General features: G+C 46.7%; 3 protein-coding genes across 3 annotated transcripts; all 3 read left to right on the plus strand.

Annotated features, from left to right (window-relative positions):
* Positions 1-415: 415 nt before the first annotated feature.
* Positions 416-1,400, plus strand: LOC135919704 (uncharacterized). Its single transcript, XM_065453554.2, has one exon. It carries the CDS (start codon positions 438-440, stop codon positions 1,398-1,400), a length of 963 nt encoding a protein of 320 aa, XP_065309626.2. The 5' UTR covers positions 416-437.
* A 6,245-nt stretch (positions 1,401-7,645) lies between these two features.
* On the plus strand, positions 7,646-15,998 carry LOC139050838 (lipase member N-like). The gene is made up of 4 exons (XM_070527627.1): positions 7,646-7,657; positions 11,239-11,310; positions 12,356-12,424; positions 15,640-15,998. Exons 1-4 carry the CDS (start codon positions 7,646-7,648, stop codon positions 15,892-15,894), a joined length of 408 nt encoding a protein of 135 aa, XP_070383728.1. The 3' UTR covers positions 15,895-15,998.
* A 2,990-nt stretch (positions 15,999-18,988) lies between these two features.
* Positions 18,989-44,917, plus strand: LOC135919689 (gastric triacylglycerol lipase-like). The gene is made up of 6 exons (XM_065453537.2): positions 18,989-19,102; positions 24,012-24,210; positions 26,860-26,974; positions 28,075-28,225; positions 42,357-42,425; positions 44,666-44,917. The coding sequence occupies exons 1-6, from the start codon at positions 18,989-18,991 to the stop codon at positions 44,915-44,917; spliced, it is 900 nt and encodes a 299-aa protein (XP_065309609.2).
* The last annotated feature ends 9,074 nt before the right edge of the window (positions 44,918-53,991 follow it).

Consider the following 53,991-nt stretch of genomic DNA (forward strand, 5'->3'; position numbering starts at 1 on the left):
GCTGAGGGGCCTTCATCTGGCGTCCAACGTGGTTTTCTTCTTTCTCGTTGTTTTTCTGTTTGTTCTGGAGTACGCTTCCGCACCGCAGGGACCACGAGCACGGGAACAAGGGAACCGCCCCCATCTCGAGGCAGCTGGAACTCGCCCCCTAGGCCTACCTGTTTCGCTCCGACATCGGGTCCCACAGCTCCTGCATCTGTACCCAACCCCTCTGACCGGCGTAAGCTCACTGAACGTTTATTCGACCTCCCGCTTTCCTTGCGCCCCGCTATTCCGCGCCATCCTGCTTCTGCAGAACCGCTTGACCATTCCGTCGGGCCGCTTTGCCCGCCCAATTTGAACATCAAAGATGCACCGCCGGCCTTTTAATGCACCTACGTTCGGGTAAAGTCAAGAAGAGCGCGGTTGAAAATCATCCTCGCAAACCCATTACTACAATGCCTGATAAGAAGGACCAGGGTGCGCCCGCACAAGATATGTGCAACATTATTGCCCAACTGACCGCGCTGCTCGAGCATCAGACAAACATAACTCCAGCAGCCAGTTTCCATTTGCAGCTCACTGTGCCTACATATGAAGGGCACACAGATACGAAATCGGTGGCGGACTTCCTTCAGGAAATGGAAGATTACCGAAATGCGCAAGCCATTACGGATGACGTTCTTCTTCAGCGCGTTTTGCCCGTCGCCCTGACTGGGTCCGCCGCCCGCTGGCGTCGTCGCCAGTCATTCCAAAGTTGGGCGCACTTTGAGCAGCTACTGCGAGCAGAATTCCTCCCCCCCGACTACGTTGTCCGCATGAAAGACGAGCTTCGCGCCCGTAGTCAGGCGGAGGAGGAAAGCCTCCTAGAATACATACGGTCCTTTCAGGAGCTTTACGAGCGCGCAGATCCTTCAGCACCCGAAACGGAAAGAGTCACCCGGGCAATCCGGCAAGCTCACCCATGCTTCCAGGCTTATCTAAGGGGCCGCACCTTCTCTTCGCTTGACGATCTCGCTAAAGCGGCGTCCGATATTCAGGCGTCGATGTTGGCAGAGCTAACTTACCAGCCTCCACCCCCGCCTCAAGCCTCCCTCGAGCCGTCTTGCGCGTGGCACGGTTCTCAGATTGCAAGCCCGGGGAATATGGTACCGCCTCCAAGGGCGCTGGACCCATTCATTCACCGCACCTTTGCCACCCAGGTACCTTTCGGGTCTCCGGTCGCGGAACTTGCCACAACGTTGCGAGGCACTCGGGGCCGCAGCAGGCCTGTAGTGGCTGCCGCCCAATCAGGCGCAGCAGATACACGCAGGAGCATTCCAGTCTGCTTCCAGTGTGGAGGACGAGGCCACTACAGGAGCCAGTGCCCGAGCCCCCCTGGCTCCCGCCAGCAGGGAAACGACGAGGGCCGGCGGTGGTGAGCAGCTCCCAGTCGCCGGCCAACGACCTACCGCGCCCCGACGTCCCCTCAGCACATGCAGACTACGCGGCCGTCAAGCACCAAGCGGGGGCAGGTGTTTCCAAGACTACGAAAAGCCGGGTGTTTTGGTCGTCTCACCATCCTGCTGCCACGGCGTTGAGCCGCGGACAACCTCGGCAGCGGGGAGGGGGAAAGAAACGGCTCCTCACACTCGAATCACCACCGGCATCAACGGTAGTAGGTGTACCGGAAAGGTGTCGCCCCCCCAGATCGAAGGCCCAGGATCTTGGCCAAATGGTGAGGGCTTTGCCGTCCACGTTCAGTCTTCTTGACGCCCAGATTGAGAAAACACCATGGGTGGTGGTCAGAATGGCCGGAATAGAAGTACCTGCTATTTTAGACACCGGCTCTGCTGTTTCCGTTTTCGGCGATCGTGTCAAAAGCGCCTGCGAGACGAAACGTCTACAGTTACGAAGTGTAAACACGACCCTTCGCATGGCATCCGCTCACGTTGCGTCCGCTACGTCAGCAGCCCGGTTAACGGTTACCATGAATGATAAAAAATTCCGGCAACGCTTCCTACACCTTCCAGGACTTTCTTGTCCGGTGATTTTGGGCCGTAACTTCATAGCCAAAGCAGGAATCGTTCTCGATCTCTCTAAAGGCACCTACCAGTACGGCATGCATGCACATCCACTCGAGTTCATGACTAAGCCAAGAGACCCACAGTCAAATCAGTTTACCGCCAATATCTCTGCGGTCTCCGAGACTGGTAGTGGTATCCTCACTGTTCTGAAGTCTTTCACAGGATCGCCGGCGGAGAAGACCAAAATCGAGACAGCGCTTAAACCATTTGCCGACATGTTCACGGAAGCTCCTGGCAGCGTTAAAGTGCTGACTCATAGGATAGACACCGGATGTGCCCGCCCAATTCGTTTCAACCCGCGGCCCCTGAGCATCCACAAGCGAGCACTTCTTGATAGTGCGCTAGACGAAATGATCGCTACCGGTGCAGTAAGACCGTCTAAGAGCCCTTGGGCGTTCCCGGTTGTACTAGCACCTAAGAAAGATGGCACGGCGCGGTTGTGTGTCGACTACCGTCGGTTGAACGCTGTCACAGTTCGAGACTCGTACCCCTTCCCATCAATCGATTCAGTGATGTATTCACTTGGGTCCGCTAAGTTCTTTACTACTTTAGACTGCAGCAGGGGCTTCCTGCAAATTCCGATCGCCCCCTGTGATATTGCAAAGACTGCATTCACTTGCCATCGGGGCCTGTTCGAATTCGTCCGATTGCCTTTTGGTTTGTGCAATTCACCGGCAACCTTTCAGCGTGTAATAGATATTGTGCTTCAAGACGCCAAATTCAATTATGCGATGGCCTACATGGATGACGTGGTAGTGTTCTCGAATACCCTGGAGGAGCATCTCCTGCACCTAACCACCGTTTTACAACGCATGCAGGCCGCAGGCATCACCATTAACCCCCGGAAGGTTCAACTGGTTTCGACCAGGATAAACCTCCTAGGCTTCATTGTCGAGCAAGGCACATTCCGGCCTGACGAGGAGAAACTCCGGGCCATACTGCAGCTTCCACCACCAACAGACGTCAAGAGCCTGCAGCGGTATTTGGGCATGGTGGGCTTCTACCGCCACTTTATCCCCAACTGCGCTGACCTGGCAAGACCTCTCCACCAGCTCCTACGGAAAGGTGCCAGTTGGCAGTGGACTGACGTGGAGCAGGGATCATTTCGGGCTCTGTCGTCGGCTATCGCCGATACCGCACGTCTGCTGCTTCCCGACCTCAACCTGCCATTCACCGTGCAGACTGATGCAAGTGAGTATGGCATCGGCGCAGTCTTGCTTCAGAAGCACCAAGGAAAGCTTCACCCTCTGGCTTTTGCAAGTCGCACTCTCACAGGAGCAGAGCGGAACTATACCGTAACAGAGAAAGAGTGCCTAGCAATTGTATTTGCACTAAAGAAATTTGACATGTATCTGGATGGGGCTGACTTTACTATTCAGACTGACCACCAGGCCCTGACGTGGCTGTCAAAGCTACAAAACCCAGCCGGCCGTTTAGCCCGTTGGGCCCTCTCTCTTCAGAAGTATAATTACAGAGTAGAATACAGGAAAGGCACCTTCAACAAGGTAGCTGACGCCCTGTCCCGAGCACCACTCTCCGGGGATGGCGAGCCGGCACCCGAAGTCCTGGCTGTGGCAGTGCCTGTGGACGCCTGGGGGACACTGATCTCCCGCCAGGAGCTACTCGACGCCCAGCTAAGCGACGACCAGTGCAACTTAATACGCAAGGCACTGGACGGCGCCAACCCTGTCGGTAGCGGCAACTACGACTGCTACATGCAAGCAGACGATGGCCTGCTCTTGCGGTATATACCTGCTGCCGATACGGATTGCGGTGAGTCCCCATTCCGCGTCGTTGTGCCTAGGAAGCTGCGCAAGCCTTTTCTAGAGTACTTTCATGACACCCGGCTCGCCGGTCATAGCGACGGCAAGAAAACATTCGAAAAGTTGTGTCGCGTCGCGACATGGCCGCACATGAGAAAGGATGTCTTCAGATACGTTCGCACATGTCCTACCTGCCAGACCGTGAAACCGAGGGGAGGGAAGCCACCGGGCTTCATGCAACCAATTGAGAGTCGATACCCATGGGAAATTGTGGCATGTGATGTTATGGGCCCATACCCCAGGTCAGCTAAAGGGAATCGATACTTGTTAGTGGTCACTGACCATTTCTCCAAATGGGTAGAGCTGTACCCGCTACGCAAGCTGGATTCTAAGATAATTTGGGATAGGTTGTTGGAAGCATTCACCCGTTTCGGTTTCCCAGCGCAGCTTATCACGGACAATGCCACGTATTTCACAGGCAGGATATTCGTGGACACTTGCAAAGCGCTTGGCGTGCAGCACAAAAGGACGACACCATACCACCCTCAAGCCAACATCACGGAGCGCGTCAACAGAAACCTTAAGACATTGCTGGTGGCTTTCACCGAGCGGCACAAGGACTGGGACGTTCGTATCCAGGAGATGGCTTTCGCCACAAGGACCACAGTAAACCGGTCGACAGGGTTTACGCCAGCGGCTATTCTTCTCGGTCGCGAGCTCCGTTTTCCTATTGAGCATGCATTCACCAACGGCTCTGAATTGCCAACTGGCAATTACCCCACGTTCACACAAAATCTTTCCAGCCGCCTGGCCCACACTCTGAAGGAGGCCAGGGAAAACTTGGACCTTGCCCGCCTGGAACATGGCAACCAATACAACAAAGGCAGGCGGCCCCTGGAGTTCGCGGTCGGCGACGAAGTGCTCCGCCGAACGCACCCACTCAGCGATGCTGCAAAAGGGTTTGCTGCTTCCCTCGCGCCTAGATGGGATGGCCCTTACGTGATCACGAAACGTATTTCTAGCTTGGTGTACCTACTGCGGGAAAAACATGGCAGCAGAGTAGTAGGGCCCGTCAGCTTGCACGACCTCAAAGCGTACTACGAGCGCCCATCAGACAGCTAACCGTGCTTCCGTCATTATACGAGTCCAGCAGTTAACGCGGCTGTGTCCTACATCCGGTATCTGTTAATCGCGAAGTTTTTCCATATGCTGTCCTTGTAGATATCCTCGCCTTGCGCAGAATGCCACGCTACCACTCCAACGGGTGTCACCCGCCTGGCTGCCACGGCGGCCCATCGCAACATCACCTACGTCGTCAGTCTCTCACCCAGGCGACCGATGTGCGCTAGCGTCGGTTGGGCGAAAAGTGCATTGTCTCTGAAAGCGCGCATGCCAATTGGAGCCGTCACGTGCAGCGCCGAACGACGCCAGACAGCATTCCAGCCCATCGCGTGCCAACTGCCCCGAACATTTTGCTTCGCAACAGCCGTATATACTCGACTAGGACGATGCACGGTGCTGTTGGACATAGCGTTGGACATAGTGTTGTTGCAAAGTGTTGTTGCAAAGTGTTGTTGCAAAGTGTTGTTGCAAAGTGTTGTTGCAAAGTGTTGTTGCAAAGTGTTGTTGCAAAGTGTTGTTGCAAAGTGTTGTTGCAAAGTGTTGTTGCAAAGTGTTGTTGCAAAGTGTTGTTGCAAAGTGTTGTTGCAAAGTGTTGTTGCAAAGTGTTGTTGCAAAGTGTAGTTGCAAAGTGTAGTTGCAAAGTGTAGTTGCAAAGTGTAGTTGCAAAGTGTAGTTGCAAAGTGTAGTTGCAAAGTGTAGTTGCAAAGTGTAGTTGCATAGTGCTGTTGGACACCCAGGTGGGTGTCCGGTCTTGTACGGGGGGGAGTGTCGGGCCCTTGGCCCTCTCTGCAGCGCGCACGGGGGAAGCCTTTGAATCGCGCGCCACAACGGCACTCGTCGCATGGAGCATGCGCGTCGATCGCGGTAGCGTAAGAACTCGCGCGGGGACTGCCGGGAAGGCGGCTGCCCGATAAGAAGGCAGCGGAGACGGCTCTCGGGGCTTTTTGCGGGGCGCGGGCTTGGGGAGGCGCTGGTGGGGCGTTGCCCGTTGAGGTTTCTTTTACCGAGCGTGCTGCAGAGCAGGGGGAAAAGCGTCTTTACATTGTGTCTGCATGAAAGAGTGTTGTTGTTCTTGTTGTTCGCTTTTGGGACTGTCTGCGCGCCTGGTCCGGTGCTTGCTTGCTTTCTGCGCTTTATGCATTCGGTTATCGCCCGAAAGATTGTGTTGGTTGATGGTTGGTAGCGGCCGTTCTTTCATCGCTCCCTTTCGCTTGTATATTTTGTTGCCTCGCTGTTTTGCTGCTTGCCTCTTTGCTTTTGCTGCTTTTTGCTGCTTTGCATCTTTGTTGCCTGCTTCCTTGCCTTGTTGTTTTCTGCTATTGGCCGCGAGACTGCGGTAATATTGAGTGTTACATTCTATCGTAAATTAAAGCGGTTTTTGTTCCTTGCACCTTTGGTCCTTTGTCGTGCTGGTCGCGGCTCGCGGACCCCCTGAGCGAAGGCTGAGGGGCCTTCAACCCGTAAGCAGCGCGTTTTTTCTTCGTTTTTATAGCGCGCTTGTTACCGCGCGCCACGCGCCAGCTCGCAAGCAATGCGCGCGCTACGCCGCGCATTGGCATTGCTTGCGAGCTGGCTCGTGGTGCGCCATGGGCTATGCGTTGGCACGCACGCAGTCCTGCCCATACTTATATTAAACCAGCATGTGCGGGGACATAAAAAAAATTCCACTTCCAACACAACATATGTTTAGTCTCGCTTTATTGACTTCGTTTCCGAAAAGAGATTTTTTTTACAACGTGGTGTGATACACGCTCAAAAAATGAGCAATAGTGAGAGGTGCATGACATATACAAGAGTACTAAAGACAAAAGTTCACAGATGGTGAAATAACAAAAGAAAGTGCTAGAAAACGCGAAGGCTATTTCAAGTACACACATATAAAAACAATATTTTTATATAACGTCCTCAAGACCTAAATGTAGAGGAGCTCCTGATATGTGCACTAAGATATTGCACAAAATTGGACGACGTGCATGACATAGTCATGACAACTATAAAAAGGGAAAACTCTCTGGTGATGGCAAAAACAATGACACGCAAAATACCTGAAAGATAGAATGAAATGCTAACATTGTTTGATTGAGAGCCATACCAAAAGGAAGCTTACTTATAAATCTGCACGAAAGTATATGAAATGCTTGACATGTTCATTACTGCTGAACAAATTGAAAAAAGACATGGCAGAAAAAAATAACATTGTACTAAAAACTGAAACACACATTATCACATTATTTTGCACTTGGCCACAACTTGAGTAACGGTTGCAAGGAGAACAGAAGGTAGTCGGCTTTTGCAGCAGCACATAGAAAACATTCGCAGAAAGGCTTAAGGTAGTCGGCTTTTGCAGCAGCACATAGAAAACATTCGCAGAAAGGCTTATTCCTCAATCAAAGACCAGGTAAAACAAGCCAACACGACTTTTCTTTCTACCCGAATGCAATGCTTAGCAATAAAATTACGTCACTTAAGGCACTAAGTCGTACCTACTGGGCTCTCCCTTGTATAATAAACAGGAACTGCAAAAATCTGCATGTAGGACACTTGCAATGCTCATGCTTTCCAGAGAAAAAAAAGCGTATCATGCCTACACTTGAAGGCTGTTCGCGCGGTTTTCCCATCGGGGGTTACTGAGATAGTACACAAACACTAACAGTAATTTTTCAGCTGTTAGTTGGTTTGCAAAACGTGATACACAGAAAAAGCACTGAGGGCAGTATGGAAAACTGGGCAAGTTACTGATGTTGCAGAATGACACTTGGCACAGAAAAACACAAGTCACAGACCAGGTGACAATGAGGAGGAACATCTATTTGTCAGCTTTCTCTACCGGGAAGAAGCAAGTGTAGCACAACCAAGGCGCAACGACGTCCGGAGCCTCATGGAGTACACAAATGGACTGGGCTGTGTTCGTGTACATGCGCCTTCTGATGTCCTTGGGTCTGAGCGCTCACCTGTTGTCTTTAGGCACCCGAAACAACCTTGCAGGACTTGTTTTTGAGGTATTTGTGCACCACTGCATGATGCCCGAGCGGTACGAGTCGTGAAACGGGTGAAACATCGCGGAGCACAAGCACACAGCTGCCGAGGACCACTGAACTGACGAAACTAGCCACGTCGGTCAACGCACAGCAGCGCACGCATGTCGATGACAGTAGATAACAAAAATAAAGCGTTACGTAGCGGACTAAGCAGCAGCCGGGCCGGCGGGGAAGGCACGGCGGCGCGGGCGCGTAGACAGTCGAAGGTGAGGGAGTTGAGAGGGTATTAGGAGAGAGGGCGTAGGAGAGGAGTTGAGCGGGGGAAGGGCTTGGCCACCTGAATCGGCGCGCGTGCGCGCGACGATCTACGAGGCCATGCAAGGGAAACGGATTTTTGCGTCGCCCATTACAGAGATGGCGCCAATTTCCTGTGCCACCGGAACCGGGGAGTGTCCCCCCCCCCTGCCGATATGGCTCCTGAGCCATTCGCGCGTCGAACTCGGTGGAACTCTGGCACCACAGTGCATTGCGCGCAAAGAAAAAGGCGCCAACACAACTCCGCAGATGGCTTTTGCGGACGGCGCGCGACTTGGCGAACCTTCTGCGCATGCTCCGAAGATAGCAGCCTACGGCGCGCGCGTTGGAGTATAGAGGGGATGGCATCTCGGCTGGCGTAGCGCAACCGACGTAGCGTGACTGACCGCGAACGACGCTCGCGCGCGCGCCGATAACGTCGGACTATAAACGGGCCTTTACTCAAATACCACCGATTGCCGCACGGAAGGAGCAAACAATTGAATTTTTATACGTGCAAGGATAAGAAGCTGCTGCAAGACCCTCATAAATATTTTATACTGATTTTTACAGTGACATACATCAACTTAATTTAATAAAGCACGCGTAACGCTAGTTTCGGCGCCTATATTGCTGCCCTCATACCGGCAACACTGGGGAGACGTTGCTCGAAGTCATCGCGTGCATGGGGTACGACTTGGAGGCGACGAGCGAACACGACAGCCATCTCCATCGCTTCGCTTGTCGCTGTCGCGCGCAACATCGCTTGCATGGGGTTTATACTTAAGAGTGGACCGCGATAGCATTCAATGATCCCCGACTGCTTCTCACGCTTCCCGGCACCTGCAGCTTATGTAGCCGTAATGTTTACCGGCCAATGCTGGCAGCGAACGCTATGCACGAAGGCGAGGTTCCTGGAAGAAACGGGGCCTCTTGCATGAGTTGATCCCTAAGGTTGTGCTCAGCCGCGCCAACAAATTAGATTATTTTCAGGGGTCTTCAATTGTCTCGCAATTTCAATATTTCAGTCGGAGAAGATTTAACACAAAAAACATGCGCTGTCAGTGTTCTGATGACATTTGTTTGTGGGCTGTCATTCTGAAAATTCCAAGGAACAACTTTGTCAAGAATGCAAGACAACGTATGATCAACTTAAGCGATAGAATGGTGCGGCAATATAACCCGCATATAGCGCCTGTCACGTATCGGGGCATGGCATATACGCACACATAAAAATATTCGGAAATTTTCGCTCACGGGGACGCCGACACTGATTTTTCTGAGACACGGGGCGTTTAATGCTATTGCATTAAAATGACCAGTTTTAATTGACATGCCGACTTGCTGGATTGCGCGCACGGAGGTTATGCATGCCTTCGTGCGTTCGTTTCATACAATTTACCCGGAAATTAGTAGAATTTGATAGGTGGCAGCGGGCGCCGGGTGCTCTTTTTATGCTGTCTTGTGGCAGTTGACTGAGCAGCAGTGCCAATCTCAGCCATCGTGAAACAGCTGCGAGACGAAGAGTACGTTAACAAAAGCTTAATCGTGACTGCCTGGGGGCACTGGCCAATGTTGACGCGGCTATCTGCTAGCAGAGCCGATGGTCTAATACTTCTTCCGTGCTTTGAGCAATGCAGTGAACTGTTTCACCGTTTTTCAAAGCTGTTCGTGCGTTCGCGATTATTTGAAGCACCGACTTTCTGTCAGTACAAATGACCCAATATCCTGCTTCTGCCCTCTCGCAGAGTAACTTCACTGCTTCAAAAGTAACAAGTAGCTTTGACGCAGTTGTAGGCGATCGATGTGGAAATGATAGCAATCGCTTCCCACCAACTTCAGAGATGAAAACAAGCTAAATACTGAATATTCCTCAGCGAAGGGTCCATCTGTACAGACCTGTACTCTTCCGCCTTGTCTTGCATACAAATGCCGAAACACCAGTTGCTCAGCCCCGAGAGGTTCGCCATGCCAGCTTCCTTGTGCATACCGTTTGTATAGCAAATAACGAGCAGTGACGGTTGTGTCGAAAGTGGATTTCATGGTGATAATCGTTTGTAGACCGGTACTGTTGCTCGCAACGCTGATACGCTATATTGAAAGCGAGTGCCAGTCTGTAGTCGTAACTTGCCGAATAAAGTGCCTGAGTGCTCCTTCGGTCATGAAATTGAGAAAGTTGCTACATTCTTCTTGAATGTTCAAAATACATTGCGGAAAGGAAGAATGTTATAAAAAAATACGAGGTTTCCACAAGCGCCCCCTTTACAATGCAAGAAGTTGCTGTGATCGTGGCCACCAGGTCATCTATATAGTAAAAGGCAAATATATATGTTTGAAATAACTTTTAGTGGGCACACAAAAGGACTTTTATGACAAAAGTAACACTGTTCATATGTATATGAAGTAATGCGCTTGGGCTTTCTACTGTTGACGGAACTGGTATGGAGGCGTGTGCTTAGACACACCGTTCATTATTGCCTGAAGGAATCTTGAGCCAATATTTAGGGACTACAAAGGGTATACAGCAGATCCTCGTTAACTCGAACTCTGATATCTCGGAATATAGGCAGAATGAAATGTTTTTTCCGGCCTCGGTGTGAACCCATGTGCTTTTTGCACAAGACTCCGGGCATCTCGAAATCTCGAGTTCAAAAATATTAGAAAAGGGGCAAGAGGGCAGTATCGGCAACGTCACAATGGCACTCACTTTTTCACTGGGAGACAGCTTGCTAGCCGAATCAGAAGACTATATTATATGGATATCAGTGAAATCTCAGTGGCTTAGTCGCTTTCTTCATCTGTATAGCTTTGTATCATATATTATTGTGTCATTACCATGTATTCGTTTAGCTTTTTTTGCAGCATAACATGAGAAATACGGAGTAGCCGATGTACTTTTACCTCAGTTTCTCCACAGGAACTCAGGTATAATGCGACACAAAAGGCTTCCGTAGAGGCATCTTGAAACCGTGGGAGGCGTTCTCTGAGACGTGTATACTTTTAGCGAACGGATGTCGTATACTTTCACCCACGCAGACGAGGGTGCCTGTCTACGTGGCAAACTTACCAGTGGGCTCCTCCAGCCAAAACCTGCTTCACTTCGCCCAGGTAAGTCAACCGCTACAGGCGGTGTCCAAATTCATCCCCGAGCCACCGCGTCTTCAATGTTACGGAAACAGATGTCAGACGCGGTGCCTTCGCATGTTGCATACACCGGAAGCGATTCCGGAACCAGAAACACGTCATGGTTCGCGTGTTTCGGGTACCGCCTATCGCTCACATCTAATAACGCACATGTGTCAGCTAAACTCTAATTATAATCTTATTCCTATATAGTGTGTGGCTTTCGCTGTCACGTGGTCGGTACTCTCGTGACGTCACACACAGCTCGGTATCAAACCCGCGAACCCGTGCTCAGTAGCAGAGCGCCATAGTTACTGAGCTACCGCTTCGGGTCGTGACGTCAGCTTAGCTGCACCTTTATTGAGCGAAAATTAGGGCCACTTGCCAATTTCCAATAAAAATTTTGACGTTTCGGGTTCCGTGCTGAAACTTGGTTCGCTTTAACGCCGGCTTCTCGTCGTGTTATCGCAGTCCACAAAAGGCATGGCCATTTAGAAAAAGAAATAGTTCCACTGAAATAAGCACAAAATAATCATGGAAATCTTACGTCAGTTGATTCGGTCCCCATTTCCTGCCTTTGAACATTGTGCGAAGATAGAAAGTGCATGTTATATACATTGTTTGATTCAATCATTTATTCATGCAACCAAGAAAGGTCTAAATCAAATATGAAATTAAGAGCACCTGTGAAGATCCTGAATGTGAAAGCGTTGCATATGAGGAAGCCTTTTTTCTATATTCACCAGAAAGTTGCATGCAAAGCACCACCGCAGGAGAATCAAGCAGGCACAACCTAACAGAAAAAGTTGAATATTAACGCAATAGCAAAGGAGCGGCGAAAAAAGAAATCTTTTTACCCGCCGTGATGGTTTAGTATCTATGTCATTGTGCTGCTAAGCCCAATGGCCTGGGATCGAATCCTGGCAGCGTAGGCCTCATTTAGATAAAGGCGAAATGCACAAACGCTGCCAGTAAGGTCTTTCCTTACTGGCAGCTTTATTTATTTATTTTCTTTCTTTGTTTGTTTCAGGTTTACCGGGCCAAGAATCTTGTTAGATTCGATTACGGAGAGGAGGAGAACATGGTCAAATATGGACAGGTACATGCTCAAGTCAACGAATATACTGCGCAGTTATTCCCCAAGTACTGCACTATCATGCGGGCTAATGCGAATCGCACTTAAATAATTGTAGTTGTAGTGCTAATAAGTACTACTACTACTACTAAGCGGAAGATCGGCAGCCACTTTAATGGCAATGTGCCGGGGGGCATGAGCGACTCTGAATGGAGTGTGCACTAAGCTGGTTTTCGTAGGGGCAAAAACTGAGAAGAAATAAGTTCACTATAAGGGCAATAATTGTTGCTTGTCGACGCCTTCGGACCAGCAGATAAATAGAACGTGTTCATTGCAGTTGTACGTTCGCGCGTGCCCTCCGCAATCTCAGAGGCCATGTTCCGCGTGCTTGAGTTGACGGCAGCGTGGCAAGACGGCGCCACCAGCACTGCTGCGCAGCCTGTGCTGTAACTTTGCGCTGTACTGGGGTGTCACGACGTGTGCGTGGCCTCCGAGGAGCACGTTATCGATGTATCCTACGCTGCATTGCGTGGCAATGTTGCCAGGGTGAACGTTCATAAATGCAATCCTGTGCTATAAATCAGAAACGTTGTAAAGGTTGGAGATTAAACTGAGGTCGTTGGGCTGACTGGCTCTGGGGGCCCATGGTAAGAATATGGTATGAATATATATTATATGAATGTACCGTTTGAAGCGGGCCAGTCGCACAAGTCACCAAGCTCGTTCCAGCAGGAGTGTGGCACCACTTTTGTTTATTTATTTATTAACGCGATAGCGTTAAGGAGCTCGTGTCGCAGAAAAGCCGGTGTCGTCGGCGTCGGGTGTCGGCGTCGGTGTTTGCGGCGTTGACCGTGAGCGATAAATCACGGCAGGCGCTTCATAAATAAAAAGCAACTTCCAAGATTGGCCCGGTGGGAATCGAACCAGGGTCCCCGGAGTGTGAGACGGAGACGCTACCACTCAGCCACGAGTTCGATGCTTCCAAGCGGTGCAAACGCGCGTCTAGTGAATGCGGTGTTGCCTTCGAAACGAGCCGTGGAAAGTTATACTGCGGTGTATATCGGTAATTATGAACATGTAACGTACAGAAGTCACAATTACACGAGTTGCGAAGTGCGTTTCCGCTGCATTTCTTCTGCGCTTTCCGCATTTCCGCACACGCAGAGCCATCTTGCGGCAAACACAGAAGACCCCCTCCTCTCAATGTACGGCGCTGCCCCGACAGGAGGCGCGCCGCGCGCGCATTGGGACCGCTGCCAGGCGCGTCGCGGGACTCCCTCTCCCCTGACGACGCTTCGCCGTGCTCCCGGTTTAGATTACTATCTATCCCTCTGCCCGTGCCGATCACGACGTTTGGCTGGCGTAGATCGTTTCCCCTCCGAGACACCGAGTTCTTTGGTTCGTTCCGTTCGCTCAGGCGCACGTTTCGTTGCCGCTCCGAACGCTGCGTTGCTCGACGCTCACCGCGTGATAGGTGGGCGCTAAGTCCGATGCGGGGCGCATCGTAAGTGATCGCTGTGCCGTAGCGCATTGTCTTATACCCCTTGGCGGGTCGACGGGAACGCTGTCGCGTCCCACTCTTGAAGGCGAAGCTTAAGCGTCCTCCAAATTTTTTATTTAGAAGAATACTTCCTGCCTGAGTGCCAGGCATTAGGCAGGGGTAGGCGTACAAAGCAAACGTGGCATTACAGCGTTTCATACATGGGATAGTAACAAACATATTATTGTATTCAAATCACCATGAGGACAAACTACCGCATACTACCAAGTTTTGTAAGAAAAGATAGAACAGATGAAAAAGGAAAAACAAATATTGCAAGAGAATGAAGACAATGCAATTTGATGCGATGGTCTAAACTCCACTCAAAAACAAAACAAAAAGCAAGTAACAATATGGAGAGAAAATTTCATGAAAGTGCATGAGAGAACAGCAGAACATTTGTGCATTGTACGGTATAAGTAGATAAGGCATTCCACTACCGGCTGTTGTTGGGAAGAACGAATCTTTAAAAATGTTTGTCTTGCAGGGATATTTCTTATCGTTTTAGGGTGAAAAGAAGGTGTTTTGCTTGCGTTAGCAGTGTCTATGATATGTGCTGTAATGCAATATGCAGAAACATCAAGTTGCGTGTCACAGAAACACTCTTAAAGATAACGTAATTAAGTAGCTAGTAAATGCACGCGTTGAGCAGATTACTGTGTATTTTGCTACTTTCTAACTCTTTCTGTACCAACCAGCGGCTAATAAACCTAGTAAGTGGTACCTTTACTAGCCGGAAAGGATGCTTAGTAGTTTTTAGAAAGTAACTACTTAGCCACTACTATCTCGTCTGGCCATGGCGTATTATGCTGTGATTGTGGCAATCTTATGCAAAACTGTGATAAACAGTGGCGTTGTTCATTATGTTGGACTAACAGCGACGTGCGACGTCGTAGCACAAATATTTGCAGACAGTAGGCTTTAGAAATTTTTATGCAAAGGTTTGATTATTTAAGCATATACATAGGTGCTCATCTGTGCAACATGGGATCCCTAAAACTAGATATAAATACTCTTGAAGTTGTTCTATCAGTAAGCGCCGCGTAGCACCTTCGGCGTTCTGTGTGTGTGTTTTTGCTTATTGTCGCTGGTTGGAGATACGTAGCACGCTCTTACACAGAGTAGTGCGCCTTATAAGGTCCCTGGTAAACATTACATATGTATACCTTCAATTGATGCCAGAATATACAACGAAAGTAAGCGATTCTGTTTATTAAATATCTATAAATTTGTTATTTCAGTTCCTTATGCTTTTACGATACCACCGATTTTGTTTGCCAATGCAAGCGGCACTTATAAATCGAATACGAACCATTGCAATATTCGTAATTATATTTCAATTGAGTTAATAACTGCACTATCGATGTCGTATTTGGTTAGTACTAAGTTAGTGCTTTTTGCTAGCTTTAGCAGGTAGTAAAAGTACTAACCATTATTTTAATACTTGCACTTACTAAAAAGGTAGTGCTTTTGGGGACAAGTAACGTGTTAGTATTTAGTTAGTGAATCTGACTATCTTTTTTTAATAGTGTAGTTGCCGAGGTTTGACAACGTTCTCGGAGGTTATGCATGGAGCAGGGCCTCCGAAATTGCAGACAGAGGCTGCGAAAAACTCATTCGGGATCGATTTATGGTATGCGTGTAAGGGTCCTTCAGATCAGCATGCTAATGACAAAATGCCTAAACATACGTCTCATAGGCTGACCCACCACCATATCCTTTGGAGAAGATTCGAGTGCCTTTCGCAATCTATCAGGGCCTGGGTGACATTTTCGCCGATCCCCAAGACGTGGACGACCTAGCGGAGCGGCTACAAGACGTCCTCGTGCTGAAGCAGGTGATGCCGGATCCGAAATTCGGCCACCTCGACTTCATCTTCGGCTACAATGCCACCGACATTCTCCACCGCCATATGATAAACCTCGTCTCAAACTACACATCCACGAGCGCTTGACTGTGCTTCTAGACCTGGCACCGTTCTTTAAAGGTGCGCTTATATCTGCCTATGGCATCTCTTGTGGCATATATGTGCGTAGTCAGTGTTTGTGTACCTCTGCTTCGATCGACTGGTTTCAAGTAAACATTTTGTTTAAAGTGTGCACGCGTGCTGTGTCCTCTCTTTTCTTCCCCATCTTTTCAAGCGCCTTAAGCCTGATAGTGCCGCAGTTACACATTACTGGCTGCTGTAAATGTTTCTCCGACAGAGGTTGAATTTAAGCCTAGCATAATTTTGAATCTCATATTGGCATTATGTAGGTTACAATGCCATTATTACAGGTAAACACTTTCGCTTACCTACAGCTCCTTTATGAAAGTTGCTTTATTTATACGTGGCAAAAGCTAAGATTTTGTCGTCACAGTAACTCTAATGCCGAGAACTTTGGCGCGCCAACGGCCTCCTCACGGGGGCTGCTGTACCCATAAAGGTAACGCCTTGGCCTTTGGAGTTAGATCACACGCCGCACAATCGCAGAGGTAGTCTATAGCACCTACATGGGCCATTGGACTGCCTTAAAACGTTCCATGGCATTCCATAGAACGTTTCATTAGAACGCTCCATGACATTTCATAGAACGCCATGAAACGCCAGAAGTGCACCTTAAAAAATTCGAGTCCAGGTTACGGCCTGTATTTTGATTTTTCACCGACCGATAACTTCGGTTTGCGGAGTTAATTTTTTAAATTATTTATTTAATTATTGAAAATGCCTTACAGGCCCCTTGACAGGGAATTGAGTAAGGAGGGTAATAAAAGTGCAAGGTAACTCGACAGAGTACATATGGCTCAAATTTGCAGTTTGACACAAAGAAATGGAGGAATCGATGATAAAGTGGTATGACGGCAATATAAGGTTTGGCAGGAAAGAGGATAACACGAAAAAAAAATATTGGCTGGTATTGTACATATGGCAAAACTGCACATAAGAACTACAGAGTGTACCAAGTACTATTGCTCTGCGTTGAGTAACACATTAAGAGAAGGTCTAGAATAGATATGGTTACCAGAAAACAGCGTTGCAGAGCCCCTTTAAGATCCGCATTTCTTATTTATTCAGAGGGCGCCACCAGCGAGGCATCGATTTGGACACCACTTATCGTGACTTATTGTATAAATACGTGGAACAGCCACGCGCTAACTGACATCACATAGTAGGTCAAATTCCGTGCTACATAAGCCGGAGTGTCCCTGGTATTGCGCAAGAATGGGCTGGGCCAAATACAACAAATCAACGGAGTTAAATTTCATGGCCATTGCATTAGGAAGTCGACATAATTGAGAAATGCGTACGAGCCGGCATTATGCAGGGTGTTTTCTTTAGAATAATCAGAGTTTGTATACAAAGGCTGAGCGTAGTGAACGTGGAGTTCGTGGGGGGGGGGGGGAGAGGGGAGGGGTTCCTCGACGAGGTGGACGTTCTTTGGCGTCAAGAACGCAAGTTTGAGAAGACTCACTTACCAAAATTCCTTAATTTACAATTTGACTATAACTTTGGGGGCAGTTGTTCATATGAGAAATTTGGAGGCAGCCACATTTTCTTCACCCATATTTTTTTTCAGTCTTGCAAAATCGCACCTTATTTGACGCATTCATAACGGAATCTCAACCCTCAATCCAGGCAGTATTGACAAGTGTACTTGTTTATCTTTGTTGCGTGACCGGCGGCAGCGATATTCGAGCCAGTGACCTCCCGCAGTCGAGACAGGCACTTTTACCACTGGGCCACGACTGCGAGGTAGGTCGTGGCCCAGTATAGTTTCATCATTCCCAGATTTGCCGCCGTATTATCCACAGACACTGATACGTAACAATATCGAAAGCGAACATGTCGGCAGCACAGAAGAGGCAGCCTCGCTACCAGATTATATGGTAACAACCCATGACAAAAAGAGTGACGGAGTTTGAAACGCAACACCTCGGCCAGACATGGCAGACATACTCACACGGCACGCTTTGCCTGGCAAGCATCCCTCGTGACTGAGCCCTATCGCTATTTGCCGCTGCGTGCCATAATTCAACCATCATCACGCACTTCATCACCGAACATTTCCGCCTGACGTAATTGAAGGGCTGTCCTTATTGCGCTTCGAGTCTCCCAGTGCGATCGGTTTTGATATTGCCTGGTTCGAGCGTTGAAATTCAATTACGAATATCTTGAATTAAGTGCACTTTTCAAAATTAAATATGAAAAAGCTAATGAGAGTGCATCAGACGTGATTGCCTCCACATTTTCCATCTAGATAGAGTCCAAGGTTCGAATGAAAACACGTATTTAACGAGTTTTAGAAATGATTCGTTTCGAACTTTTAATACTCTCGAAAAAAGTATGCACACCTCTCCTAGAAACGCTCCTGCAAAAATACCTCGTTCGCTACACTCTTATCATTTTTTATGAAAAAAATCTCTGTATTAAAGATCCCCCTGCATGAGCTGGTTTTTCGTCCTGTCGTATTGTTTAATTAAACAGAAGATCACTGTACTCGCTGGCCTTAATTACTCGGTCTAAATTAAACGTTTCAACCTGTTTCAACGTACGAAGGGATCTGGGAATCGTTTCTGATAATGCGTCGCCATAAAAGGCAAGGGCAAAACGATTTTTTTTCTATACAGGCATCCTCGAGTGTGATATATCGCCGATTTCATTTCTCCGTCACGCGGCTCAGAGCTCACAGTTCAATGCCGCATTCCCGCCTGCAGCACGTAACTGCAGATCCACCGCCAGATATTACTACACAAACTATTTTTAGCCACATTATTGCAGCACTGACCGGCGAGAATTGTGCCCGCAGTTTGGAGACCCGTTTTACAGCGAACGTTCATTTTTACAGATGTCTTCTGCTGTCCGTATGCTGCTATGTGAAGGGTAACATTGTGCAATTGCAGCTGCTTTCGCCCTTGAGTGTAATTAAACAAGGGAGGAGCTCACTCCCATGCACCTGTAAAAAACTTGCGAGTACAGCCACAAATCCCTGTTCCCTGTCCACCAGTTTAAAAGCACACATGCCCACCTTCGATGAACGAAGGGAATTTTTGTTTTACACCCTTTGGAAATGGCTGTGCTCGCGCCCGCACCGCATTGGGTAAGGTTGTTTTTGATGCTTGCCTCGCTGACGATATCGAGGTCGGCGGGCAGCGATGTTGCCGAAGAGGCCATTCTGGACCCGGTATGTCGACGCTTGGGTTTTCCTTTTCTTTAGTAAGAATTCAGGTATCACATGCCTAAACGTGACAACTTCGAGTAGGCGTTTTATGCCGAAGCTGATAGGGGGGAAGTTTCTGAACGGTTTTCGTGTGGCAGCATCATCGGCATCAAATGTCAGCGAGAGAACAGCCAGCAGTGCAGAGTGCTTTTTAGCCTCGCAGTGGCTCTGTTACCAGGACATTGGTGAGAACACAAAAGTACGTGTCGTATAACATCGAATGCATCCGCCCCAGTATCAATTATGAATCGTCACTGAGAAAGCCACCAACGCAATCTGAGTTAGAGCTCCGAAGTGGCTGTATGAGTCGGCCATTGGAACATGCCATCGGACCCCTGGCTTCAGTAGAGTCGGCATAGCATGCGGATATATGCATCAAATGTTGCGTTACTATGCTCGAATGCAGTAAAGCAGTTGACGTTGATAAAAGACAACGTCGTCCTCAGCGAGTTGGGAATGAGAAAGGAGCGCATAAGCCATTTAATTCCAAGTATGCTTTGTTCAGCAATTTCGTCGATCGTGTCATGATAATCGCCTATCCTGTACAATATGATTTGCCTATTTAAGTCATGATATTACAATGGGTATCAACCAACGTGTGCATAACGATGCAGTTTTCCTGGGTTTCAGACAGGTGTTCCATGCTGTGTCGCACAATCAACTGCTTAGGAAGTTGTCCTATCTTGGAAGTTCGAGCTCGCTTTATCTGATCTGACCTCCTTTATTGCTCCTCCCCCCGCCATTACAGATCCACTTCCAGGGGGTTGAAACTTTCTATCAATATTTCAGTTACAATGGGACATTTGGTATCAGTACTCTTATTTACAATAGAACTGGCAGAACATTCGAAGTTAATCAACAAGCGTAAGACAGCTGACATAAGGAAGCATAATATGGATAGAATTGAACATGCTCTCAGGAACGGAGGAAGCCTCAAAGCATTGAAGAAGAAATTAGGAATTTGCAAGAATCAGATGTATGCGTTAAGAGACAAAGCCCGCAATATGATTATTAATATGGATGAGACAGTTCAAGTGGCTGAGGAGTTCTATAGAGATTTATACAGCACCAGTGGCACCCACGACGATAATGGAAGACAAAATAGTCTAGAGGAATTCGAAATCCCACAGGTAACGCCGGAAGAAGTAAAGAAAGCCTTGGGAGATATGAAAAGGAGGAAGGCAGCTGGGGAGGATCAGGTAACAGCAGATTTGTTGAAGGATGGTGGACAGATTGTTCTATAAACTGGCCACCCTGTATACGCAATGCCTCATGACATCGAGCGTACCGGAATCTTGGAAGAACGCTAACATAATCCTAATCCATAAGAAAGGGGACGCCAAAGACTTGAAAAATTATAGACCGATCAGCTTACTGTCAGTTGCCTACAAACTAGTTACTAAGCTAATCGCAGATAGAATCAGGAACACCTTAGACTTCTGTCAACCAAAGGACCAGGCAGGATTCCGTAAAGGCTACTCAACAATAGACCATATTCACACTATCAATCAAGTGATAGAGAAATGTGCAGAATATAACCAACCCTTATATATAGCGTTCATTGATTACGAGAAAGCGTTTGATTCAGTCGAAACCTCAGCAGTCATGGAGGCATTACGGAATCAGGGTGTAGATGAGCCATATGTAAAAATACTACAAGATATCTATAGCGGCTCGACAGCCACCGTAGTCCTCCACAAAGAAAGCAACAAAATCCCAATAAAGAAAGGCGTCAGGCAGGGAGATACGATCTCTCCAATGCTATTCACCGCATCTTTACAGGAGGTATTCAGAGACCTGGGGTGGGAAGAATGGGGGATAAAGGTTGATGGAGAATACCTTAGCAACTTGCGATTCGCTGATGATATTGCCTTGCTTATTAACTCAGGAGACCAATTGCAATGCATGCTCACTGACCTGGAGAGGCAAAGCAGAAGGGTGGGTCTGAAAATTAATCTGCAGAAAACTAAAGTAATGTTTAACAGTCTCGGAAGAGAACAGCAGTTTACGATAGGTAGCGAGGCACTGGAAGTGGTAAAGGAATACATCTACTTAGGGCAGGTAGTGACCACGGATCCGGATCATGAGACTGAAATAACCAGAAGAATAAGAATGGGCTGGGGTGCGTTTGGCAGGCATTCTCAAATCATGAACAGCAGGTTGCCACTACCCCTCAAAAGGAAAGCGCATAACAGCTGTGTGTTACCAGTACTCACATATGGGGCAGAAACCTGGAGGCTTACGAAAAGGGTTCTGCTGAAATTGAGGACGACGCAACGAGCTATAGAAAGAAGAATGATCGGTGTAACGTTAAGGGATAAGAAAAGAGCAGATTGGGTGAGGGAACAAACGCGAGTTAATGACATCTTAGTTGAAATCAGGAAAACGAAATGGGCATGGGCAGGACATTAACGAGGAGGGAAGATAAACGATGGTCATTAAGGGTTACCGACTGGATTCCAAGGGAAGGGAAGCGTAGCAGGGAGTGGCAGACAGTTAGGTGGGCGGATGAGATTAAGAAGTTTGCAGGGACGTCATGGCCACAATTAGTACATGACCGGGGTTGTTGGAGAAGTATGGGAGAGGCCTTTGCCCTGCAGTGGGCGTAACCAGGCTGATGATGATGATGACTCTTATTTACTACTAGTTAAAACGCAACAAGTTAATCGGCAATGGATGAATCGGCGCTAGGCTTGCACTGCTGATCTTCTTCATTACATTCATTTTCCCTCCGGAGAAGTGGCGTCCTCGTGATTGAAACGCAGGACATGACTGCAGGCTTGAGGCGTTCTATATGCACTATCTCACGCTCTCGACGTCGTTGATGAGAAGAAAGCTTAAGCGGTTCGACGACGTATTTCACGGGCGATGCTTGCTGGACCACATGATACGGACACTATAAACTGTCTCTTAAGCCGGTGCACTTCAAGTATTGCACTAGTGCACGAATTGCTTATCGAGCCAGCCACGGGTGTAGCCACGGTCCGAGTATCTTTGACTCGGTGAACGGTCTCGAGTCCAGTCGGTGTAAAGTTGCCCGCAAAGAGAGGCGTGGACATCGTATCGAGGGCAGGTACACAATATAGATGCTAACAATGTGACGCACGTAGTGCTTCTCGCGTTCATTTTCCGGTAAAAATTACTGCTACGCGATCGGCCATGGCGATGGCAGCTGGCGATGTGGGGAATGATGTCACTATCTTTTCATAATAAAAGAATCTGCCTAGGAACTGATTTCCTTGTTATTGCAGCACAGCTGTGGGTAGGCAACGCACAGTTAGGACTCCAGAGGAGCGGCGGGAATACGAGGAGTGGTAAAGGGAAAAAGATGCGGCACTACAACCAGAGGTGGCGTGCTGCCGAAATTAATATTACTTCCATTACTACCATTGGCCTAAATTACCCTTACTATCATTACTATAGAGCATTGCATACCACTCTCAGCAGTTGTAGTGGTGGTTTTCAACAGCTTCGCTGCACATCCACTTTCGTAGGGCCGGGCTGGCGAGTCAATTTTTTTTTATTTTTACAATCGGCAGCCAGTTTTCCGTCTGAAGCAATGTTGCAGATTTTATTGTTGTGTTCTTGCAGACGCACGATCAAGCATCTGCGCGTCTGCCCTATGCAGTGTCTTCCACATGGAAGTGGAATTTTGGAAACAACGCCCCTTTCGCAGGGCACGTAGGTAACCCGGAGCTTGATAGTGCAGTCTGGATTCCGCTTACTTGTGATGCAACTTACACAAACTCACAAAGTTGTTTGGCGCCGAGAACAACTCTATAATGCCGGAACGCTGCCCTACCTGAGAATGTTGCCCTGAGATTGCGAGAGATCTTATGCAGATAGGAAATCACTGCTGAATCCTGTTCTCTTTTTTCTTTCTCTTGTCTTCCGCTCTCTGTTCATCGCTCATGCGTTGTTCAGCCTTCCTTCTGCGATACAGAACTTCGGCAGCATAGCCTATCATATGCCTCGGATAACCGGCCGCCTCCAAGCGTGCGCCTTGCGTTTGAGGGCTTTCTTCCATGGAATGATGGCATTACTTGCAAAGAGAGCCCAGCAATAAAGGAAACACGATATTTCTTTTTACATACTTTCAGTGTGCGGAATCCAAACTGCAAGTCATGTGGTCTGGATTATATATATGCTGTGTATTACTTTGCTGATTATGTAAATTTTCGGCAGCAACACCATTACGCCATTACACCAGCAGCGAAGTAAAATACACGCACTTGGTTACTGCAATATTGTCTATGTGCATGTCTGGTTGCCTTCTGCACCACCAGATGGTTGCACCGTGCAGGCCATGTACGTTTGCGCCTCCACTCATGCGTTAAAACGCCCGGGCTGCTTACATTTACTCGAATACCGGACACGTTAATACTCTCTATTGTCTTCCTTGGCACCTCGCTGCCAGTTCTGAATAAGGTATGCCGGCTTTTAGAATCTAGCCTCTTTTATGGACCACGTTAGCGCCTCTAGCCTTTTCATGGACCACGTTACCCCCTCCCCCCGCTCCTGTTCCACCTGCTAGCGCCTGCTTGGTCACGTTAGGAACAGGGAGGGAATGAGAAGTCCGACGCTCGCTGCCCTCAAGCAGGGGTGACGCGATGAAGTGCCGCTGCCCACGGCACCTTCGAGAATTCACGTGACTTGGTTGTGCGCATGGATTGTTTTGCAGTCAGTAAACCACGATCCGAGTTGAGAGCCCGGCGTCGTCCTCATTGCTTGCTTTGTGCTTATTTGTGTCACTTAAATTTTGCGTTGTGCAGCTTAAAAGCTACGCCAACTCCCCCAAATAGGAGCTCATTAAAAAAAGGAATGATGAACGCGTACAATGCGGCCAAATAAAATAATTCGTCGCTTTAAAGAGGCTGGAGTGATGAGATACTTTGGCAACGACGTCGAAGTGCACAAGGTTACCACCGAAGACGGCTACATACTGGAAGTGGACAGGATTCTTCCAAGGTCAACAGGTGGCGCCACGATAACGCGGACGCCGATGCTGCTTGTGCACGGACTGCTCGCAGACGCTGGCTCCTGGGTGAAAAACTTGCCTTCGCAAAGCGCAGGTGCATTTTCATACCTTTTTTTTATTCTAGTACGCCACATCCTAACGCAATGTCGTTGAACTCACATGCACATCTAGAGGAACCAAACAGTACTTTTATACATTCAGTGTGATAGATTACACATTAGGGATTGACAACAAATGACCCTTCTGGCGCAGTCTGAGGTTTTGTATTCGCCGCGAGAAATTTGAGTGGTGCCCTCTTCTACCTTGTGAAATCACCTGGGGGCCCCGCTTCCATGCGCGTGATCATTATGTGAATGCTGCTCGTAGCAGCATGTGGACTTCCACTGGTCGAGTTTCTAAAGCTTTCTGCGTCTACAAAGTTTGCAACGGCTTACAGGATATTCTATTGCGCTCTTCACCGTGAGATCAAGCACAGTAGCTCTCTGGTGGGCAGCCGAATCCAGTTTTATTGTAATTTCTCATCGAGTCGTCCATTAGTCACCATTGTGCACGCGTGCGTACAGGGTTGAATATTTTTTGAAAACTTTGCCTCGTGATGGTGTGCACTCCCAATGGTTTGTCTGTTCTCTTTTGATGAAGATTAGCTCGAACACTGCGCATTGCGCTGTCATCTCTGTGCAGCAGTAAATCAGTGTTTTCCTTTGACCCGTGTGCGCAGCGTAATCATGCTGCACGCTACATTGACCATAGAGATTTAAATTTTGTGGTCGTCCTGAACATTAAGCACATCACAGCACTTGCTTGAGGCTGTAAAGTCACACTAAACATATTCTGAAAGCGCTAAAAAAGTTCAATGGTGTGCGTGGCACGTATTAATGCAGTGCCTTAGCGGCAACTTAGTGTTCCATTAGCGGCATAATGTGTCATTAAGTGATTGACGGGTCAGCAAGGTTAATTGGTTGAGCATGATGCAGGCCCTGCGTGCTCGGAAAGCACGAAGAAAGAGTGAAAACACAGATCGATCGACTGTCTAGCTGAGTTCCAGGTACCAGGTTTTCCTATCGTTGCATGCTTCCTTTACATACAATAGCAAGGTTCTCGGCTTTTACTATAACTAATGACTTTAGACGCTGGTCTATTGTGGTATAACTGCAATCATATTATTTGAATACCGGTAGATTGACCAAACTCACAGCGAAGCACCACCGTTCACGTTTTAGTGCGTACTTCCAAGTGCTTCTATAGGCGTTCTTTCAGTTTTTAAATATCTGAAACCACACGCTCGCGCGTACAAAAATAGTGGGCCAGCAGAGGAAGTTTCGTAGTCCTCTGCTGCAGTTCGAATTTGCACAGAAAAATGAAACTTGATCACGTGCACTGAGCCCTCAGCTATGAAAACAAGTAACAAAGGACTCAGCTCAGCCCGCTGCAGGTTAGTGCACTCAGCGTTCCAAACAAGAAACGCCATCAAGGCAGAAAGCTGGGCTAGTTGGCGTGTCATCGTTATTCAAAAGACTAGCGCAAAATAGCAGGGACAAAGACAGAGAAGACGACAGGACGAGCCCTAAACATCAACTGGTTTTTACTGCGAGCGAAGGTACATATATACATTTCGTTGGTGCATGCGCACACAGTGTTAAAACAGTACAATCACATTCTGATCAAAATGTGGCAGACTGTTCTGTAAATACATTTTTTCTTTTTTGGACAAGGCAAGTGAAGCCGTGCTGACACGGTTATCACCTTCCCTGTCAATGAATGAATGAATGAACGCTGGTAGATTCATTATCGGGGGGGGCGGCCATTTGGCCATGCACTGTAAGCGATGCGGGTGCGTGCCGGCGTTTGACACCACGTGTGTGGTTGGTAGGGGAGGCACAAGGTGGGGGCGCGAGATTTGTGAGGCATATCACATTGACAGGGAAGGTGATAACCGTCCGTCCGTCCGTCCGTCCATCCGTCCGTCCGTCCGTCCATACACCCACCCACCCACCCATCCATCCATCCACCCATCCGTCCGTCCATCTGTCCGTCCGTCCGTCCGTACCTCCGTTAGCTGAAATCTTCAAAATGAAAAGCGCGGCGTGCGAAATATCTTTTTTTTTACGACACATCAGGAACATATTAGTGCTAACACTGGGCAACAAAAGGCGATTATTTTAAAAGCTCATGGGACCCAGATTTCTATACTGCTCAACGAATTGAATCTCACCCTGAAGGAGGATATGTACATAAACTAAACTTAGCTACAACTTAAGAATTTAATATAAGCTTCTCCCACAGAACACACTGTACAGTCGCCCAAATCTTTAGCTGGTGTGCGGGAGCGGTGACTTTTCCGGGCGTCAGCGCCGTATGACGCGGCGAGGCTGGAAACAGCCTAGTAGACGATGGGCCCAGCTGAGCGCGCTTTGTCCGCATGCGCTTAGCCTTAGACTGTTTCCAGCCTCGCCCCGTCAAACGGCGCTGACGCACGGAAAAGTCGCTCCCGCACACCAGCTAAAGATTTGGGCGACTGTACCTGCCCACGGTACCTCCGTATAGAAAATATCTTCCGAGAGAAGCCAAAAATGAAGGAAAACTCACCTGCACTGAGACATCACGGAAATGAGCTATCGTGATCATCTGACCCCCGTATTTATAAGAAATCTCTTAAGTTTGACGGTCGTTATTCATAGCAATGTTACTGGATCATCACCGTATATAGGTTGTTCTTCGTACAACTGATTTGTCCTCCTTCCAGGTTTCCTTCTTGCAGACTCTGGCTACGACGTCTGGTTAGTAAACACTAGGGGCGTGCCACAGTCCAACTATCACGTGACCCTGACCACGAATGACGCTGCATTCTGGAATTGGAGGCGAGTCTAGTTTTTGAAAAAAGCGTCTGGTTGCTTCAAAAAATGCTTACCTGCGAATGCCTAGACTAAGTATATATGTCTTCATTTTACAGCTTTTTAGCACATCCACTTCGCCAAATATTTCCTGCGTAAATCGTTCTTTGTCTGCGTAAAATTGCAAATGCATTGCGCAGGTTTGGGCTCGCTACCTTTCACTTTTTAAAGTGCTAACATCACAACATACTTACATAGATAAAAGAAGGGTGTTCTTCATTTAAGTGCACATATTTACGTGGAGTTCTATCTTCATGTAAACGCAAGCATGCTTTTTTTTGCAATGCTTCCGTTTCTTGGCTTCAATTTCAATTAAAAAAAGTAAGAGTCAGTGAGCCAAAATGGCGCGTAATGGCGGCTGTGCAATCACTACGCGTGTCCTGATTGAGCTTCCGGGTGAAGTTTGCCACTATTACCTGCGCTTTGAGTCCGTTAAACTGAAAGAGTACCCTCAATTGCGTCGCCGATTTCACGGTCGTTCTCTACGATGGCTTCCCTGTCTTCGGCTACTCCTGCGCCGACAGAAATCATGATGCTGGCGCGAGGGGGACACAAGTTCAACCAATACAAAGTGAAGTGCGTGTCTTATTTTGGCACTGTGTGTTTCTTCACTGTCACTGCACCAACGTGACAATATGTATAAGTTATGTGCTGCTTAGTTCTTTTCAGCGTACGTCCTTTTTTTACATATTTTCGTTGCGTGATGAATATCGACTAGATTTCTGTTTGACATGCAGATCTACATATTCTCTAGAGATGCTGATTGCATTTTATCTAGGCTTTTTGAATTTTATATTGTTATCGTTAGGTAATGAAAGGTTCCGGTATATTCACCAAATGCAGAAGCCTTGTCTGCCTCCTGTTATGCTGCATAATGTTTTAGTAGTACCGAGAATTTAAGTGAGAAAAGCTACTCTGATGTTGATGTGATTTTATAAAGTACCTCACTTATTGCGGCATCTGTGAAACGTTTTTCACGCTGGAGAGCCAGCAGTTTAATGTGAAGGACTGTCGCGCATATTTACGCGAGATTCTGAAGAACATCGCGCGATGCACTCTTGACGCAGTTTCGACGAGATTGGCAGGTACGACCTTCCCGCTGTAGTCGACTACATCTTGGACTTGACGGGATTCTCTAAGCTGGGCCTGCTGGCGATTTCGCAGGGCGCTACCGATGTGTTGGTGTTCCTCTCAATGCTGCCCGAGTACAACAGGAAGGCAAGTTGATTAGAAAGTCACGAGCAGCGCAAACTACATTTCGGCGTTCCCGAATATTGGGGAGCTTTGGCGTGTACGGAGTTCGGTTAAACGCAAGCGGACTGGGCGTTTTACTGTGTGAACGGAGATGCACACGTGAGCGGCCTACGGTGCTTCGATGTCCACTTCGCCTGCCGCTATGTTGGATGGATGGGTGAATGCTACGAGCTCCCCTTATGAAACGGTTTGGTGGGTTGGTCCACCAAACTATTGTTCTTATTTTGCCTAATGTCCTACTTATATTTAAACTAAAAGACAAACATTCAAAAGATTCCCAGCATCAAACTTTCTGGACCAATATTGAGAACTTGATTTTTGTACGCCTCCGTTGTTTGTGGCCTCCCTGCTGTCCTGTCAACAATTCTCCAATAACCTCTAACTAATTTCTAATGAAGAAATGTTTATTTTCCCCCTGCTATCGCAGAAGCCAAGGGCTTCAACGAGTCCAGGGTAGCCTAAACTGACCGCTACATAGATAACTTTACATTCTAATAAAACATGTTCTATCCTTTCACTAGCTTTATCGCAGCAAGCACATGCTTATTCTTCCTGGGTGTACTTCGCTTTATAACTGCGCGTACTAAGGCATCCTGATCTCGCTTCGCAAAGCAAGAAGCTTGCATTGAAGTTATTTTAAATTGTGGCTTTCCCGATTTTGCTTTTTCTCCTTGCGTAATTACTCATAGCACGTTTCTTTTGTATTGCCGCCACCCATGAGATCGTCTCAGCCTCTCTGACCGCATTTGACGTTTTTTGTTGCCATGTTAGTTTTTGTATTTATGCGGGTCGCATATTTCTGGTAAGCTTCCAAGTTCTTTCCCACCACATTGAGTTAATGTATTTCTGCGTGGTGTAACCACCTGCTGGCGCAAAGCTCGAACAACCGTACAAACACAGTTAATATTGCAGTAACCAGGTGTATTTTGCATCACTGGTGATGTAATTTTTCGGTAGCGTTGTAAGGATTGTAACAGTAGAAATTGTTCAACATGGACACATAAAGGAACGATACAGACGTGGAGGTAACTGTACTGTCAACTGATTTCTTCGTTAAAGTTCCCACGCTTTTTATTTCGTCGCCAAATCTTATCCCCTATAACGCCCTAGAGCTTTTCGCAAAAAAAAGCTTCTTTTTTTTTATCAAGGCCACAGACAGTGTCTTTACACAGTGCACTTCTGTTTACCTTATCTCCCACGCCACACAAAAGTACCTGGTGCACCCCGAGTTTAGCAGGCTTATCTGCGTGGAAGCGCTTGTTGATTTAGTTCGCCAGCCTAGTCTACCAGGTTAAGTGGACAGTCATTTTTATTCTTTTTTTCAGGTAAATATCTTTGTCGCTTACGCTCCCCTTGCAAACATAACGCACTTCACTATTCCACTGAGGCTACTATTTCCACTGGCAGAACCGTTGACGGTAATCCCACTTTTCTACGTATTTGCTTTCTTTTGTTTAGTGTTTTGATTCTAGTTCAGGTTTTGGGTATACAGCCCACTCATAAAATATTTGCTGTTCAACGATCCTAAGCTACACAACGCTTGTTATCAAAGACTCCGTATTAGAATAGCGCTGGTTCATTTTGACCCTCTTCAGGATTGCTTACATTGCACCCAAAATACGATATCAGTCTTGTGTTGCTCTTTGTGTTTATTTATTTATTTCCACAGGGCCCGTAGGCATTACAGCGGGGGGGGGAAGGGAGAAGAAAACAAAGAACCAATAAATAAAGTAGGCAAAACAAAACAAGTGCCCAGAACGCTTTCATACTCGCACATACACACAAAAACACAATCTTACTTTAGTGGGCGCTGTAGGGGTTGGAGGCCGGGACTTCGGGATGGAAAACCACAAACTTGGGAGGGATTTATTCTACATTATGTACAGGGAGGTGAGCGTCAATTAACATTCGTACAGACATTACGGGCCGGCAGCAACTCGGACGCTGCGGCCCGCGGCAAGAAGTTCGAGAGAGGTGAAACAGGGAATCAGGGCATGTCCCAGAATGCTCAGGTCTCTCTGGAAGGCTTCTTATAAACCCTTCGAGCACTGCAAGTCACGTCATGTCTGACCAATGGGAGAGTCCACTCCGATGACGCCACTTGCAACCAATGGTAGGCGCCCGTGTCGCGGGGCACACCTGTCGGGGCTCTCTGCAGTCTTGCCACGCAGACTGGCAATCACTTCTAGGCCGGAGAAGGAGGGGGGCTGCACCTGCTCCATTGTCCGACGCCCACCTGCAAATCCCGGCGACTCGGCTCCGCAGCGGTGGCAACAGCCTTCTTCAAAGACGAAGGGGGTCGATTGCGCTCCATTGTCCCAGGCCCCCTTCTAATCCCGGCGACGCACGAACTTGTTGTCTTGGTCGCTTCTCTGGAATGCGCCTTCCGGCCTCCGCATTCCTCAATTAGCTGTGCTGCCACTCGAAGCGGTTTGGGGAACTCGAAGTAGCCTCAGGAACCAGCTCCATATCTAACAGCTCGTCCTCGCCCCGGTTGTTCTGAATGGCCGGTGAACTCAATTCGCTGGCCAGGAGGAACGCTGAAAGAAGCTGCAGGGTACTGGGGTCGAGCCTCGTTTGACGAACTTCGGGATCCTTGGCCCTGGAGAACAGACGTCAAACAAACAAAACAGCACAGCGCTGCACCACGCGTAAGCGCAGGCTCTTCACCCCTGACTCGCCAGACTATTACTGAGTCAAAATCAACCCTGATCTTTTATTTCCCCAATTTCGACAACAGTTCCAACCACCATTCCAAACAGCTATCCATTTCTCCTCGATTGCCGACAAGACCAGAGTACTATTGTTGTTGCAAAACAAAAGGGTCGTTGACGATGCAAACAACAAATGAAAACAGCCGAACATAACTTAAGTGGCCTAACTACACGAACAGCATGTTTCCAATCTATCGCAGTGGCGTACTTATCGCACGTAATGGTGCCACTGAACAATCTGGTCAACCTCACAAGTACGTAATCACAAGCGCACTAGCCTTGTGGTCACTAAACAAAACGCGTACTTGCATTGTAGGCAAACTTTTCACTTACGCTTACACACGTTTTTTTCCTGAAGGTCCTACAGGACACGTGTCGTAAACGAACAATTAAACTTGCGGGACTTACACACTCCGCAGAACTCTTAAAATGATGCGTCTTCTAACTCTTTCCACGCACGTTCACTAAAGAAGTCAGAATACGGCTGCCCTCCACACACACTAGCAACCCAGTCATAAAGTCTGCTTCCTTCCGTCCACACAGGACACGCGCTAATGGAACTAAGAACGCTTCTCCGTGCAAATCATGCACTCACTCAAATCTACGCGCTTAACCTTACAAAATTCAAAAACGCTTAAAGAAGGTTAAATAAAACACACGCGCGTTACGATAGGCCTCTCAACAATAACCTTGAGCCTCAGGTTACTCACACACACAAAAAAAAGCCTATCTACTTATTAATGAGCATCTCGCGAGACTACACGTTTACTTAAAACGCATCTTTCAAATCTCGAGCTTCTCAAACGAAAACACAAAGCTCAAACCTTACACCTTGAAAGAAATCCTAGTCTCAAATCGCGAAAACTTTCCGATGCTCAAAAATAAAACAAAATAACATTTCACTTCTATGGAAGCTCTCTTGGCTTCCCGTTCCCGATTGCTTACGACTGACTCATACTTTGAGTCTAACCCGGGGTGGACGTGGTCTGAAAGCTACTCTGGCTGCCGAGAGACAACAAAAGGGCTGATTCATTCTCAGCTCCCCCAAGACGTTACGGTCTCCTGCCAATTTGCGTCCTGGCGCCCCGCTTTCAACACAAGCTCGATTGACCGCGTCGCTACTCCCCACCTGGTCTCGTCCTGCCACCTTGCGTTTCTTCGAACTGCACGCTGAGCTATGAGAAGAACTACGGAACGACGAGGAGCTTAACTGCCTCGTGCCCTTTGTCCGCGTCCGTGCAGAACATTCTTCGCGGTCCCCTTTTGACCTGTGGCTCGAACGTTCTGGATGCGTCAACATCGTCCTAGACGACCGCACCTTTTTCCTCGCGCCTTGCCCTTTTGGGTTTCTCGCCATCTTTGGCGGCGCTACATTTCTTACCGTCTTTCGGTCTTTACCGCGCTTCTTTTTACGGCGTTTTCTCTTTGCACTCGCCTTCATGTCGCCTTCTCGTGCCTCGTGCTGGCCGGTACACATTTCGTCGGCCCGGATCGGTCTCTTACCCGCACAGTCTGAGTGATTCTCACTTAAATCTACTCTCTCTCTGCCTCGACTGGCGGACAGCTCAACCGACTCTGGCACAATGCAGCAGGCTTTACTCGAGTAAGACAACTCGCACTCTTGCGAACTGCCCTCTACTACATTGCCCAGCGCACGCTGTGAATCGGCACACAGCCCGTCGGTATCGATCGCTGTCTCACGCGCACAGTCCGAATGATTAACTGAATCATCCCTATCTAGGCCATCTAGACTGGCGGAGAGCCGCACCGATCCCTGAACAATGCAGTTGTTCTCTCGTGGACTACGGAGCTCGCCATCCCGAGAACTACTCTCAATTGCATCGCTCAGCTCGCACTTCACTTCTGCACGCAGATCTGGCTCGACATGGGTGCTCGCCTCTGTTGGGTCAGCAGTACCCTTTTCTTCGCTAGCAACCTCGCTAACATTACCAGCGACGCACACGCTCGGTAACTGTGCCAATTTGTTCGCAGCTGGCCTAGCTGTCTCTACAGTCATCTGTTGGCACAGCACCTCGTCGCTCTCACTACGGCCTTTAACGGCCTCTGTTGCCACTAAGGCATCGTTAGCAGCTAGCTTTCTCCCTTCACTTATCAATCGGCAGCCAATCTCACAGGCACTACTCTTTTCGTCGGCTTCTGGCGAAAATCTGCGAGACACTTGCTCATTCTTTCGCTCTGTACTATCTACAGAATTCACAGACAGCCGTTGTCTCTGTGCCAATAACTGATCACAATACTGTATCTCTTTGATCAGTGCTGCCTTCTCTCTCTCATACTTTTTCTCTCGCTCAAGCTTACGTTGATTCTCACGTTCGCGTGCCTTCTCACGTTCGTGACGCTGACACCTAAGAGTAAGTTCTTGAAGCTCCTGCTTCCGTTCATTCTCGCGTTCTTCACGCTTAAGCTCACTCCTAAGTTCACGACGCGCTCGCAAACGTACACGACGCACACGCTCCCGTGGCTCCTGTATCACTTCCCAAGCAAGCGCAATGCTTTTGTCATCATTGCCACTATCTTGAATCGCCTTTATGATAGCTGGCGTTTTCATCCGTTCGTCCGCCTCAACTCCCAAATCGTCGCACACCAACAACAAGTCTAACCTCGTCAACCTTCTAAGATCCATGGCAGCTGTCCCGACAGGTGGTTAAAACTGTTTTCCTTAATTAATTTGTGCAAACACACAATGCAACAAACTCCCGATTCCCAGAACTATCAAAATTGAACACACAACCTTTGAGTCTGGCGAATCATAAGGAAAAAAACCACGCGCTCACTTACGGTTGCAGCACCCTGCCATCCGGTTCGTTCGTCCGCTGTTGCCGGTTCCTTCCGGACTCCCTGGGTCGAAGGCTCGCTCCTTCTTCGCAACTCCCAGTTTCTTCGGACCTCTTTCGACGAAGGCACTCTCTTCTTCGCTCTTCCCGGTTCCTTAGGATCTCTTTCGACGAAGGTTGATCCGTAGCGCTGCCACCAGCTGATGCATTCGGAGGCGGTCCCACCGCTGCCACCAGATGTAGGGGTTGGAGGCCGGGACTTCGGGATGGAAAACCACAAACTTGGGAGGGATTTATTCTACATTATGTACAGGGAGGTGAGCGTCAATTAACATTCGTACAGACATTACGGGCCGGCAGCAACTCGGACGCTGCGGCCCGCGGCAAGAAGTTCGAGAGAGGTGAAACAGGGAATCAGGGCATGTCCCAGAATGCTCAGGTCTCTCTGGAAGGCTTCTTATAAACCCTTCGAGCACTGCAAGTCACGTCATGTCTGACCAATGGGAGAGTCCACTCCGATGACGCCACTTGCAACCAATGGTAGGCGCCCGTGTCGCGGGGCACACCTGTCGGGGCTCTCTGCAGTCTTGCCACGCAGACTGGCAATCACTTCTAGGCCGGAGAAGGAGGGGGGCTGCACCTGCTCCATTGTCCGACGCCCACCTGCAAATCCCGGCGACTCGGCTCCGCAGCGGTGGCAACAGCCTTCTTCAAAGACGAAGGGGGTCGATTGCGCTCCATTGTCCCAGGCCCCCTTCTAATCCCGGCGACGCACGAACTTGTTGTCTTGGTCGCTTCTCTGGAATGCGCCTTCCGGCCTCCGCATTCCTCAATTAGCTGTGCTGCCACTCGAAGCGGTTTGGGGAACTCGAAGTAGCCTCAGGAACCAGCTCCATATCTAACAGCGCATAGAGTTTGAAAATACATCGTTGAGAGAATCGTTGCCACATCGGATGGTAGTTTGTCTCATTGGCTTTATGGTTCTGGGGAAAAATGACATTTTGAACACTTCAGTTTAGCAGGCTATATCTTTAACTTTATTTTCATGTTCCAGCCCTTGAGAAACGTAATCAGGCTTGGAAAAATATTTACCGGGTTCTATACCTGTTCGAAAGTGGAATATGTTGAATTCTGTGATATTTCCTGCGTTGCTGTAGTGGTTCCCAACCGAGGCTTTCTTTTGCTTTTCAAACTCTGAAATTCCTGGTGTAATTTGAATAAACAAAACGAATGGCTATGCTTTGAATTCTTCCTAAACTGTTCACGTCACGTGCCGACCACGGATCCCACACAGCACAAGCATAATCTATAACAGACCACACATTTGATTTGTAGAATGACACTTTTGTCTCCAGTGGCAGCTTTTTTGCAATTCTGTGCAGGAGACCTAGAACGAGGCATGCTTTAGTTGTGCTACGATCAATGTGACGGCTCCAAGAAAGTACAGGTGTGAAATAAACACCGAGATGTTTGTGCTCCTGAACCGATAATATCGTGGTTGAATTTAAAGAGTAACAGAAGTCGTGAGTTGTTCTTTTGCTCGAAAAACGCTTATGAACGTTTTTTTTTCAAGTTAATGAACATGTGCTACTTGTTGCACCACTCATTTACCTTATACAGGTGACTCTGTGAAACAGTGCAGTCATGGGTAGTATGAATAGCCCTGTACAAAACACAATATTCGGCAAATAGCCTGATTTGCGATGAAATACTGGAGCGAATATCATTATTATAGATAAGAAACAAAAGATGTCCTATGACTGATCCTTGGGGCACGCCAGAGGACACATAAATTTCACGGAATGTTTTGCCATTAAGCACAACTTCCGGTTTTCGTTAATTGAGGCATTCTTTTATCCATTGAACAGTCCTACTGCTTATATTATACATTTCACATTTTTCTATAAGCAAAGAGTGAGGGACAACATCGAATGCTTTCTTGAAATCTAGAAACAAACAGTGAACAGAAAAACCCTTATGCAAAGCCTCTGCTAAATAATGCAGTGGCTGTAGCAGGGAGTCGATTATACGATCCCGTGCCGAAAAGCAGAATACCAAGACAGCGGAGCCATCGTGGTGGCTCCGTTCCTGTGTAGTTTTGTAGTCGCTGCAGTAGTTCCTCAGCGGGTTAAACCCGCTGAGGAACTACTGCAGTTAGTAATGCGAAAGTCGCCCACCTGTGCGTGTATGCTTTCCAACTATCCTGATTTTTTCGTAATCTCTGTGAATTAGGGTTTGATTTAGGATTTTATGAATGTTGCGTCGAGTTTTTACGAAAAAATACCGTAGGGGAGCAAGTACCGTTAACCGGTTGCCGAACTTTCCATTTTGGCAGTGAAAGGACAAAAGCGGGGTACCCGCCTTTAGCAAGCTTATACAGAGACGTTCCCGAAGCGGTCGAAATTGGGAACGTTATGGTTTCTATAATGTTAACAGCAATGTTTTGCTTGTGCGTATTTGCTGGACCAAGAGTTTATGGGTCGTCAGAGCGAAAATCCTCGTTCGTAAAGTACGCGCCTGTCTCAGAAAAGGCGTGCATTCAGGACGAAAAAAAAATGAAGTACTTATTCACCCCACCCATCCCATCCCTCTCCATCAGCACGCCGTTTAGGGCTTTAGGAATTTTAAAGTTGACGCGTTGGCAAGTATGCTATACAGTTCTGACGGTGTAGGCTAATTATTTTTATTTTGCTCTTAACACTATAGTTACGTCAAGCAGTTGCACTTTACAAAATTTTCTTGAAGCGTATTCTTGTGTAACCGTGCCAGACATCTAGAAACAAACGTCTGACCTCAACTAAGTCTGTGCAGCAATTTATCCCTAAGCTGGCAATAACATGTGTTCTCCAGAACAACAACAATAAAAGTTGCAACATACATATTCGCATCTATGTGAAGCGAAGCTCCAGTCAAGCGATGAATGAAACCTTGCAAAACTAACGGCGATGCGTACGAAAGCTTTTTTTCGTTCTATGCAACCTCAACTCTTGCATAATGTTTATGTTTATTCCTCATAAAGGCCGCACAGTTATTCCAACGTCGTTTTTACGGTTATGCACTGCACCGCCCACAAACCGTATCGAAATGCAAACAGCGAATTAGTATGCTATACTATGTATACTAATGTATGCAGTGATGTCCCAAACACGGAGGCGATGTGCAATGCCTGCCGAGTGAAGAATGGTAATGAGAGGTGGGTGAATGCACAGAAAAAATATGACCCACATCTAGCTACAGTTAAGGATTCTTTTCTTGCGTCTTAGTGACACATGCCGAAGTGTGAAGACAAGGAGAAACCATGTAAATGAAAGCGTCAGCTCAATTTTATGCGGCGCTCCATTAACAATTTGGTGTTAATGGAGCACTAATAATGTAATTATTAGTGCTTGTATATAACGCCTTAGGCTTTTTTGTATTCTGTGCATGAATTATTTTTGCACTGTACAATTCCTCATCTGTTTATATGCTCATCGAAGTCTACATCATGGCCGTTTGTGTTTGTTTGTGACTTTTTTTACGAACTAATTGTGGTGCAACATGCATTTGACTTTTATATTGTTATGTTCATCGGCGTATGGGACTGTGCTGTGGATTTCTGACGATATGAAGTGATTTCTTATCATTTTCCTACATATTTTTATATTGTTGTTTCCGCTATGAGAAACGGAGTAGCCATCACCATTATAAGGTGATTACGTCTCTTTATTTTATCTTCATTTCAATAAAAAAACAGGTTGGTGTGCTTTAGAGATATCTGCGAGCCAACGCTCTTTGTTACCAGGCACGGTGGCTTAGCGTCTATGGCGTGGCATTATAGTAAGCACGACGGGGCGGGATCAAATCCAGGCCGCGGCGGCCGCATTCCGAAGGGGGCGAAATGCAAAAGCACTCGAGGTCCAGTGCATTGGGGGCACATTAAATATTCCCTGTTGGTCAAAATTATTCCGGAGTCCCCCTCTACGGCGTGCCTCAAAATGAAATCGTGGTTTTGGCACGTACAACACCGGAATTTAGTTGGATTATTCGTTCAGATATTGAGGAGCAACATGTCGTCGTCGTCATCATCATCATCATCATCATCATCATCATCATCATCATCATTTTTGTCAACTGCAGGACGAAGGCCTAGCTCTCCCGGCAATCTACAATTACCTCTGCCCTGCGGCAACTGATTTAACTAGCGCCCGCTAATTTCCTAATTTCATCACTCCACGTAGTCTTCTGCCATCCTCGACTTCGTTTCCATAGGGCCTCTTGGTACCCATTCTGTAACCCTAGTGGTCGAACGGTTATCTAACCTGCGCATTACACGACCTGCCCAGCTCCATTTTTTTCTCTTGATTTCAATTAGGATATCGGCTATACTTCGCTCTCTGATACAAACCACTCTCTTTCTGTCCCTTAACGTCATGACTAGCATTGTTCGTTCCATCGCTCTTTGCGCATTCCTTAACTTGGCCTCAAGCTTATTTGTTAAAATTCAAGTCTCTGCCCCATACCTCAGCACCGGTAAAATGCACTGATTCTACACCTTCTTTCTTGAATGATAATGGTAAGCTTCCAGTCAGGAGCTGGCAATGTGTGCCGTATGCGATGCAACCCATTTTTATTCTTTGTGAATTTCCTTCTCATGATCAGGGTTCCCTGTGATTAGTTGACCTAAGTAAATGTACTCCTTCACAGACTTTAGAGGCCTACTGGCGATCCTGAACTCTTGTTTCTTTGCCCGGCTATTCATCATTATCTTTGTCTTCTGCACATTAATCTTCAACCCTACTCTTACACTCTCTCTGTTAAGGCCCTGAATCATTTGTTGTGACTCGTCTGTATTGATGCTGAATAGAACAATTTCATTGGCCAACCGAAGGTTGCTGAGATATTCGCCGTCGATCGTTACTCCTAAGCATTCTCAGTTTAATAGCTTGAATACTTCTTCCAAGCACACAGTGAATAGCATTGGAGAAATTGTTTCTCCCTCTCTAACCCCTTTCTTTATAGGTATCTTCCTACTTTTCTTGTGTAGAATTAAGGTGGCTGTGGAGTCTCTTTAGATATTTTGCGAGGTTTCCGCGTAAGCGTCTGTACTCCTTGATTACATTATCCCTCTATGACTGCTGTTATCTCTACTGAATCAAACGCCTCGTCGTAATCTATGTAAGCCATATAGAGAGGGTTGTTGTACTCTGCAGATTTCTCGATTACTTGAACAATGACATGGATGTGATCTATTGTAGGGTATCCCTTCTTGTAGCCAGCCTGTTCCCTTGGTTGACTAAAGTACAGTGTTGCCCTTATTGTATTAGATAATATTTTGGTGAATATATTATATAATACTGGAAGTAAGCTGCAGGGCCTATAATTTTTCAATTCTTTAACGTCTTCTATTAGTATAATGTTTGGATTCGCAAAGTTCTCTGAGACCCTTGCTGTCGATCGACACGTCGTATATGGAGCCGCCGGGCGTGTATATATATATATATATATATATATATATATATATATATATATATATATATATATATATATATATATATATATATATATATATATATATGTGTATACATCTGCCGAGATAGTGACTGACCCAGCAGCAGACAGCAGCCCTGAAAATCCCGGGTAAGGTCCCGTTTTAAAAAGCTCTCGCTTACCACCACATTTTCTTGCTTGAGCTAAGCGAATAAAGTATGGAAAATACTTCTCAATCTGTCTTGTCACTCTGATTAAGCACTTTATTACCTCTTGGCTGTCTGCTGTTGTAGATGATAAACGACATCTTCACCCACGGCGGACTCCTCGTCTCAAATCCGCTAAAGCAGAAGATGATTGCGACAACATGCAACAGTCCACTGCGTGAACTCTGCTACCTACCTTACGCGATCATTTTCGGAAAAAATGCCAAACAACACAACAGCGTAAGTAACATCTCTTCGAATAGTTTCAGCGCGAACACTTGCTTGAGCAGCTAGCTGCGCATTTTCTTTCGGGGAAATATTAGGCTTCCAACAGTGGGGACAAAGAAAACTTGCAACTACTTATGCTACACTTGAGCTATCGTAATGGGACAGCATTATGGCGTCTTATTAGATAATCATCTATCGATGGGCGTTTGAAATTTCACCCTCTTCCGTGGTCAACTCTGAACAATACTACCTTTTCCCCTAGTGATGCCGCGAATCTATACACCTCAGGACTGCATCAAATGATTCAGTATACGTGCTTATGAAACATCACGCATGCATGTGCTTACCACATGCATACGCAGTGCTATGCAATAAGCATTGCTATTCTTATAGCGCGCCACGGTCGGTAGTCCACCATGTACCACACGAACACAGCGACACTACAGTTTGACTCGCAAAGTGCGGAATCAAGCGCATTTGTAATTATTGATTTGCCTTTCTAGTTTCAACCCTCGCGAGCACATATGACTCGCATTAGGGTCAGGAACAACCTATCCGCGGCTTTCCACTGCCCATTTATACCTATCCACTGCCCGTTTTCTGCCGAAATCTCGAACATTGTACAACGAGTTTCGTCTGTAATGCTATCACATATCAAGCTTGGAAGGAATTTTTATTGCTCTCAAGGCTTGGAAGGAATTTTTTTTTTGCTCTCGGTGACTTGTAACATACAGGTTTGTCTGTAAAATGGATGCAAGCACAAAAAGAAATGTCCTTCGAGATTTATTGTTTCTCGCAAATAAAAGTTGTGGGACACACTTTGTAGCTTTGCGAGTTTTTAATTTTTGAATGTCGTTTACAGCCATCCTACTTATGTAAAATTTAGAATTTTATCAATTTTCAGCTGCTAATTAATTTTATTCCTGAGCATTTCCAGTATGGTTTATTTACGTTCTCGCTACTCCGCGGTGCTCTAATGATTTCGCAGTACGACATTTTTTATAACTGTAAAAAGTTTAAAATAGGATGGAAAAAAGTTGAAACCAGCAGGTTTCAACTCGAGTATCTGACGTCTCATGAAATGCTTATTTCTTTCATCTACGCAGACCAGGGTACCTCTCTACATCGCAAGCTTCCCTGCAGGGATTTCGACCCAAACTGTTTTGCACTACGTACAGGTACAGTGAACACCGAAGCTGTGCGCTGGTGTTTCAAAAATTTGTCCTCGTTGACTGCACCAGGGATCATTAACGCATCCTGTGGTCCATATATATATATATATATATATATATATAAATGGAGCACAGGATGCGGTAATATGATGACCACAGGATCACCAATATGACCACAGGATGCGTTAACATATATGTGGACCGTCAGGGTGCGTTCATAATATATTTATATATTCTACTATGTGCAGAGCATCTATAATACAATCTTGGTTTCCCGCCAAAATTTAACCCGCCCCCCCCCCCCTTTTAGAGAGACCTTCAGGGTGCGCTAATGCTCCCTAGTGCCGTCAAAGTGGGCTCATGTCCTCTTTGTGTAAACATGTTCGAACTTGTCGCAACAGAAACTCCGAAGCAGAAAAAATTGCTGACGTCTGCTGGCTCCTCGCCCTTTGCGGGCCATCCGTTTCCGGGCTATCAGCTTAAATTTTAGGCTGCCTTAGACACCAGTAAACATGATATTTCATTGCTTGACTACAGAGGAGACGCGTTAGCTTGTCCGTGCGTGGTCCGTTTACAGGTACCCTCGAATTGACAAACTTGGGAGCGGCATCCCCATGGTAACATGAAACAGAAAGCCGCTGTGTGAACGCTCTTTGAGCTGACGCCTATTTGTGGCTACGAAGAAAAGACAAAGAAAAGTATACATTTAGGCATATTATGTCACTGTAGGCAAACAGGACATATTGTGTCTTCCTCCGTGGTACTGTGTACCTCGAGGAAGGCATAACCTGAGATGCTAAAGTCCTCAGATGCGTCTCTTGCAACTCACGCATGCGCACGACACTCGGACAAGTACGAGAAAGAAAGTCATTCCCCACCACGGCACAGACGCAAAAAAAAAAAAATGTTCACATCCGATATCGCCGCTCTGCAAACAAAAGTAGAGAGCATCACGCTTGTGGAGCTCGGCGAGATCTCGTAGCTGCTCCGCCGGGCGAATTTAAGTGGCCCAGAATGCTCTGGATCGGATCTGATTACATGGATGGAACCAGCCGAGCAAGTTTCGAGTGCTCCGTTTGAACCAGCCGAATACAGAGTTGCGTGTCAGAGGGTTCTAGTGTGGTCAATAACGACAAGCTGAAGGTAGCATAAAACTTGCCGCGGCATGATCTGTTGTTGGGCCATCTATTTTCTGACTTTAACGTGTGACGTTCCCCCGTGGTTCATTCCCGATGGGGCTCGTAAATGAAGCCTTTGTACAAACGCTCAAATGGCGTAGAGATGCGTATGAAGACTCACTAAATCACTTGCATGTGCGTCTGACGGTATTCAGATGTCCGCATCCGCTAAAGATTTCTGCTGTGCAGAAAAAAAAAATATCTTTATCTTTCCAAGACCTCGTCTAAGCATTGACGTCGCCATGCAGGCATATTTGCGCGGACTGCTTTTCTATCTTATTCTCTTACAATCTAACGACCCTCCTCATTTTATAACTCTTTCTTTCATATTTTTAGGTCTACAGGGCAAGGAACTTTGTTAGGTTTGACTACGGAATCTTAAAGAACTTGGTCAAGTATGGACAGGTATGTGCTCGCTATACACAAAAAAAACTTATTTTAGGCGGTATTGCGCAGTACAACATACTTCACGCGATTGTAATTTTTAAGTGAATGCGTAAGTCTCACGAACGGTAACGCTGTCGGAAAGCTGGTGCTTTCTTGCTGCAAAATTCTAATAACATATGGGGTTTTACGTGCCAAAACCACTTTCTGATTATGAGGCACGCCGTAGTGGGGGACTCCGGAAATTTTGACCACCTGGGGTTCTTTAACGTGCACCTAAATCTAAGTACACGGGTGTTTTCGCATTTCGCCCCCATCGAAATGCGGCCGCCGTGGCCGGGATTCGATCCCGCGACCTCTTGCTCAGCAGCCCAACACCATAGCCACTGAGCAACCACGGCGGGTTGCTGCAGAATTCTGCGCTACAGACAAATAGGACTGACTGAACACAAGCCCATACGTATATTTTTTTATAATGCGAGGGTTAATACCTCAGGGCATACAGGGGTATGGGAGAAGAAATGTATGCTCAATGATAGTGTGCAGTATGCCACAATGTTTTATTTAATTTACTCTTTACCGACTAAAATGCAAATGAAAAAATTCTTCAGTGATCTGTATACTGATGCCACATACAGTTTCAGCAAGCGCAATTTTCTTGGTTATGCATTATATTAACAAGAACCTACTAAACAATAGCCACTATAATTAATTGGATCCCAGACTTTCCACGTTATAATGTCGACTCGTGGTGTGTGACACCTCTAGCAACGAAAAAAAAAAAACTATCAGCATCGTCTTTGTCTTGGTCTTCTGTCGCCGCACCTCTCGACGCTGGAAAGCTTGTGGACCACCATTTGGTGCTCTGCCTCATTGTTTGAGGATCGTATTAAAAACACAAAGTTTCTTCTTCAGCAATGATGCTGTCGACAAATCCAGCATCCTTCTTTGCCTCGGAGAGCAAATCAGTGCTCACTTATGCCCGCGTGTAGTTCTGGTTCTGTGTGAGGGAGTGCGGCACAAGTCTGGCATTCAGCTTTCGTTTCCCTAAGTTCTCACACAAAATTTGGTGGCATGTTGTCTTACTAATGTCGAGAGCACCCGATAGCATGCGGACTGTAATGGGGCGGTCTTGCTGTACGATCTCCCTGATACGAGCCACGTCGTTTTCATTCCGTGAGGTTGCAGGGCGCCCCTTGTGTCGTCTTCCACCGACGTTCTCCCCGAAAGCAACCTCTCGTGCCAATCGAAAACTCGCGCCCGTGGCAATGTCTCGTTGCCGTAAGCGTCACGAAGGAGCTCATACATCTGTGCGGCTGTCTTGCGAAGCTTCACGCAGAATTTTGTGTTTACACGCTGTTCGAGATGGACGCCCATCTGTACACATTCACTCACAGTAGAATGCGCAGACGACTAGCGACAACGTATTTTTCTACATGTAGTGCCATCTAGCGGCTGCCAAAGCAAGTAACATAAATAGCACAGGTTAGCCCGAAAAGATGGCGCTACACATACGCACCAGCATTTGCTTTGGGGAATCATTACTACAGAAGAAAATCAATCAGTCTCGAAAGTTTACGGGAAAAAGTTTACAAATAAACATGAACGTGGCGGCTATATATAGCTGCCAACAGTATACGCTGAAATTAACATACTCCTCCTTCTCGTCTTACTACCACTACTACGGCTACTACCGCTACCATCAACTATCACTACTACTAAAAAATTTGATTATGAGGTTTTATGTGCCCCAACCACAATATGATCATGAGAGACGCCGTTGAGGGGGACTCCGGAAATTGGATACCTTCGACGTACTTATTATGCACGAGACGCCGGCGTTTGAGGATTTTTCTGCTGTCCAAATGCGTCCACCGGGGCTGTGTTTTGATCCCACGACTTCGCGTTGAGCAGCGGAACAACATAGCCGCAAAGCCACCGCGGTGCGTTACACTGCTACTTCTGCCGCTGCCTAGAATAACTGAGGGTGGTGAGAGTCTCTACGAAGGCATGAATGCCTCGCAGGCACAATAAAGGCGAAGACAGCCCGAGAAGTCAACGTCTTCTCTACTGTCATCGTCTTCGTCGGGCTGTTAAAGCAATCATACCCCAGCGTCTGCTACTACGTTGCTTCTACAGTATATCTTCTCGCTTCAATTAAAATCGCGCTGTTACATCATGCTCCCTTTTCATAAAGCACAAGGCAGCTGTTGCTGCTCAAATGTGAAAGCGAAGGCTTGAAAATTCTATGCCTATTTCAGGTGAAGCCACCAGCTTATCCCCTGGAACAAATCCGAGTCCCTGTGGCAATCTACCAGGGACAGGGCGACAAATTCGCCGTTCCCCAGGACGTGGATGACCTGAGCGAGCGGCTCAAGCATGTGCTGGTGCTGAAGTATATGGTTCCGGACCCAGACTTTGGCCATTTAGATTTCCTCATGGGCTTTAACGCAACGGATATTCTCCACAGCCACATGATAGACTTGATCTCCCACTACACAGCTGTCGCTTGAGTGTGAGAAGCATGTTCACGTGCTGTGCTCTTGTTCACTGGGGAGGAAGGAAACGAACAATGCCGTGGAGGCCTCATAGTTGCAATCCTAAAGAAATGGAACAAATTTACAAACGTATGCGCTCTTTTTCCCACGAAACAACTAAAATAATTGTAGAACAATCTTGCAAGAATCTGCGCAATGAGGTGGCCATGGCATTCAATCGACTTCGAATATCCCTTGTCCAAGTGTGTCCCTCTTTTAACATGAAACGTACCAGTATTGCTCTCGGGAAATGATTAACTAAATGACCTAAAACTATTCGCCTAGTGCACCGCGTTTTTCACCATGCCGGTGACGTGCAAGCCATACTGGGGAGGGGGGGGGAGAGGGCAGGGAGCGACAAAAAACAAATAAACAAAAAATTTTTACAAACATGACCATCTATGAATGTCAAGCAAGCTTTGTTATGCGATCATTTTTGCTGCACTCGACATCGCAAAAAAGGAACAGGATGCAAAATTTCATATTAGCGCTTGAGGAAATCTAATTCCTTTGCACTAATGGAGACTGATGGCATGCTCACGCACACACTTCTCGAACGCGCACTCACAGCGGCTTCGATTATCTCTCGCGTCTCACAATCTTTGCTCACGATCTTGCATTTCCTAAAGAATGGCCGACATCCGCAATCTCTACAATTTATCCCAAGGTGTCCGGCGACTGCTTTCGAAACGTTATAATCATGCTCCTTTAATCTTTCGTTCAAACATCGTCGAGTCTGTCCGATGTACATTATGCCGCACTGAAGTGGAATAGAACATACCACTACCTCAGTGGAGTCGACGAACTTTTTTTTATGTTGTGTTTCACAGCCTCATTTCTGTGTGGCACCTGGGTTTACCTTTGCACACATGTTCAGCGATTTTTCCGGTGCAGAAAACACCACTTTTACATCACATCTTTTACCAATTTTCTTTACTCAGTGCGCAATTGAATGAATGTAGGGCACCACCACTATATTTTCTCTTGTGCTTGGACCGCAAGGCTCCTTCCTAGATAATGATGCCCTAGTTTCGATTTCCTTGAGCAAACATTGTGATAAGGATACTAATACATGGAAAAGATAACCTGCCTCCGTGAGCCTGCGCGTTTGCTCCCGAAAGCGGTCAGCAATGCTATGATGGCACGATTTTTGCAAAAGGGCAAAAGAGGCTTATTTGCACGTGGTTCATATTGCCAACAACAATGACTGGAGCCCCGACTTAGTTTTAAGTCAAGAAACCTAATTAATCCACCATCTGGCTTTTCACTTGTGATCACCAATGGCTCTAGCCCCTCTCTGAAAATTCTTTCTAGGTGTGTCAATGGCGGGCCAAGAGAAAAAATAGTGGTGATGCCGTACATTCAATCGATCGCGCACCGAGTAAAGAAAATTTGTAAAAGATGTGATGTAAAAATTGGCGTTTTCCGCACCGGAAAAATTGCTGAGCATGAGTGCAAAGGTAAACCCAAGTGCCACACAGAAACGAGGCTGTGAAACACAACACAGAAAGAAGTTCGTCGACCGCACTGAGGGAGTGGTATATTCTATTCCACTTCAGTGCGGCAGAATGTACATCGGACAGACTGGACGATGTTCGAACGAAAGATTAAAGGAGCATGAGTACAACGTTTCAAAAGCAGTCGCCGGACACCTTGGGATAAATTGTAGAGACTGCGGATGTCAGCCATTCTTTAAGAAATGCAAAATTGTGAGCAAAGATGGCAGCCAAATGGCGCGAGAGGTAATCGAAGCCGCTGAGATTTCACGTTTGAAAACTACCGTATTTACTCGATTCTAAGCACCCCTTTTTTTTCATGATTGTGATGCCCAAAGTGAGGGGGGGTGTTTAGATTCGAAAAATCTAGAATGACCCCCCCTCCCTCTTTTCGCTGCAACATCACGATGAGACGGGTGCGAGAAATAACATATTATTTTGCAAACATCCAAAAGAAAAATCGGTGCAGACATTGAGCCCACCGCTTGTGTCGGATGCGTAGTCACTATCACTGCCACTCAAGAGTCCGCGCGGCTTTGCAGTCCAGCTGTGCGGCAAGATCGTGCCGCGGACGCCGTTCCACCTCGGGACTCCGACGGCTCCGGCTCGATGACAGAGCGAGCAAGCGTGCTTGGCAGTTTTGGCTACGCGCTTTTCCTAACAAATAGGGAGGTGCTTAGATTCGCATGCAAACTTTTTTTCCAAATTCTTTCGCGAAAGTAGAGGGGGGTGCTTCGAATCGCGAAAATATGGTATGTGCGTGAGCATGCCACCTGTTTACCTTAGTGCAAAGGAAATACATTTCCTTACGCGCTGATCTGAAATTTTGTATCCGGTTCCTTTTTTGCGATGTCGAGTGCAGCCAAAATGATCACATGACAAAGCCGGCTTGGCAGTGGTAGATGGCCATGTTTGTAAAACTTTTTCGTTTTTTCGTTTTGATTTCTGTCGTAACCCCCCCCCCCTGATTATCTTCCTGTATTTATTCCATTGACAAGGGAATAAAACAATAGTTGCAAGTAGCGCTCTGTGCTGTGTGTTTCTCTTCTGTGTGTCTCGTCAAAATGTTGCGCAATCCAACCTCTAATAAGCTACACCAACACGCCCAGTTTTCAACCTTGACAAATTATACGGACACTCCAGTGCATTTCTGCCGTCACCGTCGTCACACGCCGTATGCTGCACGTGCGAGTGAAAGCGTGCCCGGGTGACCCGGCGATGGTGGCTTAATCTCGCGCCCAAAAAAGAGGACAGTGAGGAGGAAGCGCGCCGTCTTCTATCGCATGCAAAGCACCGAGGTGGGGGCAAGATGGGGGCGTTCAAATTCGGTGGCTGGTGTATATGGCACTGGCCCACGGGCCCTATCTTGAAAGCGATCTGCGATGGAGACAGAATGCACCAGGTGCTGGTAGATGCATGTGGCCTGTGTTTTCGCCGCTTAGTTCGCGTTGAAGTGAGAGGCAGCACGAAAGCCGATTCGCTCGCTGCTGCTGCTGCCCTTCCTCATTCCATCGTTTCGACAGCGAGTTTCCGTGGTCGCCCAGTGAGATATGTTCATGCTTGCTTGTGCGTGCGTGACACCATGCTGGTTAAGTTAGTAAGCGAATCTTTACGCTTATAGAGTCAATAGAACCAGAATATTTACTTTCTATAGCTCTATGATCATTGTCTATCGGAATCAATGTATCGCCTTTCGGGTGAAAATGCGACTTTTTTGTCATTAGGATTTTCCACAATGACACTGTTAGACAGCTTGTCATGTTGATTCTCATCGTCCAAAAGGAGACCGTCACTTTCCAGCTTCGATGCTTTGTAGCCTGCGCCAGGCACTTCATTCAGAGATCTTGAAACTAGGAAAGGTGGAATAATTATCACCGTCCTTTCGGGTTTATAACAAAACATAATAAGGAGACTGGGGAGTTTTTCATTTCCCCGGCCAAAAAGTTTGGATGCTGTAGGACGTTTAAAAACACATCCTGCGGACGTCAACTGTACGTTAACCAAACGTGAGCAACCAAGGTTGGTTTCTCCGCTAAAGATTAACCCTTGTCACCTGGAAACTCTAAAATAAGAAGCAGTGTATACAAAACATGAAAGTTAGAAAGTGATAGAGAAAGAGAAACGTCGGAGGCAGGAAAGTATTAAATGGAGCCCGTGCTGCTGAAAACATTAGGTCCACAAATAAAATAAAATTATGGGGTTTAACATGCCAAAACCACTTTCCGATTTTGAGGCACGCCGTAGTGGAAGACTTCGGAAATTTTGACCACCTGGGGTTCTTTAACGGGCATCTAAATCTAAGCACACGGGTGTTTTCGCATTTCGCCCCCATCGAAATGCGGCCGCCATGGCCGGAATTCGATCCCGCGACCTCGTGCTCATCAGCCCAACACCATAGCCACTAAGCAACCACGGCGGGTCCCACAAATAAAAGGACGATTATTCCTGCTCCATTTAGCTCATTCCTGTTGGAAGCACTTTGTCGCGTTTTTGGTTTCCTGTTCTTTTTCACAAACATGTTTTCACCCGCTATAGCGGCGAGACCACCTGCATGCTCTAAATGTAGACCGCAGTTATGGAGCAAGGTAGGCCTTTGGGCGAATTGGCACATATGCACGGGAGTTGACGCTGGCGCGAAAGAAACGAGGACGGACGAGAATAGTACTCGTTGTTTTGTGCCATAGAGCCGTGGCACTACGCACTTCTAAAACATATATGTTCAGTAAGCTGAAAATTTTCCCTCAGAATGAATACACAAAGGCGCAAAATGCGTGTTTTCGGCTAAAATATTGTGCAACCAGACATTTTTGCAAATGTCTGGTAGGCAAAAGGGTGTTTTTCGTGCTCGAAATCTCCTTAAGGCAACAAAGTTCTTTACAGTACATAAAGTTGGTGTGTGAATAACACGTGCTGTGTACACACGTGCACTTTGTTCCTCCGCCCCAATTCCAGTTCGTCGAAAGTCTGACTGATCATGGTTCTTCGCAAAAAAAAGAAAGCGCAACAAAAACACCATTTCCGTTCCCGTTTCTGCTTGTTGCCACAAGGAGCGCTACGGTTCTTTCTAAATCAACAGGGGTTTTTTAGCAAACTTGGGCCAAATATGGGCCAAAACATGGGTCAAATAGGAAAAGAAAAGCGCTACACGTGTCGAATTGTCGCAGTACTATTTCGAGCCATATGAAGCAGGCTATGATATCTTTTTAATCCGCCAAGCTGGGTAATTAACTAAGATTGCTCAATTAACCTTTTAAATATTTGCTCTAGCGAAAGATCTTCTATAAAGAAGTTGTAGCGCTTGCTCACAAACACCGGATTATTTCATCTGAGCTAAGATAATTCTCTGTTTAAGTTGCTTTCCAGCCTTTGCTGGAAATTTAAAGTGCACGAAAAAGAAAAAAAAAATACCACGTGACTGCCGGCTAACGCGCCGCGCTTTTAGTGCTCTCAAATGTAAGCTCAGGGAAGACGCCGTTTACTAAGTAAATGGTAAAAATATGAGTAATCAGATGTAACAAAAGATCAAGCACAAATTTAATGGGTTTAATCTACAATCGATCTATATCGCGCGATGTGCTGTTCTTTAAGGACATAAAGGTCGAGTATACTTCTGCTGTTGCAGGTTCAAAAAATGCTGTGTAAGTATTGGGATTTCCCTGAAAGGAAGTTGCATTTATATTATGCGAGCTTAAGGCTAAAAAAGTAAAGTGTTTGTTAAATTTGTCATCTAATTCTTCACCACTATAACTGCTTTGCTATCAATTGTCAGTTCTAATTCCTGCTTATTAAGAGGTTCCGGCAGTAGAAGTTTATTTACTTTACGCCAAACGACATCGCTCCTAGTTCCCGCTCTATTAAAAACGTTTTAAAAATGTCTGTTCTTGTCATTTCTCAGGAATTTATTTAAAGAGCTTCTGTATTTTTTAAAGGAAGTGACGCCTGCAGGATCCCGAGTCTTAAGAAACTTTGCATACAAAGAATTTTTTCTCGGATTATTCCGAGGCATTCATCAGTAAGTCATTGTGTCCTAATTTTTCATTCGATTTTTATTTTATTTTTTTGCGCGCGAAACAAAATTTGTAAACGTATAAAAGTGTGTGGATAAATATATTATACGCTTCATTTGCCTCTGTGCAGTCAAGTACAGAGCTGAAGCTTGTTTTTTTTTATTTCCGGGCGAAAATTTTTTATAGTTTTGTTATTAATTGCTTCAATCTGAAGTGGCTCCGAACAATGAGACTTCCGAAATGCCCAATTAACTTTATATATCATGCATACAGGCAAGTAATCTCCTACGTTTCCTTCAATTACACCAGACTGCACATAACCGTCCGAGCTATTTGTGATAAACAAATCAAGCAAACTTTCGCAGTTGGTAAAATTCGTGCGGGCGCCGCAATTACGTTTCTGCAGTAGAAATAATCAAGGATAATCTGCAATCTTCGCGACTTCGGCGTATTTACTAGAAGATTATTATTGGAATCCCCGCCAGTGACAAGTTGCAAGTGATTTGTGCTGATAAAGTGCGACAATCTTCCAAGAAACACGAAAAAATTCTCAATATCGCCGCTAGGGCGACAATACACAACAGTGAAAACATACTTGTATGATTCTAAACTTAACACTTCTTAATCTGTTGTCAATGCAGAGTAAGCTGGAAGCATGCTTCATGAAATTTGCTCAAACACCACCTTTAATACACCCCCGTCGCACCTATCAGAACGGTTCAAATAAAAGGTTTGGAACCAAGGCATTCGAAACACTTCGTCTGGTCTATACCATGTTTACGTTATCATTACATTGTAAAATAGAAACGGGAAGTCACAGAGAAGCGCGATCAACTTGTCATGCGTGTTGCTATCTGATTGTGCGTTACAGCGAAGAAATGAAGGGTAATCGCGCGAATTCGGTTTTATGACGTCTCTTGGTGAAGCCTTTCCCATGGCGCAAATAAGATAAGAAAATAGATCAAGGAAATCTTTACGTTGACGTGTCTACTCGCACATCTTTTGCACATCTGCCTCGCTACCAATTCGAATAACATTAGATGTTTCCGTTTTCCGTGCAACGATTTCCCCGCCCTTTACCCAAACAAAACGCCAGTTCAGTTCCCGTTGCTTAGCGATGGCCATGACCAGAAGCTTCATTAGCTGCGGGCAAAGATGTTAACTTACAAATATTGCGTGCCGATTGTGAAATCCTAGGTCACTGGAATTAATTCGAGCCTTCCATGCTTTCTCAAGTACCTTTTCACGCTTTGCACGGTGGTTCAAAACAACCACCATGCTCTGCTCAGTGTCCACCCTTCGTGACGCGACTCGATGGCAAATCTCAATGTCTTCCTTCTTAATCAGCTCACTCAGTACATCACCAACATCGCCTAGCACATAAACTAGATCTTCACCTTCCTCATGCGGAATTCCCTTAAAGTCGATGTTTTTGTTCCGAGGGTATTGGTCATGAACATTGGCCTTGAGCGATGTTTCATGCAATCGTTTTTTTTAGTGCTTCGACTTCCAGCGTAAGTGCCTGTTGCGATCTTTTGAGAGCTACATTTACCTCTTTCACTTCAGCGCAGTCCTGCTTGAGTGTTTCGAACTCTTTGTTGATAAACTCAAGACTATTTTTAAGCTCCCTTATTGCCTTCCGCAGTTCACGCGCTAAATTGGACACTTCTGTTAACATCATGAAATGCAGTCAAAGACAACAGTGGTTTGGCAACAGAGGCAACAAGCTAACAAACAGATAAGTTTCACTATAAGGTAAAGTCTCAAACCTGGAAAATCAGGCAGGGAAATGGGAGACGTCCTTCCTTCGCGCTGCTTCTGTTGCCAAACGGTGCTTCTTCGACGCGAGCGCTTTCTATCCCAGGCTCCGGTGACGACAAGCTCCACGTGATCCAGCAAGGTTCAGCAGGATCAGCTGATAACCGCACGGTCTGGCTGCAACCACTTGAGCAGTGGTCACGCTGTGCTTAGCATTCTTCTGTGACGGTTTGCTTTCGGTAGGCCTGAAAAATCAAGCAGGAAAATGTGAGACGTGCTTCCTTCGCGCAGCCTCTGTTGCCAAATACTAGTATGTTTAAGTGGAAGTGTCTATGGTACCTAAGTGCTTTGTATTGTATTTACATTGTGTTTTTGATCAATGAAAGTAAATAGGTTTCAGTGAATTTTAAATTGTCGTCTTATAAGCAACCGTTGGCATTGCCGTTCTCCATTTTGTGTGTAGAATGCATCTGCCCGAATGACTTGTGATCTGTGAGCACCGTGCGTTTCTCAAGCTGCATACAGGAACTTCTTGCTCGGCATCCGCTCTTTGTGATGTTGAAACAAGACCACGAAGAGAAATAAACTTGCATTGTAGTGTATTGTATTGTAATGTATCCACGCTGATCCGGCCTTGGCGCATCTTTCAAAACAACTACATCTGCGACTCTGACGGGCACGATCACGTGCTTGTTGACGCTGTTGTACGCCGGTCTACGCAGTGAACCGGTTTGGGCACACAGTTTTGGAGCAGCCACTTCTGCGAGCCTGAATCACAGGGTCACGCACGTGCTGAGGCTGTGATACGCAGCTTTTCAACGCGAAAGCTTGATATGTCACATGACGCAGGAAATACAGCGTGATCGAGTGATCTTAGGACAAAGATTGACAGCGCAAAGAGTAAAAACACGCCAAGAAGTGCTCCAATCGACGTCAAATTTCTCAAGGAAGCACCGGTAAATATAGTAAATCGATGGATCCGAAAGGAAAATTTGGTACATTTGGATTCTCGGTGCGAATTGAATGAGGGTATTCGGGGTAGTGACGAGCATGCTTCCCTGAAGCCACGGCGGCTCCACGGCCCCGGCTGACGAAAGTTGTAGCTAGTGTTTGCGTCATTGAAGAATGGTTACGGGGGACCGTCAATGCGTGGGCACGCCATCTTTCGCCTTGTCAAACAAGGAATTGCGCCACCTACGTGTTACCTGCGTATAAGCGATAGCTGACAAACAGATTCTGGTACGTTACATCAACTTTTATCTTTTTCGTTTTTCTAAAATGGTGGCGCTTCTTTTATTTTTTTATTCATCTCTTGATACGATTGTAATGTGACTCATGCACATGACTTTTCATGCATAAATTGTAGTGTACCGGATACAAACCTTCAGTTGAAACTTAGCGCTTGTGCATGTCATTTTCCTTCTGCCTCGTATTTTCGTCTGTGCTATGAAGGTACGCAATAGAATAGCACGTTGCGGGACATCCGACACTGTTAAATACATACTTTTCTTGCTTTCCGGCGCGATATTCTGAATAGCAAACATGGGCCTTTGACAGCCATGATGAGTATGTAAAAAATGAGTCCAAAGGGCCTAGAAGACACGTGTATGGCTGCACAAAGCCACACCTGCATCTTTTTTTTTTCAGTTTACACTATAAGCAGCCATACCATAAAGACAACACATGTTACCCACGGATCCAGTCTGGCCATATTTTCGAAAAACTTCCATACCTCTGCCGCATGCAAGTGGCCTGCGGGAAGAAAATTCTTACTAATTTTTACTTGAAA

Source organism: Dermacentor albipictus, chromosome 10 (genome assembly GCF_038994185.2).
Source record: "Dermacentor albipictus isolate Rhodes 1998 colony chromosome 10, USDA_Dalb.pri_finalv2, whole genome shotgun sequence".
Lineage (NCBI taxonomy): Eukaryota > Metazoa > Arthropoda > Arachnida > Ixodida > Ixodidae > Dermacentor > Dermacentor albipictus.

Bases quoted from the DNA above. Each gene is read 5' to 3' on its own strand.
- LOC139050838 (XM_070527627.1), top strand. The intron at 11,311-12,355 runs GTAAGTCAACCG...TGTTTGTTTCAG, and splicing joins ACCTGCTTCACTTCGCCCAG to GTTTACCGGGCCAAGAATCT. The intron at 12,425-15,639 runs GTACATGCTCAA...TACGTCTCATAG, and splicing joins ACATGGTCAAATATGGACAG to GCTGACCCACCACCATATCC.
- LOC135919704 (XM_065453554.2), top strand. From the start codon at position 438: ATGCCTGATAAGAAGGACCAGGGTGCGCCCGCACAAGATATGTGCAAC.
- LOC135919689 (XM_065453537.2), top strand. From the start codon at position 18,989: ATGGCTGTGCTCGCGCCCGCACCGCATTGGGTAAGGTTGTTTTTGATG. The intron at 26,975-28,074 runs GCGAGTCTAGTT...CTCTTGACGCAG, and splicing joins GCTGCATTCTGGAATTGGAG to TTTCGACGAGATTGGCAGGT. The intron at 42,426-44,665 runs GTATGTGCTCGC...TGCCTATTTCAG, and splicing joins ACTTGGTCAAGTATGGACAG to GTGAAGCCACCAGCTTATCC.